The 72,089-nt window shown below is 37.7% G+C and overlaps 1 protein-coding gene across 2 annotated transcripts; it reads left to right on the top strand.

The window, feature by feature from the left end:
• Positions 1-15,287: 15,287 nt before the first annotated feature.
• Positions 15,288-51,247, top strand: SPAM1 (sperm adhesion molecule 1). 2 transcript variants are annotated; one of them, XM_033193561.1, is made up of 6 exons: positions 15,288-15,695; positions 38,764-38,848; positions 40,908-41,018; positions 44,369-45,528; positions 45,999-46,088; positions 50,662-51,247. In XM_033193561.1, the coding sequence occupies exons 4-6, from the start codon at positions 44,575-44,577 to the stop codon at positions 51,148-51,150; spliced, it is 1,533 nt and encodes a 510-aa protein (XP_033049452.1). In that variant the 5' UTR covers positions 15,288-15,695; positions 38,764-38,848; positions 40,908-41,018; positions 44,369-44,574; the 3' UTR covers positions 51,151-51,247. The 2 variants fall into 2 exon arrangements, with proteins under 2 accessions (XP_033049452.1, XP_033049450.1); XM_033193559.1 differs by lacking the exon at positions 38,764-38,848.
• The last annotated feature ends 20,842 nt before the right edge of the window (positions 51,248-72,089 follow it).

The following is a 72,089-nucleotide window of genomic DNA, read 5'->3' as shown; positions in this document are numbered from 1 at the left end:
CCCCATTGTCTTGTCTGTTAACACTTGGCTTCCTTTAGTCATGCAAATCTCTAGCAACTGGTTGCTCCAAAGCTTGCTCGATTTCCTCTCCTGATAATGCTTTTTGTTTTACTCTGCCACATGGCCAGCCAGCAAATTTTCCAAACTTTTACACTCTGCTTCCCCTTTAAATATCAATTCAAGCTTTTAGGCATTTCTTTGCTCCTGCATCTGAGCATATGTTGTTAGAAGTAGCCAGGCCATATCTTGAATGCTTTTCTGTTTGGAAATTTCTTCCACTGGATACCCTAAGTCATCATTCTTAAGTTCAAACTTCTACAGATCCCGAGGCATGAGTAGAATGCAGCAAAACTTTTTGCTAAGATGTAACATGGCTGACCTTTGCTACAGTTCCCAGTAAGTCCCTCATTTTCATCTGAGACCTTGTCATCCTGGACTTTACTGTCCATATCAACATCAGCATTTTGGTCAAAACCATTTAACCAGTCTCTAAGAAGTTCCAAACTTCCCATCATGTTCCTGTCTTCTCTGAGCTCTCCAAACTCTGCCAACCACCATTTATTATCCAGTCTCAAAGATGCTTCCATATTTTTAGGTATGTTTGTAACAATTCCCCACTCCTCAGTATCAATTTTCTGTGTTAGGCTTTATTAGTTCATTCTTGCATTGCTATAAGGAAATACCTGAGACTGGGTAATTTATAAAGAAAAATAGGTTTGATCGACTCACAGCTCCACAGGCTATACAGGAAACATGATGCTGACATCTGCTTGGCTTCTGAGGAGGCTTCAGCAAACTTACAATAATGGTGAAAGGTGAAAAGGAGGCCACACTTCACATGGCCAGAGCAGGAGGAAGGAAAGATAGGGAGGTGCCACACACTTTTAAACAACCAGATTTCATGAGAACTCCATCATGAGAATAGCACCAAAGGGATGGTGCTAAACCATTCATGAAGGATGCACCACCATGATCTAATCAGCTCCCACCAGGTTCCACCTCCAACATTAGGGATTACAATTTCACATGAGATTTGGTTGGAGACACAGATCCAAACCATATCCTTCCACTTTGGCTGCTCCCAAATCTCATGTCTTTTTCATTTTGTAAAATCCAATCATGCAGTCCCAACATCCCCCAAAGTCATAACTCATTTCGGCATTAACTCAAAAGTCCGAAGTTTCATCTGAGACAAGGTTAGTCCCTTCTGCTGATGAGCCAGTAAAATAAAAAACAAGTTAGTTACTCCCAAGATACAATGAGGGTATAGGCATTGGGTAAGTAATCTCATTCCAAAAGGGAGAAATTGACCAAACAAAGGGGGCTACAGGCCTCATGCAAGTCCACAACTCAGCAGGGCAGTCATTAAATTTTAAAGGTTCAGAGTAATTTCCTTTGACTCCACATCCCATATTCAGGGCACACAGATGCAAGGGGTGGGCTTCCAAGGTCTTGGGCAGCTCTGCCCCTGTGGCTTTGCAGGGTTCAGCCCCCATGGCTGCTCTCAAAGGCTAGTGTTGAGCACCTGTGGCTTTTCTGGGCACAGGGTGCAAGCTGCCAGTGGATCTAACATTCTGGGGTCTCGAGGCTGTGGTGGCCCTCTTCTCACAGCTCCAACCACTCATTTTCCCTCCACACACCCTAGTAGACGTTCTTCATAAGGGCCCCATCCCTGCAGCAGGCTTCTGTCTGAACACCCAGGCTTTTTTATACATCCTCTGAAATGTAGGCAGAAGCTCCCAAGCCTTAACTCTTGCACTGTGTACCCACAGGCTTAACACCATGTAGAAGCTGCCAAGGTTTATGGCTTGCACCCTCTGAAGCAGTGGCCCAACTGTACCTGAGCCCCTTTGAGCCATGGCTGGAACTGGAGCAGCCGGATGCAGAGTGGTGTCCTGAACCTGCATAGGGTAGGTAGTGGGGCCTTAGGCTTGGCCCATAAAACCATTCTTCCCTCCTAGGCCTCTGGGTCTGTGATGGCAGTGGCTACCTCAAAATTCTCTGAGATGCCTTCTGGGTCTTCTCCCCATTGTCTTGGCAGTTAGCACTTGCCTTCCTTTTAGTTATGCAGATTTCTACGGCCTGCTTGACTTCCTCTCCTGAAAATGGGCTTTTCTTTTCTACCACATGGCCAGGCTGCAAATTTTCCAAACTTTTACACTCTGCTTCTCTTTTAAATATAACTTCCAGTTTCAGGTTATTTCTTTGCTCACACATATGAGCATATGTTGTTAGAAACAGCATCTTGAATGCTTTGCTGCTTAGAAATTTCTTCTACCAGATTCCCTAAATCATCACTGTCAAGTTCAAAGTTTTACAGATCCCTATAGCAGGGGCACAATGCCACCATGTTCTCTGCTAACACATAACAAAAGTAATCTTTGCTCCAGTTCCCAATAAGTTCCTCATTTTCATCTGAGAATTCCTCAGCCTGGACTTTACTGTTCATATCACTATCAGCATTTTGGTCAAAACCATTCAGCAAATCTCTAGGAGGTTCTAAACTTCCCCTCATCTTCCTATCTTCTTCTGAGCCCTCCACACTGTTCGAACCTCTGCCTGTTACCCAGTTCTAAAGTCACTCCCACATTTTCAGGTATCTTTACAGCAATGTCCCACTCTTTGATAGAATCTCCTCTGTCACCCAGGCTGGAGTAGAGTGGCACAATTACAGTTCACTACAGCTTCAACCTCCTGAATTCAAGCCATCCTCCCATCTCAGCCTCCCAAGTAGCTGGGACCACAGGTGCCTGCCACAATCCATCCCCAGCTAATTTTATTTACTTTTAGTAGACATGAGGTCTCGCCATGTGACCCAGGCTGGCCTCAAATTCCTGGGCTAAATAAATCCTCCTGCCTCAGCCTCAAAAAGTGCTGGGATTTACAGGTATGAACCACCATGCCCAGCCCAGGGTATTTTATTTTTCAGAAAAACAAGTCTGTTCGGGAATGAAGTTCAAAAGCAATGCAAGAATACAAGGGAAATCATTTTTTCCTAAAGTAATCTAACACTGGAGTTGGCTGTGAGATGTCTCTATCTTCCAGCTTACTTCTATGTCAAGAATTCTTAACTATTCTTCTGCCATACATATGTAACATATGACACACTCTTCCTAGAAAAACGCACATCTATGCATGTAATGTGAAGGTATGAATAGATCCTCCTGAAGCCCATCCAAGTGAAAATGTAATGCCAGACTAAAGACACCTTTTTGTGGGGGGTGGGCAGAGCACTAGAGGAGTTGTTAGACTGAGATCCCAATTCCCCAAAAATAGGCTTTATTAATGAAGTCCAGAATCATGATAACACTAATATTGAGTTTAGGTATTTAGTTTGATAAATTGCCTCACAGCCTGCTCCTAGCTGGAATATTACCCATAGTTAACCACATCACAAATATTATAGTATGAAAAAATGCACTTAATGCAAAACATTTTGACATTTACAGAAATAAACAACACAACAGTAAGATTTAGTAGCTCCTTGGAGTCATTATAGATTACAACTTAAACTGTTTTGTAGATAGATCTTTTACTATTTGACTGTCCCTTTTATGTCATTTAGGATTTCTTGTCATTAGCATTTCACTCATGAAATTAGGATCCACCTTCTGAGAAGTACAATGTGGCTTCTTTTTATAAAAAGGTGAGGCAGGCTTTCTATTTTTTCCTCTCTGTTTCAGATCCCATTATTTCTTTGCTGTTTTTGATTTTTAGTCACTGTCTTTATCAGCATTTGATTTTCATAATTCAAAACTCTCCTTATGATTTCAGTAACAGTGAATGTCTCTTAATGTATGAAATAAAAATGAGTTTCTACTCTATGATTTGCGGTTGTCGTTTTTAAAAATCCTGTCACTTCCTCTTTGAGGGATAAGAATCCCAGGTTGTTGGAGTGGGTTGGCTCTTGACTGTACCAAAGATACTACATACTGATATCAAATTAGTTTCCCTAAAGGTTAATTTCATTCAGTGTGATTTTTTGGTTTATAATGCCACTTGCATGCTAGATAAAGGAAAAACTCTTTATCTTATTGTCCAAAGCCTCCATAATTTGATTCCAGCTATCTTTCCAGCCTTATGTTTCACTATTCAAATACTACACTATTTTCCTGGACTCCAATAAAATGTTTCCCGGGACTACCCCTTCCTAATCCCCAACACCACTTCCATCTCTGTTGAAATCAAACTTGCTATTTTTTTTCCTTCAAACATTTATTTACTGTTTGATTTGTATGCCATCTCTTCAATCGGGGATTTATTTAGCATATTGCTTAATTTTATTTTATAGTTTTATTTAAAAATCAAATTTTGTCTTGTTCTCTATTTTTTATATGTGTTCTAAGAACCCAACAATACTCAAATATGCGGAGAATGTCATTCGTCTTGTTTGCCTCCCACTGCCCAAAGAGTTACACTTAACCAATGCTCTAATAAATATTTGTTTAATGTAATAGAAGACTAATCAGTTTAATTCAACAAACATTGTGAAGAATTGACTATGTGGAATATATTTAGTATTGTGAAGGTTAAAAAGATTAATAAGATTTCATCTCTTCTCTAAAGGATTCTATCATCATGTAAAAAGACAGGTAATTCAAAATAGATTATTATGAAAAGTTCTATAAAAGAAGTATGAATGAAATATTACGTGAGCAGAGGTGAAAGGGTGATTAAATTTTTTTTTAATGTAAGTTTAGGAACTGATTTATAGGAAATGGAAGGGAATGAGCTGGACACAGTGGCTCATGCCTGTAATCTCAGCATTTTGGGAGGCTGAGGCGGGCGGATCACAAGGTCGGGAGTTCGAGACCAGCCTGACCAACATGGTGAAACCCCATCTCTACTAAAAATACAAAAATTAGCTGGTATGGTGGTGTGCACCTGTAATCCCAGCTACTCAGGAGGCTGAGGCAGGAGAATTGCTTGAACCCAGGAGGCAGAGGTTGTAGTGAGCCGAGATGATCATGCCGCTGTACTACAGCCTGGGTGACAGAGCAAAATTCTGCCTCAAAAAAAAAAAAAAAAAAAAAAAGGAATTGGAAGGGAAAATCCATGGTAGGTCATGTTGTTTTTATGTAAAGTTTTACATGATTGTATTTTTATTATTAAAGTTAAATCATCAGATACGATGTGATAGTTCATTTTGGTTTTTTAATATATTTGACATCCCTGAAAGAAAATATAGAACAGTCCCATGACAATTACACATAGAAATATATAGTTTTAGAATATTACTTTCGGACAATTCAAATGTTAGAACATCAGTCTACCAATGTCTGTTTTATAACAACATTTTTGCATATAATTATATAATCAATTATGCCATTCTTCTGCCAATATGTTCCTATCCAGTGTCATCTAGATATTTGTTGAATTCAAATGAAGTGATAAGCACTGGTGAACTAGAACTAGTGACCACAAAATATTTTTTTTGCTTTCTGGTGCCAGTCACAAGTATATTATTTACTAAGTTGTGATTTATCAGAAAGTAATATAGACTTGGCATGGACTTTTTTTTTTTCCTTTTTTCTTTTTGAGACGGAGTTTCGCTCTTTTTGTCCAGGCTGTAGTGCAATGGCCCGATCTTGGCTCACTGCAACCTCTGCCTCCCGGGTTCAAGCGATTCTCCTGCCTCAGCCTCCCAAGTAGCTGAGATTTGGGATTACAGCTATGCGCCACCACCCTGGCTAATTTTGTATTTTTAGTAGAGACGGGGTTTCTCCATGTTGGCCAGGCTGATCTTGTACTCCCGACCTCAGGTGATCCACCTGCCTCGGCCTCCCAAAGTGCTGGGATTGCAGGCGTGAGCCACCGCACCCGGCCGGCATGGACTTTTAAAAGTGTCTGACAAATATGATGTCAGGGAACATTTGGTGGTAATCTCCAACTGATGTGAACACATAGTTCAGCCATATGCCTTATGTTTGATTTACGTTTTTCAAACCTAGGGGACAACAATTTCAAGGTGACTACACTACCTTAGAAAGATAATGGCATTTACCAAGTCATTTCTTAAAACTTCTCCATGAGAAGGCCCAATGAAAGTCACATGAACATACATAAACTTCACTTAAGAAAAGCAACAACCCAAAAGTCACTGAGCTAAGCTACCTTTCATACTAAATGACCCTTCATCATTGGACATTGGTAACCTGACGTGTTTATGCTGCTGATAGAAGCCACAGTGCCATAGCAATTACTGCTTCTAGTTGCCCTAGTACCAGACCAGATAAACTCCATGTACCCTTCATGGAAGATTCTAGAAGCCCACAGCCTGTGCAAACTGTCTCTTCAAGTGTTAGCAAACATGTATTGAATCGATTTTTTTCAGCCTGATATTTATCTTACTAGATAAAAATTTTACTTCACAAGAAGATTAAGAAAGAAATAAAATTAAAAATGTATTTAGTGGAACCTGTGTATTCTCCAAGAAGATAATACTCTGAAATGCTAAAAAGTCAGTATCAGGTATTCTTTTCTAGTTACACCAGAAATAGGGCAAGGATAGCCTTTATTGTTAATAGTGCAAGACTAAATTCTGTGTTCCTTAACCAAAACCAAGTGTTCCCTTTTCAGTCCGTTACCTCTTTTCATAGGTCCCCAAGATCTACATCTACAGTTACTGACTTGGCCTTCAACTTACTGAAAACTGACTTTCTCAATGACTTTAGTACCCTCAGGCCTGACTAGGAATATCCAGAAAGAGTTGAGGGAGAGAAGAAAACAATTATACATGACTAATCATAAGTGACCAGGTGAGGGTAGACTAAATTTTCCTGACTGGGTGGATTCCTTCTTCTGCTTAGTTTAATAATAAAGCCCAAACAAATAGGAAGAGATTTCCACATTAAAATCAGCTGCTAAGTTTGAACTTCCCTATTCTTTCCTTACATTGACGCTTGTCCCACCCCTCATTAAGGGACACTTTAGTGCCCAGGCAGATCCCCGAAGTCCCCTTTTATTGCTTGTTGTAAATTCCTTTCCCCAGGTTCAGGGTGCTTCCCTTTCTCCCTCCCTCCCATTCAGTGTGGTTTTGCCTCCTGCAGCACTTAATTGGATCCCCTGAATGATGAAGTTAAAGCTGCCTTCTGAAGGCCTTTACATACAATTACACATTTTCTTGTCTTCATCTCCTTCTCTGTCCTATTTTTCTCATTCTCTTGAATTTTTTCCTGAGAAAACTTTCATAATAAATCATTTGCACATGAAATCTCATAGAAGGATCTGCTCTTGGGGAAACTGACCTAAGTCCAATTTACTCTCCAAATATTTAGAAACAAATTGTATATAAAAAATAAAGGAGGTTGACTTTTGCATGAAAATGATATCATGGGCAAATCAAAATACAAACTAGAAAAACACATTTGGAACCTGTAACAAAGTACTAATTTCTTCTATTACGTAAAGAGCTCTTAAGCAACCAATTCAAAATGACCAAAAATCAGCAAAGACAATATGAATGACTCAAATTTTCTGAAAATAAATTATGATTAAGTTGACAATGAGATACCATTTTTACATTACTCAGGTTGACAGAGACTTTACAAAGTATTGTAACACAGTGTTTGCTTGAGTGTAGGAAAGTAAGTACTCAATTTTTGAAGGAAGTGCTAACTGGATGCAATCTCTTTAAGAGTCAGCATCATCTATTACTCTATAAAATGGACATTATATACCTTTTCCACCCTAATTGCTTTCTCTGTCATTAAAACAAGTTCTGCAATATCAGCTGTCACCCTGAAATTGTATATTACTTGTTTGTCTGTGTCCTCCCACTAGAACACAGGCTCCATGAGAACAGGACTAGCTCTGTGTGGCTTATTACAGTATCCTTCAAGCCCAGGGCTTGGCATGGAATTAATGCTCCATTAACATTTGTTAAATTGTCACATCAATAAATTAAGTAGTTGGCACCTATGGCATAATTTGAGATGCTCCATGACCCTAAAAAATGTCTGACATTCTCACTTAGGCAATCAATGAAAACAGAGACAGTCTATTAAAATGCACTAACATGATCATGGTAATATATAACATAAATATATTTATATGCTTATATAAGTATAAATATGTAATATAAGCTATTACAGCATGACAATCCTCATAGAAGAAAATTAGCTAAGGAAATGGAGCAAAAGAGAAGTACATTTTAACTGCGGTTTTGGACCAGGAAAGATCAAATAATTTGGTAGAATTTAATTAATTGCTAACAAGTAATTTAATTAATCAACTTAATTTAATGGATGGATGCTATACCTTGGCTATAGAGTGAAGAGCCTTAAGTAGGTTGTAGAGATTATAGTCTAGAGGATTCCTAAAATTAAGATTCTTAAGCACAGAGGCGAAACCAGAATCAAAATCAAAGCAGGCAGAGTACTTGCAAGTGTAGTATAGAGAAGCGAAAAAGCAGAGAAGTGAAAACACAGAGCAGAACTGAAGGCATCAGAGCAGTCCGAGCACTGAGAAGCAGCAGGTTGCAACAGGAACCAGGATACCAGCAAACCCCGCGGCGCAGGCGCATGAGGGACGGTGGGAAGTTCACGGCATTATTGCTGGATGAGGAAGGGAGGCAATGAAGGTAGCAGCAGATTTAAACGGGCATATGACAAAAATAATGGATATACCCATTGTTGCCATTAGGAATATAGAAGGCGGCAGGGTTGATGTGGGTAACAACCTCTGTTCCTTCTGGTAACACCGTTTTCCATTTCTCAGGGGCGGCCAGGGCTGCCCTTGACTGTGGACGGTGACGCCACAGGAGACTGAGGGTCCTGGGCACAGATTGGTTTTAATCAAACCTATGGTATGGGTCCTTGGTTCCAGCCACACCCCTTGTGGCGCTTTCTAGAATTTTCTCTCCCTCAGATTCTGAAACTTCGTATCTTTGAAGATGGCCAGAAACATCTCTCAAGCCAGCATTTTGATGGAACACGTGTCTTGAACTGAAGAACTCACATGGCCTCATCCCCACTGGTTTATTTTCCTCACCCGAACTGCTGAACTAAGGCTCTCTAGGACTTTGCCAATGGAGTAGATATGGCTCTGATATCTGAATCCAAGGGATGAGACTGAAAGTTGCTTTGTCTGGGGGTAAAAAGTTGAGTGGTATCGGTTAAATGGGGATAATAAGTGTGCCTACCTGATGGAGTAGTATTAGAATTAAATGTGTTGATATATGTAGAGTGAGAGAAAGAAAAATAAGAGAGGGAAGGAAAGAAAGAAAAGTAAAAATGGTGGTGACTATTAAACTCTCTCTTTAGATTTAGGACTTGAGCTAGATCAAAGCTGGTGCTCTTTATCCTGGTTCCTCATTTGTGCTTTTTTTTTTTTTTTGAGACGGAGTCTTGCTCTGTCGCTCAGGCTGGAGTGCGATGGTGCTATCTCCCCAACCTCTGCCTCCAGGGTACAAGTGATTCTCCTGCGTCAACTTCCTGAGTAGCTGGGATTACAGGCATGCACCACCATGCCTGGCTAATTTTTTGTATTTTCAGTAGAGACAGGGTTTCACCATGTTGGCCAGGCTGGTCTCAAACTCCTGACCCTGTGATCTACCTGCCTTGGCCTCCCAAAGTGCTGGAATTACAGGTGTGAGCCACCACGCCCGGCCCACTCATTTGTGCTTTATATCACAACAATTTGTAGGCCAGTATGAGTGGAGGCAGACGTCACCCACTCTTCATTGTGTTTTTCTGAGGAAGCTGTGTAATAAGTCTGACCTTCAGTTAATCACTTGGCCAGGTTAGAAGGTACTATAATCAGATGATGAAAGATCTCATAAATAATTCAAACTCATCTTTAACTTAGGTAAAACGTTTGTTTCTTAGTTTAAAGGACTTCTAAGTTCTTCCATCCCATGATATGAGAAGTTGGTAAATATGAGTACAGCACTTCCATTTTCCTGATCAAAATTGAGTTAATTAAGTCAAAACATGAAACATAATTGCCAGACTGACACTTCTAATTATTTGGAGTAAATGAACAAAAAACAATGGTTGAGTGAAAAAAATTAAGAAATGAGGCGACCATTTTGTTAAAGTTATCTCGATCACTGGTTTCGAGAAAAGAGTACTATACTGGGATCTAACTAAATGTTTAACTTTGAAGACATTTAGACTATGAGTTCTAATTCCTTTTTTAAAAAAGTGAGGTTGATTCTATCAACAAAATATGATGGCTAATTATACAAGCAGAAAGATTTCCATTATCTACATACTGTATCAGACAATTAAAATATTTTCTCCCTTTTCTAGAAAATGTCTGTGTTTGCTTAATATTTTTATCTTTATAAGATGGTAATTTGTCCACTAGAGGACAAGGTAAAGAGCAATCTTAGAATTAGCTAGAACTGGTTTTTGTAGCTTTGGACTGGTGGACAAGTTATCATATTTTTTCTAATGCTTATTTTCTCATTTCACAAATGAGGATGATAATTCTTACCCTAGAGTGTTGCTGCAATGTTTAAATGTAATAATTAATTACTTTATGGAAAATTAGTAGATGACTTCAAAATCAGTTGTTGATTGGCTGATTTTAGAGATTTGGTAGAAATTGCTTTAATATTAACCTGTCTCAATGAAATTTTAATGCAAGAGTTGCTGTTTTTATTTTAACATTTAAAATTATAACAAATATCACGTTTCATTAAAACAGTTTAGTCCATCAATAAATGTTACTTGCAGCTTAGATTTTTGAAATTGTAGCTATTGCATGTTAAAAGCAAATAAGCCACACACAAGTGAATAACAACAATATTTTTTGTCAACCATAAACATTCATTAAGTGGCTAAAGTACTAATTACATGCAACCTTGGGAGACTCACTACTCTGTAATTATCTTTACAACTGAGCATGTGCCTTTTGAAGCTTCTGTTTAGCCCTCTAAAGTTATTTTGCTATTTGCTCTGGTTCTTTTGTGTTGTTTTTAAGCAAAAGAGTAGATTTTATAAAGAACTTGTCTCCATCTCCCAACCTCATGTTTGGTCCAAACTCTTCAAAAATTCTGAAGTGGAACAGCACCCAATTCTAATAAATATTCTTGGGTTATTTTTGTTTGTTCATTTGTTTTTTAAGACAGAGTCTTGCACTTTTGCCCGGGCTGGAGCGCAGTGGTGTGATCTCCGCTCACTGCAGCCTCCACCTGCCGGGTTCCAGAGATTCTCCTGTCTCAGCTTCCTGAGTAGCTGAGATTACAGGCATGTGCCACCATGCCTGTCTAATTTTTGTATTTGTAGTGGAGATGGGGTTTCACCATGTTGGCCAGACTGGTCTTGAACTATTGACCTCAAGTGATCCTCCTGCCTTAGCCTCCCAAAGTGCTGGGATTACAAGCATGAGCCACCACCAGGCCTGGCCTTGTTGGGTATTGTTTATAGCTGATTCCCTCAAAGTTCCTTCTTTTTCTGTGCCTTGTGCTAGTTGATGAGTATCAGGGACATTGTTACCTTGTCATCAACTACTCAGATGCTCAGTCGCCTGTTGCTTTAGCATTGAGTTCCTGTTTCTCTTGTCTCAGGTGAGAATCATAGAGCACTCCTATTTTCCTCTGTTCTTGGTAAGGAGGCAAACACAATTACCTGGTCTTCTCGTTCATAAGTGTTAATATGCTTAGGTTATCATGGGATGGTGTAGGGGGGCAGAGAGAACTACAAATATTAATACATCTTTGTAATGTCATTAAAAAGCTGAAGTTACAGTTAATTTTCTTTTTGGAGGGCATGCGCCATACATTTATGATATATGTTATATGTTAGATGTTTAGATATTTTTTAATAATAGCAATAAAAGCAATACTTGTTATTAATGTTGCTCGTAACTTATAGATGTAACAAACATGCTAATAGCTAAAGTAAGTTGGTATGAGTTTGGTACTGAGAAATAATCTTGTTAACTATTGCTTGTTTGATTTTTGGTAACTGTTCTGCCTCCCATTTTGTGCAATGAAAGTACAACCAGCCTGTTTGGTCAGACTAATGTGTAACTACCAAAAACTGCAAAAATATCTGGATTCTATATTAATAATGTGCTTTGCCACTACTTGTTTTAAATGTCACTTACTTAAATGTTATGTACTTATTCCATTAATTCAGTTTAAAAGACTGAAAACTTTCCAGATAAATCACACTTTATAAGTCAGAAAAATATTTCAACTGGGTTGAGGGAAGGAAGCTTGAAGTCTGAGTTTAAATAGAGAATATTTTTAGTCGACTCCCTTACAAAGTTGCAAAGAGGTAGTCAAAATAATGCAGTGTACACTAAGGCTTGGGTTAATCTGACATGCTGATAGAATCATGATCCATGAAGACTTCCTTGAGTAGGTTCCTTCTCAGAAGCACATATGTAGTGATACTCACCGTCATTGAGGCACAGCACCATCATCAGATCTGGCTCCACTGCAGTATAAATTTGTTGAGTACTTCATTTCCACCAGAACAATTCCTTCATAGTTCACATATTTTGGTTACTTTTTGTCTCTTAACTTCTCAGGAAAGTTTTAATGTTAGCAGTTCTGTGAATTATTAAATGGTCCTGGGTGTGGCCCTTCTTTTTTGATACTTTTTACTGCCTTTCATACAGGAGTGGATGGTCACAGGGGACAATATTATTAATAATAATAACAGGAACAACTTACATTTATGGAATACCTTCTTTTTGCCAGGTATAAAGACAAAATTACTCTCTAAGTTCTGGGGCTGGGGCCCATGAATTGAGGTGACAAAAGACAGATTAAGAAAATAAAAGCATATACATTATATTTAATATTTTTACTGCACACATAAGCCTTTATAAGAAAAATGAAGAGCCAAAAAAGCAACTCAGGCCAAGAGCTTATATACTTTTTAAACAAAGAATGCTAAATTGTGGGGAAATGATAAAACAAAGGAAAAGAGTTTAAGCTTCTAGAGGCGGTAATTTGTGGGAAAGTGACAGAAAATACACAGGAAAATCTAATGGAAGATAAGGAATATTTTAGTAGTTTTGTTTGTTCTGATCCATTTCAGTATTGACCCCCAGTCTCCAGTGATAAGAATGTTCTCTTCCTGAAACAGGAAGAGCCTCTTTCACATGGAAAATTTTGTGTCGTACCTGAGGCAGAAAGAGGAAAGTCAGAGAGACCTTCTTGCCTCTGCTGTTGCTCAATCACCTTCAACCCAAAAAAATCAACATGCTGGGCTGGGCACAGTGACTCATGCCTGTAATAGCAGCACTCTGGAATGCCAAGGAGGGTGGATTATCTGAGGTCAGGAGTTCAAGACAAGCCTGGCCAACATGGCGAAACCCCTTCTCTACTAAAAATACAAAAATTAGCTGGGTGCAGTGGTGCGTGCCTGCAATCCCAGCTACCTGGGAAGTTGAGGCAAGAGAATGGCTTGAATCCAGGATGCGGAGATTGTGGTGAGCCAAGATTACACGACTGCACTCCAGCCTGAGCAACAAAGTGATACTCCGTCTCAAAAAATAAAATAAAATAAAATAATAAAAATAATCCACATACCAAAGTAGCATATTTTGGGGTAGCATGTTCTGAATTCCTTCATTTCCCCATCTGAAACTTTACCATAAGTTTCTCATAATAAAATCTGAATTAATGGCTATGGAGAGAAGAATCAGTTTAGTAGCTGAGTGATAGATCTTCAAAAGAAGAATATACAGCTTAGAATGAGAATGAATAACCAGAAAAGTGCAAACCTAAGCACATTTCTCCATATCCCGTTAAACCAATCTCCCAACTGTGGGAATAGGTCAGTCTAATAAAATGGTTGAGCTTCATTATCTTATGGAGAATGTTAATCTTTTTTGTTCAAAGGTATAAATCAGGCAATATTTGTACCAACTGACTCACAAAGAGGCAGCATTTTCATCAACCACACAAGATAAAATGATCAGTGTTGTTCATGAACAAAAAGTGGAACCTGTAATCCTCCAGATCTAGTGTGTTCCACAACTGTTGTTATTGGTCGTATTGATGTCTCCACACCTTCATTTTCATGTGCCTCTGTCAGTGTGTAAAAGCAGAAAATGTCGTGAAATATTTGACATAGGAGACCTGCAATCTGGCTTTGGCAGCTAAAAGTCTTGATTTTGTCACCTGACCAAGTTAATCCAGATTTTTGATCTATTTATATACAATTTCCGGTGTTAAGGAGCCTAATCAGGAGAGCAGCTGAGCTACCCCACCCAGGTTGTGCAAGAGTGGCCTATGAACCAGCCAACACATTTGGTGATTTGGCAAAACTTTGTGCTATAAAAGGTAGTTCTAGAATCACTTATTGTTATCGGATGGAAAGTCTTGACTGAGAGTTTTCCAGGTTCTTGGAGTGTTGAACAAAGAATTGAACAAAACACGCAAACAAAGCAACAAAAGAACGAAGCAACAAAAGCACAGATTTATTGAAGTGAAAGTAGCCTCCACAGAGTAGGAGCAAGCTTGAGCAAGTGGCTCAAGAGCCTCATTGCAATGTTCTTCAGGGTTTCAAATTAAACTAAAAGAATTTGGTAACATCCCTAAGTACCCTTTAGAGGCCTCCAATTGTTTATACCCTATGCAAATGAAGGATTGGCCTGTGACCAATCAGAGACTGAAGTGGAGGCTTGGTTTGAGACCAATCAGAGGCTGAAGTGGAGGTTGGTCCACAACCAATCAGAGGCAATTCTCATTTGTGAGGTAGGGGAGGAGGGTTTTGTAGAGGGCAGGAACTCTGGCCCCTTTTCACTTGGGCATGGAGAGGTGGGGTTTTCCTTTTGGTCCAATTCCAAGAAGTCAGCCACAGTTTGTCCTCAGGCTTCTTGTCTCCTGACCCTATTCTCCTGCCTCATTATGACCTCCATGAAGGGTTTGAGGATGTGGTGTATGGAGTCAAACTACAGAGTTTGATTGCAATATTGTCTTGGCTGGTTACTTGGGAAGAGATCAGTACCATATTTGTTTTTAATTGGAAAAGTTTTTTTTTTTTTTTCCAACATCTTTGCTTGAGCAAGGGACAATTCTTGAGTGTGCACAGAGGTTTTTCCTTGCCCGATGAACTCACCAGAAGTAAAGGTAGAGTGACATTGTTTTTCTGGCCATGGATACCATACTCTTTCATTAATTTATCTTCCATAGTTGGTCTACCTGGTACCCCATGGACAGGAATAAAAACTAATTCAGGTTTGTTCATGCTATCCGGATGTTGACATAAGCAATAATTATATTGTTTAGTTGACATGATCAAGGTTTGAGAAACTCGTGCAAGGGTGGTGTCAGGTTTGTGTGAAACCCATGAAGAAAAGAATGAGGTTAATATGAAAGAGGCAGCATTTGAAAGAAAGCCCATAGTGGAGGATCAGAGAGAGAATAGGATAGATTGAGACAAGTAGTCTTCAGTGAGCTTCTCAATAAATGGGAGGTTTTGTTGAAAAAGATCCTCCCTTTACTCCCCCCACACACCAGGAAGGTGAGAAAGTTAAAGGGGGAAAAGAGATGAAAGCAAAGTTTTTTGATCTGTGATCTTGAGGAAAGCTGTTTGCTTTGTGGTGTCATCTTGCTTCTAGAGCCTTGGCTCTGAAATCCTTACTATGAGGTCACCTGTAGGGATGGTCTTTCAGTTGTCCTGAGAGTGATGACTGGCTCTACCTTGATGTGGCTCACATGAATTCAGACAGTGTGATAGCAGTGTAGGTGGTTAGCAGTACTTCATAAAGTCCTTCCTAGCAAGGTAACAGTACACACTTTTTCTAAAAATCTTGATGTATACTTGATCTCCTGGTTGAAAGAGATGGCTTGATGGATTTTCTCCTATAAGTTCTTTTTACATCTAGATTTTTATGTTCTACTTGCCCTGATGATTGAGGATGGTATGAAGTAAGAAATTTTAATGAGTAATCCAGAGATTTTGGGAGGGAGTTATTTCTACTAAAAAATGAGCTTCTTGGTCTGATTCGATCTATAAAGAAATGCCAAGATGAGGAATAACCTCAGTTGTTAATTTCTTTACCACTGTCATGGTGTCTCTTGAACCTGGGAGACAGAGGTTGCAGTGAACCGAGATCGCGCCACTGCACTCCCGCCTTGGTTACAGAATGAGACTCTGTCTCAAAAAAAAAAAAAAAAAGTGTTACAATGAAGGAATTTGTTAATAGGGCCTGTGTATAGCTGGTCTGCTACTGTGTTGAGGGGTGTAGTGTCTTATTAATTCATAAGAGAATGGACACAGAATGGGGGAATGGGGAATGTGGAGGTAAAGAAGGGAACCTAATGTAAGAACACTGAATTTGCCAACTAAGGTACCAGCTGTGACTAGTTCACGCAGGAATGGGGACATGCCTGATGCCATAGAGTCTAATTGACTTGAGAATGTGAAAGGAAAATAAAAACTCAGGACCCCAATTTACCATGACAAAAGGAAAAAAAAATTAAGCTGAAATGTGAGTTGTGCAAGAAACTGCCTTTTCTTTTGTTCCTAAGCAGATAGTTAGAGATCAAATGTTAAATAACTCCACAGGTAGTTACTCTGTGTTCACCTTATCTTATGTAAAGTGCAGATTTACTGAGCGCTGGATAAATACATAATTAACTATTCTCTACCTACTTCTTTTCCTTGCAACATGTGGATTATCATACCTTCCTTCTTTCCACAATGGCCTGCCTTTCCCCTTTAAATACTGAGGCCCTCAAATTCATTTTTGGAAAAAGGTATGGACCACAGACTGTTTCTGTGATTCCATGTTTATTTCTTCTGGGCATATGCTTAACTTTGGCAAAATAACCTTCTAAATTGATTGAGACCTGTCTCTGATACTTTCTGTTTTACAAGTAATATAGTATAGGATATCCGTTGATGAAAAGAGTCAAACTGTAAAATATTTGAAGAGATTTATTCTGAGCCAAATATGAGTGATCATGGCCAGTGACACAGTCCTCAGGAGGTCCTGAGAACGTGTGTCCAAGGTGGTTGGGGTGTAGCAGGACAAGCCACAGACAAAACCCCTCAGATACTGAGTTAAAGAAGGAAGGGCTTTATTCAACCAGGAGCTTTGGCAAGACTCATGTCTCCAAAAACTGAGCTCCCCGAGTGAGTAATTCCTATTCCTTTTAAGGGCTTACAACTCTAAGGGGGTCCGCGTGAGGGGGTCATGATTGATTGAGCAAGCAGTGGGTATGTGACTGGGTGCTGAAACAGAACAGGACAGGGATTTTCACAGTGCTTTTTCACACAATGGCTGGAATCTATAGATAACATAACCAGTTAGGTCAGGGGGTCAATCTTTAACCAGACCCAGGGCGTGACGCCGGGCTGTCTGCCTGTGGATTTCATTTCTGCCTTTTAGTTTTTACTTTTTCTTTCTTTGGAGGCAGAAATTGGGCATAAGACAATATGAGGGGTGGTCTCCTCCCTTATTTGTACAGCTTGGTTTTATGTATTTTAGGAAGGCATGAGACATTAATCAAATACATTTAAGAAATACATTGGTTTGGTTTAGAAAAGCAGGAAACTCAAAGTGGGGGCTTCCAGCCTATAGGTAAATTTAAAGATTTTCTGGCTGACAATTCGTTGAGGTTGTCTGAAGACCTGGGATCGGCAGAGAGGAATGTTCAGGTTAAAGATAAAGGATTATGGACGCCAAGTTTTATTGTGCAGGGGAAGCTCTTAGATAGCAGATTTTAGAGAGACCAGGTTGTGAATAGTTTTTTTATAGGACTTAAAAGTGTGCCTGGCTCTTAGTTGATTATCTCCTGGATCTGGGAAGAAAGAAAGGAAAACAAAAGGGAAAGGGATTCTCTATAGAATGTGGATTCTTCCCACAAGACACTTTGCAGGGCAATTTTAAGGTATGGCAAGGAAATATATCTTGGGGTTAAACATTTTTTTTCCTTGTCTCATAATGTTATGCCAGAGTCAGATTGAAAAGTAAGCCACAATATATAGGGTCCAATAAAACCCATCTGATGAGAATTTACAGTTTGTAGGGCATATCTCCCTAGACCCCTTAGTTAGAAATTTGGGTAAGATAAAAAAATCAGAGCTTAGTCCTCATATCCAAGAGGCAAGAGGTTGTTCTGAATACCCCAAACAATCCTATTCTTTTCATGGTAGTATAGGTGAAACGGTTTGCCAAAGTTGGGTAAGCCAAAAGCTGGCTATGTGAGAAGTGCTCATTTTCAGGCTTTGCAGCTCAATGGCTCCAAGAGCCAGGAAATGAACTCTGAAGTAGCATCAGGACGAGGGCATCTATAGAGGTTTAGCATGGGCAGCAAAAGCAGGAATTCATTGGTGACAATAGTTAGCTGCCCCTAGGAATTTATGCAGCTGCTTTCTGTTTTTGGGAGAGAGATGGGCAAGGCTGATTCAAGGCATTTTGTGCTGTTTTTAGTGCCCTGAGATATCTCATGTCCTAAGCAGGTAACAGTTGTTTGCATCCACTGACGTTGAGATATGAAGGATTTAAGGCCTCATTCAGCTAGTTATTTTAGGAGAATGAGGGAGTCTATAAGATCACTCTGTTTAGTTTGGCTATAAAGAAAGAGGTTATTAATGTATTGAAAAAGAGTGAAGCCTTGAGTAAAAGCTACAGGGTTGAAATTGGTTTTACAGACTTAGAAAAATATTGAGGGGAACTCATAATATCTATGAGGTATGCATCTATGTAGATTGCCTTCCTCTAAACATAAATGCAAAGATAAATTTTGAGTCCCAGAGTAATGGAATTAAAAAGAAAGCTGACCAGAGGTTAATTACTATAAACCAGACTACATCAGCAGGAACTGAGGTCAGAATAGTGGCTGGATTAGGAATTATGGGGTGATGGGGCATTATAAGAGTTTATGACTCTTAGATCTTGTACAAATCTATGGATTTGATTCCCCTCTAAATCAAATTTTACTTTTATTATTGGCAAGATTAGGGTATTGCAGGGTAAGAAGGTATAAGAAAACCCTGCTATAAAATAGTCGATTATAGGTTCAATTCCTTATTTTTCATCTTGAAAGAGAGAGTATTGGGCTACTTAAAGGAAAGGTTTATTACTCTTCCAGGTAACGCCCATTGACTGTGCACTCAGTAGCTATCCAATCTCATTTATATGTGAGGCCCAATTACTAAGTGGGATATCTTTTAGGTCTGCATCCTCTTCAGAAGATTTTAAATTGATATGGGTTTCCATTAGGGAAGGTAGGAAGCTTGAGGTTTGGTCTGAAGGTAGGAAAATAAAAAACATCTTTATAATTATACTCTATGGTGGCATTACATTTACATAACAAACCTCTTCCTAACAGGTTTGCTAGTAAGAAGTCAGAAACTAGAAAGGCATGATGGATGTTAAGAGGACCTACAAATATTGGGTGGCCTAAGATGTAGGCAATGAAACAGGCTTCCCTGGAGTTCCAACAGATGAATAGAATTAGAGATGATAGATAGAGATGAATACTTTGAGCCAGTAGGAGAGAAAGTCACATCAGTGTCAATTTAAAAATTCAGTTCTTGATCTTCTATTTTAAGGATGGAGGATATGCTTCCTCTCTCAGAAAGAGAAAAATGGATCCTCTGAGGAAGTTGGGGTCTGGAGAGATTGTTTAAGCGTTCCTTTCTTTTAAGTGCAGGACAATTGTTTTTTTCAATGTCTGGCTTTGTATATAGTGCCTGCAAACATCTTGAAATGAATAGGGGAGGCTCTGGGGCTGGTAAGAAAAATGGGTGGGACTTGAATTGCCCCTAGAGTCATAGGTGTGTTTTTATAAAGACTAAATTTGCAAGGCAAGGACAGTTGATGTTAATTTTCCCCCCTCCTGTTTTCCTGCAAGCCTTTTTTTCAATGAATGGGGTAGAAGCTTCAATCATAATATTGAAGAGACTGTCCTGCCCAGACAAAAAAGTGACTGTGGATTTGCTTCCTTATTCCAGACAGAGGATTTCCAATAAAGGTGGAAAAATAAGATTTTTATGTTCTGGGGCTTTGAGGTTAAATGCAGCATGCCTTTGGAAAGTCTGTATACAGCATTCTACAAAAACCTTGGCATCCTTTTCTTTCTGAGTGTACTTTTCAACCTTAGACCAATTCACTTTGGTGGGAAAGGTCTCTACTACCACTTTTATGAGGCCCTAAATATCAGCTGCCAGCTGAGTCATTTCCTGGTCATTTGCAGGAAGGCCTGGGAGAAGTTCTGGCTACCTGTTTTCTTTATGTGTGTTTGCTGCTGGGGAGAGGTAGTTGTCCCTAGGGGGTTGTCTGGCTTGTCTGGTAACCACAGTATCACCCTGGGTAGGAAGAGCCAATCAAAATCCCTATGAGGGGAGTTGTATATTGTCACTAACTTTTCTAACTTCTCTCGAAGTTTGATAGGATCTTCTGAAAGGTGTGTATTTTGGGGGTGGGGTGGGGTGTGGTATAAAACGACTTTTTATTTTAAAAGATCTGCTGCTGTCCAGAGGACATGAATTCTTTGCCATGGGCATTAAGGATACATCCACAAAAGGAATTTCATGGGAAGACTTACAGCTGATGGGATCTGATTATATCGACCCAGAAAGTAGATGGAATTATAAGGGACAATGAAATGAGCCCTGCTGTGTATCCCTGAGGCCTCTGACAAAGTTATTTTCTGACTATCAGCATTTACATAAGTAACTTGTATTCCCTGGCCTGGAGATTAGGCCAGAGTGCTTTCTGCTATTCTTTCAGGGAAAAAGAATTTAAAGAAGGAAGCTGGGTGTTTAGGGACTGTTTTTTTTTTTAGAAGTCAGAGGAGCTTCAGGGATTATAGGAATTTGCTTAGGAGTCTGGGCTGGATTTGAGGAAGAGAAACATAAGTCAGGGTCTGGAGATTCAAAATACCTTCTGGAAGGTTAGGGATAGGGAATTGAGAGTAAAGAAGAGCACAGTTGCAGGGGAAAGGGACATGTACAGTAGACGTAGATTTTTAACTTTTGTTCTAAGTCTGATTTCTGTTCTTAATCTTGAGGGAATCTCTAAGCCTAGCCATAATGCTCTTTTTTGTCCTACTTCCAATTTCAACTTCCCATAGGTACCAAAAAATCATTTGTTTAGGATGAGAGTTCTCTAAAAATCTTTTCTAAAAGTTTTTCTAAATCCATGAATTCATCGTGTAGCCATTGCAAATAGGATCTCCAAGCATATATCCATTCTAACAGCAACTCAATCCAATAAATCTTTTCATGAAAAAACTGGAGGTAACTTTCCAGGCTTAGAATACATTTTTATCATGAATTCAAGAGGTATCCCCAAAGAGGTGCAGAAGATGCGGCTCCAATGATCCAAAAAACACTCCCCAAAATAGCTTAAGAAAGCAAAAACCCTCATGGTCACAGGCAGTAAGAATACTGTTTGTGAAAATTAGTGTCTGTGGTGTCCTCTACAAGTGAGATGCATCCAATTACAGATTCTCTAATCTGTGATATTGGACAGGTGATGCTGGATGGGACTTCCCGCACTGGCAAAGCAATAAGGGTAGAGACAACAAAGACTCCATATAGAGTGGGACCTTGAGAGCAAATGAGATATAGGATTTACTGGGGGAACTTACATACAAGGATGGTCTGGTCATGGAGAGCTGGACAAGAGAACCACTCCCATTTGTAAAAAGCATGCAGATTATATAACATTTTTATTTAGCACCTGCCACCTAGCAAGCTCCATCTAACCCAAAGCAAAGGGCCTTGATTCCCTGTATGGCCTGTATTCTAAGGGATGGGCCAGGGGTTCAGATGTCCTTCCTAGCTAAGGAGTGAAACTCTGGGTTGGCTACTCCTGGATTCTTAGACCACAGGGTCATTGTCAGGGTGTTCTTAAGTCATTACTCTCAAGTGCATCTGCCATACTGACCTCTCATTAAAACAAACTCTCTTGAAAGCTGGCATGGTTGGACAATGAAAATGCTGCTTGCACACTTCATTTTGTTGGGACTCAGAAAGTAATACCCCATAATGAAGGCCTCAGAAGCAAAAGTTTTTATCTGACCTTCTTCTGCCCTCCTGTCTCTCAGTCCCATTTGCCTCCAAGGCTAGCCATAAAAACTAGAATTTCTCTTCCCCTGAACAGGTCATAGATATCAGAACCCCCTTTTCCCAAGTCAGCCATAAAACCTAAAAATATTACTCTAACTTTCCCTCTGTCTTTCTATATAAAAACTGGCCATAAAGAAATTATGTGACCTACCTTGTTTGACTGTAGGTCATAAGACCCCCATTCCAGAGAAATTCCTGTCCCTTACCTAGAAGGAAAGAATGCATGCACAGAGAGGCCAGGAAAAATCTAGACAGGTAGGCCTGGCTGGATTTCTCTCCCTCAGTCTATTAGCATTAGATCCTACCCTTTTTGTCCAGTCATATTACTATATGGCTGTTCATACTTTGCTGAACTGAAGCGTAAAAATAGACAATTTCCTCTCCATCTTTGGGACTTCATTCTGAAGGCTCCTGTATGTACACATTAAATAGATTTGCATGCCTTTTTTCCCCAATTAATCTGCTTTTCTCCAATTGATTTTTCAGCATACCCTCCAATGTCTAGGGTTCTTAGCCTTATGCTAAGCCTTAGCCACTTGATGCATCCCTGATAACTTGTACCCATCAGCTGGCAGAAACCAAAGAGCATATCCTCACTGGTTAGAAGCCAAGATCTCAGAAAAAAAAAAAAGTGATGAAAGGAGAATTTCATCTTTTTTTAAAAATTGATGACCCACAGCAAAGTTTGTCCAAACACCTGCCCAATGAGGACAGTAAACCCATCAGTCTATAAAGCCAGTTTTAACAATATGCGTATAGGACATACGCCTGTGATTCCCTTCCATATGAAAAATTACACAAAAGACAGACATAGGAAAACAATGACCATCTCTGGGAGGGAAAGGATGAATTAAAACCAAGAGTACTTCAAATAAAAATCACAAGGAGTCCAGGTTGAAAATGTCCAGGTTGATGTGGTAAAAATGTTTATTTACCTTTTGCTAACTTTGCTGGGTGCTCCCAAGATCTCAGTGGTAACCTCTGGAGTGTGCAGGGTGTCCCAGCCAATGATATCCCATTCTCATTGCCAGAACTGTAGGGAAAGAAAAGTAACTTTACTCCTGAAATTCTGTGGCTGAGGCTCATGAATTGAACTGACAAAAACACAGATTAACAAGAGAATAGCAAACAATTTTTAAAATATTATTTATTATATATTTTTTAAAATTTAACTTTAAGTTCCGGGATACATGTGCAGAATGTGTAGGTTTGTTACATAGATACACATGTGCCATGGTGGTTTGCTGCACCTATCAGCTTGATATCTAGGTTTTAAGCCTTGCATGCATTAGGTATTTGTCCTAAAGGTCTCCCTCCCCTTGTTCCCCACCCCCGACAGGCCCTGGTGTGTGATGTTCCCCTCCCTGTGTCCATGTGTTCTCATTGTTCAACTCCCACTTATGAGTGAGAACATGGGGTGTTTGGTTTTCTGTTCCTGTGTTAGTTGAGAATAGCAAACAATTTTTATTTATTATTTTTACATGCACATTGAAGCCTTTATAGAAAAAAGTGAAAATGCAAAGAAACAATTAGAATAGAGAGCTTGCATACTTTTAAAACAAAAATGATAAATTGTGGAGAAGTGACAAAAAGGGAAAGGGGTTTAACCTTCTAGGAGTAGTAATTTGTAGAAAATGACTAGGAAATATATTGGGGAACTAATGGAAGAATTATTTTAATAGGATTGTTTGTACAGATCCATTTGAGCACTGACTCCCAGTCTTCATAAGAATGTTCTCTTCTTATGAGAAAGACTTTGCAAACTATTCATCCAACAAGGGATTAACATCTGGAATATACAAGGAACTCAAACAACTCATCAATGAATAATAAATACATACATCATTTGATTAAAAAGTAGGCAAATAATCTGAATAGACATTTCTCAAAAGAAGACATACAAATGGCCAAGAAGTATAGTCATACTCTGTATAATAATGTTTTGGTCAATGATAGATATATATATGTATATGCCATTGTGGTGCCATAAGATTATAGCAAAATTCCTGTCATCTAATGATGTTATAGTCATTGTACTGTCATAGTGCAATGACTTCCTTTTTTTCTATGTTTAAGTATGTTTAGATACACGAATACTTACCATTGTGTTACAATTCCTTACAGTATTCAGTACAGTAATATGTTATACAGATTTATACTCTGGGAACAACAGGTTATACCACATGGTTTAGGTGTGTAATAGGTTGTGTCATCTAGGTTTGTGTAAGTATACTCTATGATGTTCCCACAATGAGGAAATTACCTACAAATGCATTTTAAAGAACATATCCTTGTTATTAAGAGATGCATAACTGTATATAAAACATGCTCAACATTACTAATCATCAGGGAATTGCAAGTCAAAATCACAATTAGATATCATCTCACTCCAGTTAGAATGGCAATTATCAAAAAGACACAAAATAACAAATGCTGGTGGGGATATGGAGAAAAGAGGACTCACGTCTTGTTGGTGGGAATGTAAATTAGTATAGCCATTATGGAAAACAGTAGGAGTTTCCTCAAAAAACTAAAAATTGGAACTCTCATATTACCCGGAACTCCCACTACTGGCTATATATCCAAAGGAAAGGAAATCAGTGTGTTAAAGAGGTATCCTCACTCGCATGTTTATTGTGACACTATTCACAACAGCTAAGATATGGAATCAACCTGAGAAAATATGGTATATAAACCTAATGGAATACAATTCAGCCAGCCACAAAAAGATTGAAATCCTGTCATTTGCTGCTACATGGATGAGCCTGGAGGACATTAAGTGAAATAAACTAAGCAAAGAAAGATAAATACTGCATGTTCTCACTTATATGTGGAAGCTGGAAAAGCTGATCTTATAGAAGCAGAGAGTAGAATACTGATTACTAGAAGCTGGGAAGAGAAGGGAGGGGGAATAGGCAGAGGTTGGTAAATGGATACAAAATTACAGCATGGCAGGAGGAATAAGTTCTAGTGTTTTATAGCACTATAGTTAACAATTTATTGTGACTATAGTTAACAATAATTTGTTGTATGCTTTCAAATAGCTAGAAGAGAAGATTTTGATTGTTCATAATATAAATGATGAATTAGATGACAGATGCACTAATTACCCTTATTTGGTTATTATGCATTGTATACGTGTATTGAAATACACACTGTACCCTGTAAATAGGTACAATTATTATTTGTCAATTAAAGATTTAAAAAGAGAATGTTCTCTTCTTCCTAATACAGAGAGGTTCCCTGTACATGGGAAATTTGATGTCTTTTTTTTGGCAGAAAGGAAGAAAGCAGAGTGCCCTTCTTGCATCTTCAATCACTCTCAACTCAAAATAACTAATATGCCAAAGTGGCATATTTTGGGGTAGCATGTCCTGAATCCTTTCATAAGCATTATGCTGAGTGTTTTATATGTGTTATTTCACCAAAATTTCACAAGGGACCTATGAGATAATTGCTTTATTGCCCATATTTTACAGTTAAAAATACAAACAAAACTAAAGCACAGTGAAGTGAAATAGTTTGGGCAAGATCACATTGCTACTACATTGAGAAACCAGATTCTAGGCCTGTTGATCCTAATCTAGAAAATTAAATTACTTAGTCCAGTAGTTTAGGTATTTACAGACATTATTTAAGGAATCCTCAGACTATAAGAATTCTCTTCTTGTTGCTGAAGAGATTAAAGAGATTAAGTAACTTGCTAAGGCTAATTAATTAGAAAGTGGCTGCCCTTAGGATTTAAAACCCAAGTGTATCAGCCTCCAAAGTTTTTGTGTATTCAAGTGATTTAATCCATTCCACAGCTAAAAATACATTTTATACTGTTACTCAGTAGACATACACATACAAATATATAACTGATAGAAAAGGTTCATAAAATAATACTCACCCTTATTCATGCAATGACACTCTGGTATTTCTTATTCTATCCTACCTATTTTATTCTATCCTATTCTACACTATTATAGTCTATTTTATGGGCTTTTTAAAAGTCTTATTACAAGCAATCAAATTTACTTCATGACTCACTAATAGGTTGTGACCTTCAATCTAGAAAAAATGCTAGGTATAGGCTTACTTAATATCACTTTCTTGTATTACTGTGTTCTCAATTACTCTCTATTGTGCTTAAAATGAATTGCACTACTTAAGTGAAATTTAGTTGTGGCTTTGTTGTAAGACCAACGGGTTCATATGCTTGCTGCACAGTAACAGTGCAATACACTGAGACAGCAGTGTTTGCAGCAGAGAAAGAGTTTATTGATTGTAGGGCAGCCTGGTGAGGAGATGGGAGGAGACTCTCAAATCCATCTCTTCAAGGATTTCTGGGATGAGGTTTTTAAGGGGATTGTAGAGACAACGGGCTGGAAGATTGGGGTTATTGATTGGTCTGGGTAAAAGGGATGAAGTCATTAGGATGTGAAAACTGTATTATTTGGGAAAAGGAGACGAGTTAGCTCCTCATGGAGTCCCTAGACCAGCTGACATCAGTAGTTTCACTGGTATGCAGGACTTAAAATACATCTCAATGGGAAAACTTACATTTAATAATGTTCAAGTTGTCATGTAGAGCAGTTAGGGGGAACTACAATCTTTTAACAGTCTACGTGATTCTGGAGCAACAGGGAAACATGGTTGGGAAGTGGGTCAGAGAGCAAGCTAACCTAATGTTTAATGCTGAGTGTGCTGCAGGCTTGGTTTATCTTATTTTTCCCCCTCCCTTCTTCCCTGATAAATTTTATAAACTTTATGGGAATGGTTTCACTCTGTAATGCTCTTTCTAAATAGACTTTAGCTACAGATGGTCTCAGAGTGGAGGGGCTGACTGAATTCTGCTGTGGAAGTGTTGTTTTACCTTTCCAACTTCCCTTTTAATGAGAAGCATGTGATCTCTGTGGAGGCAAAACACCAGCAGTGTCTCAGTTTATTGGGGGAGATAAAGGGACAATTGTAAATACATCTTGCTCTGAGTTTCTACAATTCAAAATAAATTTTGCTATGTATAACTCTTCCTCCTCCCACCTCACCTTTCTTATTAACCACATTCTTTACAGAAGACTTAGATTATTGTTATTACCCCCAAGCATCTCTGTATTGTCTAAATCAGTATCCATGGCAAATATTTCTTTAATGTTCTTAGGGTAAGAGTTTACAATCTGTAAATTTTTATAGAGATACCCCTATTCGAATTATATATATTGGTTTTTATGGCTCCCAAAATGTCAAAAAAAATCCTCTCCATACCTATTACAGTTATCTTTCTCATAGTTTGGAATAAATGCAAATGAACCTTAATAAGCAAGAGTTAATAATATTGGTAGTCCAGGGGAAATAACACTACACTTTAGATTTACATAGTTTATTAAAAAAACACTTCGGGTCGGGTGCGGTGGCTCACGCCTGTAATCCTAGCACTTTGGGAGGCCGAGGTGGACAGATCATGAGATCAGGAGATTGAGAGCATCCTGGCTAACACCATGAAACCCTGTCTCTACTAAAAATACAAAAAATTATCCAGGCGTGGTGGTGGGTGCCTCTAGTCCCAGCTACTCGGGAGGCTGAGGCAGGAGAATGGTGAGAATCCGAGAGGCGGAGCTTGCAGTGAGCCGAGATCACGCCACTGCACTCCAGCCTGGGCAACAGAGTGAGACTCCGTCTCAAAAAAACACCAGACACTTCATACGTATCATTTTACTCATTATCCCAGCATTCCTGGAATTTAGATAGATTTAGGAATTACTGATGTATTTTTGAAGAGTTAAGTGATGCTTAAAGATTGAATAATTTGGATCTTTCAGCTGTTCCATAATAGAACTACAAATGGAAATAAAGCCTCAATTCTTTTCTGGATCTGAGTTCCCTAGTCTTTTTAGACATGTGTTTCATCAGCTTCCACCTCCCATAGGCAGGTGGAGGACAGTAAAGACAGAAAGTAAAAGGTAAAAAGAGTATGTGAGAAGACAGGAAAAAAAAGTCATTATCAAGAAAGACATTAATAAATGTTTCTAGTGTTGTTTTGTGGCACAAGTATATTCTAATCTTGTACTATATCACATTAGTTAGAAAGAATGGTGGCAATTGGTGCTGGGAAGATATTTGATTATGTAAGACTTTAGTCATAGTTTTGCTATCATAAAATGTGCTTTTTTTTTTTTTTTTTCTTAAAGAGATGGAGTCTCACTGTGTTGCCCAGGCTAGAGTGCAGTGGCTGTTCACAGGCATGATGTTGGCACAGTACAGCCTCAAACTCCTGGCCTTAGGTGATTCTCTGGCCTCAGCTTTCCAAGCAGCTGGGACTACAGACACATACCACCATGCCTGGTGGTACAAAATGTGCATTCTTAAGGTAGACTTCAGGACATAGCTTTTTAGGAAGATAAATAAAAAGCCACTTAACACTCTGACAAGATTTTTAAACAAGTCACCTATCCCAAGGAAAAATTCAGTCTGCATCCTAAGTGCTCCATTTAGAGGCCTGATATCTCTGTAGGCATCAGATACCTTAAATAGATTACAGGGAAAATACTTGTTGCATTATCTTTTGAAGATGAGCTAATATATATTTATTGGCATTTACCTTCAGCATTGGTTAATATGCTTAGTTACAATTGATGAGATTGGGTCCCTATTACCTTTGGACAAAGGTGTTTTCTGTTTGTGTCTGACTATAGTGGCTATTTGGATCTTTAATACAATCCCATATGTAGAAGAAGATTTAGTAAGTATGACTTTGGCAAATCATAGAAATAAAACCCAAAAGTCATCTGACTGGTCAAGAGAAGAGAAACACTGGTTATTGCTAATAGACAGTTAATTGCAAACCCATAGCCCTCATTATGGTTATTATACTTTTGTGAACATCATTGTGCAATGCACCAGTAGTAATAAAGGTGTTTGTCATTCTTCTTAAACTTTAGCCTAACTTGAGACCGAGCCCTTTGCCTTAGTGCTAGGCAGCTGAACCACTGTAATCACAGAACCAGGATTGGTCCTAGGTTTTTTTTTTCATAGTGGGATGTTGGGTTGACTGAAAGTCAAGTATCACTGATCTCAGCCTGGGGTTTGACAAGAGTCATTTGACAGACAGCATCCTCAGCAAAGCTATTATGTTTTTAATTAGCATCTTGCATTTAGATGCTCTTCAAGTCTTTTTTGAGACAGGGTCTCGCTCTGTCGCCCAGGCTGGAGTGCAGTGGCGAGATCTCGGCTCACTGCAAGCTCCGCCTCCTGGGTTCTTGCCATGCTCCTGCCTCAGCCTCCCGAGTATCTGGGACTACAGGCGCCCACCACCTCGCCCGGCTAATTTTTTGTATTTTTAGTAGAGACGGGATTTCACCATGTTAGCCAGGATGGTCTCCATCTCCTGATGTTATGATCCACCGCCTCAGCCTCCCAAAGTGCTGGGATTATAGGCATGAGCCACCATGCCTGGTCTCAAGTCTTTATTCAATTACTTCATTTCAGTCATATTTGGGTACGTCAGCCTTATGCTTGCCTATGAAAGACATGCTAGTCTTCTGAATAATGCTTGTGTTCTGTGGCTTCTGGATGACATACTTGGTTTTTCTTTGAATATTTTGACTTTAAGTTTCATCATCGGCCATAATTTTGAGTTTACTTAAACTCAAAAGACATCATATTCATTTAGTTAATTAACTAATTTAGCATGCACAAGAGGAGAGACAAAGATTTTCTGCTAATCAAACTCTAATCAGGCTCATTTGTGCATTATTTTTGTCTAAGTTTCAAACTCTGGGCTTAGGTGTCCTTCCTTTTGGAGTCCAGTTCTAGCAAGAACCTGCAAGTCAGTTTAGCAAGAATTCCCCATCTTCTCTTTCAGATTTACTCTTGGGGGTTCCTCATCCTCCATCATCCCCCAGGAGATGTCTGATCACCCCGGCCAGCCTTCAGTAACAATACTGTTAGGTTGTTTTCACCAGAACCTGCCTTACCTGAGGTCTTTCCTCTTAGTAATTTTCTATCCTGCTGATCCCCACCCTGCATTTTGGCTACAAATTATCACTTTTCCTTGTTGTTTTTGGAATTGAGCCCAGTATTATACTGAGATTTTGTTTCCCTTATTGCGATTGTTTTTTTCTGAATCAAATCTGTTTTGACTGCTGTAATTACTGCTTAGTTCTCTTTGTTTTTTTGTTTTTTTGTTTGTTTGTTTTTTTCTTTTTGACTGCTCTGTGGCTTCTGATTGGTGGATTTAGTTTGTGTTTGAACATCTTCATTTTAAAGTGTCACCATTGGTCATAATTTTGAGTCAAGTGAAATTTAAAGTATATCAAGTTCATTTATATAATTTACTAACTCACTTAGCATGCATCAATTAAATACCAGTTGATGAGTGGCTCTGAAAGTTTAACAATAAACTAATCCTAAAATTAAAGGTGTATCATATATATTCTTTAATAAGCTCTGAAACCTACAAAGGTATTTTGGATATAAAATGTTATTCACATTTTTTTCCCAAAGGAATTATCTTCCAAGAATAAGATGAATTATTTTCTTATTTTTAATACAACATAGTATTGACTTATCATTTTTTTTTTTTTTTTAATTTAAGAGATAGGGCCTCGCTCTGTCATCCAGGTGGGGGTGTGGTGGTGCAATCCCAGCTCACTGCAGCTTTAAATTCCTGGCTTCGAATGTTTCTCCAACCATAACCTCCCCAGTAGCTGGTACTACAGGTTCACACCACCATGCCCAGCTAACTTTTTTATTTTCTATTTTTTGTAAAGATGGGGGTCTTCCTATGTTGCCTAGACTGGCCTCAAACTCCTGGCCTCAAGTGATCCTTCCACCTTGGTATCTCAAATCTCTGGAATTACAGTCATGAGCCATGGTGGTGCTTGGACCTATAATGCATTTTTAAAATGTGAAAGTACTAATATTTCTTATAACACATCAATGTAAATATTGAGTCAGTGCTTAAGGATTCAATATTTCTAATTCATGTTTAATCAGACTGTGATTTTTCTAGTCTCTTAGATATATTAATTCCTAATTACACCATTACAATAGGACAAGTTTACTGTACAAATTGGACATATGTGAATTGTATCTCTATGTTTCCAAAGAGTAATTAAATAAAATTTTATTTTGGGAACTGCTCTTGAAGGATTTAATTATTTGGTTCTTCTTTTTGTCTCTCCCCTCTTTCTTCCCATCTTAAGGAAAAGAAGCAGGATTCTGTAAACCAAAAGGTATCTGAGACAGGTCTCAAAACATTTAGCAAGTTTATTTCTCTAAGGCTGTGGACACACCTGTGATGCAGCCTCAGGAGGTCCTGACGTGTTCCCAAGTTGGTCCGGGTACAGCTTGCTTTTACACATTTTAAGGACAAGTGAGACATTACTCAGTATGTGTAAGATGTACATTGGTTTGGTCTGGCAGGGCGGGACAACTCGAGGTGGGAGCCACCAGGTCATAGGTAGATAAGAGACAAAAGGTGGCATTCTTTTGAGTACTTGATTCCATTGAATATACAATTTAATCTGACTGAGTGAATCTGCATTTTTACATAAACAATAGGTCAGAGGAAGCAATCAGATATGCATGTCTCAGGTGAGCCTCAGTGGGATGGCTTTGAATTCTGTCTGTCCTTTGTTCATGAGGAATTCCCCTGTGGGCAAATTGTGAGGGAGGTATGTAGCTTTTTATCTTTGTAGCTAGCTCATTTAGGAATAAAATGGGAAGCAGTTTGCCTGACATAGTTTCCAGGTTGACTTTTTCCTTGGCTTCGTGATTTGGGCCTCCCAAGGTTTATTTTTCTCTCACGTTTTCCCCTTTTCTTTTAAAAGTCTTTCAGAAAAAGCATTTTAGATGAAAATGGGCCCCTGGTGTAAGGTTATGTCTCATCCCTTGTGGCTACAACAGTTTATTCCTAGACAGGTAGGTCCCACATTATTAGGAAAGCTCATTTTTAGCAGGTTGTGAAATCTCACATTTTGCAGAAAGAATATAGAGAGAGGAAGGGAAAAAAACAACAAAAACAAAGAAGTGAGCAATACTGGAAAATTGATATAGATATTATTACTCCGAAGTTTGTGAATCAGTAGGCTGGTATGAAAGGGGTTTATATATGTAAATAGGTTCCTGTCATTTTCTTCTAAAGTTTAAGTTGTCTAGCTTCAGTCTGCAGGACTTTAAGAAAGCACAGCTTAATTTTTAGTGATTTCAAATCAGGAAAAATGGGGAAAAAAAGGAATAGAAGAAAAAAGAGAATAGATTATTTTGTAGACCAGTAGTCAGGAAAAATTTTAGAATTCAGTCCAAACTGTAAGTTCAGTCCAAATAATAAAAATTGAAAAATATTTGGCAAGACTAGAATCTAACAACAGGTGTACTATAGTTATTTATTTACTGCCTGAGAGACCTTTTTTCTAAAGTGTAGCTTAAAACAAAGGTCTCTGAGATAGTTTGAAACACATTTTTTTCTTTCTCCAGTCCTATTTTCACTAAAGATAAGTCATAAGAAAAATTCAGCTGCAAAATAAGTTTTAGTCTTATTATACTTGGCCATAAAGGCCTGACAATATATGCATAAAATCGGCAAGAATAATTGTTTCTTTTTTTAAAAAATTGGCTTTGCTGAAACTTTATTCCATAGGGAATCTCAGATTTGACTTTAATGCCTTAAGCCCAGCCTATGCCTACAAATACCTGTATTAATGGAGTGAATTCCTCACCTCTAGGTCCCAAGGAATCTTGGGGCTCCTGGGACTGTCAGAAAGTGACATTCTTTACTTGCCATAGGTCAGTAACCTGTACAGGGACTGTGTAGACAAGATATAAGGCCAGCTTTCCAAAGGCGCTTTATTGCTCTTTAATTCAACTTTGATTCCTTAAAGGAGTCTGTATCTAAAAGAATTCAATTCCAGTAAAAAACCTTGGTAAACTAACTAGTGTCTACAATTATGTCCTGTTACAAAAGAAAACAGATTCTTATTATACTTATGCAAATAACTATATTGCTATAAGTTAAGCATACTTGCAACTAGTTTCCAAATTTTGGAGAAATCAGGTAGAGAGATATATGCTCCAAATTTTGTTTATAGGCATGTACTTTACTCAATTACTAAAAGCTGTAAATATTTCAAAAGAAAAATTTTTCTCACCTCTGATAAATGAAGGATCAGCAACATTTTAAGCAAAAAGTAATAAAAGGATTTATTTCAGTCTTCCATGGGGTTTAGTCTATGCAGTTAACTCCTGTTCTGCTTGATATTCATGAACATTTCAGCTCTCCTTAAGAATCTTGGAAGTTTTTCCTCTATTCTAGTGTCACAATCTCCAAAGTTATCAGAAACCTGTCTTCAAGAGCACCTGTCAGAATCCTGTGCTGGTCATAATGCCACCTTTTGAAAAGGATAACAATAAAACTGGATGACAAAAGTCTTAGAACAGTCATAGTTAAATACACAGTTTACAAAAAAATTGGTTACTTCTGTGAAATACAACAATTTCACATAATAATCATAATTATTACTGATAACATATGCTAAGATGTATTAGAAGCACAGGAATTTCATACAACTCCAGAACACACACTAATAACACATTTATGTAAATATAATTCAAAGAAGGTTAGACATTGTTTCATATTTGACAATGCTTCCTGTATGATTTTATTATATCAAATAAACCAAATATCTCTTATAAACTTTAGGGAACTAATATCAATAATTTTATGAGGACCAAAATTAGAATTTGATTTTGGAAAGTTTTTTAAATATAAAATGTTTAGAACACTTGATATTACAAAATAGGATCACAGTCATTATAAAGTAAGTCATTTTTTTAGACAAAATGATAACTCAAAGATTAAAAAAACAAAAGCAGAAACCTCTGTCTTTGAGAGAGGAGACTTAATTTCCCAAACAGTAAGCCTTAATGAAGACAGAAGGAAGTCAATTAAATATGTCTCTCAAATCTTATAATAACCTTAATTAAATAAAAATTTAATCTCAGTTTTTTCCTAAGCAAACCCAAACTTAATAATAATGACAGAGAAATTTTTTTGATAAAATGTAAAATCTGTTTGTTAGGCCCAGTTACCAAAAGGCAAAAGAAAAGACCTTCTGCATGCTGGGCGTGGTGGCTCAAGCCTGTAATCCCAGCACTTTGGGAGGCCAAGACAGGCGGATCAGGAGGTCAGGAGATCAAGACCATCCTGGCTAACACGGTGAAACCCCGTCTCTACTAAAAAATACAAAAAAAACTAGCTGGGCGAGGTGGCAGATGCCTGTAGTCCCAGCTACTCGGGAGGCTGAGGCAGGAGAATGGCATAAACCCGGGAGGTGGAGCTTGCAGTGAGCTGAGATCCGGCCACTGCACTCCAGCCTAGGCGACAGAGCAAGATTCCGTCTCAAAACAACAACAACAACAACAACAACAACAACAAAAAGACCTTCTGCAATGTGACTGCTGTTCATTTAGACAATCTTCACGTCAGACCTAATGAGAATGGTACTTGAATTAATTAGACATAGGAGGTGCTTCCTGAGCAGTTTAAAGCCAAGAGCACAGAATATTATGTTGGAAGAAAACATTTCCTTTAGACCTTCAAGATAAAACATTATTAGCATCAGGCCAGAACAATTATGACCCAAAGAAAAAACTTACAGTAGCTGAAAATGAATTGAAGGAAAGAATTATTATTTCAGTCCATTTAAAAGGGGAGAGAGACCTGAAAACACCGAGATGTAGTAAAAGTTGAACTTTGCATACAAAAAATTATAAAGTCTTGTAATTTTATTGAGTAAAGCAGTGCCTTAAGAAAATCTCATTATTCTAACTAATTATTTAGCATATAAGTGGGGTTTTAAAAATATTAAGTATAGACAACTTGATCATATAAAATTTTTTCTTTTCATAAACCCTCTTATTATGACTTACACAGACCATTCATGACATGTTTGAACATGGTTGTCCTGAACATCCCTCTTTCTTTAACAACCAGTCATTTTATTCTGGGACAAAAATTTAGCATACAAGATTGTTTTGCATATAAAATTATTTTTCTTTAAGCTTTCTTACCAAAAATACTACTTCATTTCTTTAACTTTCTTTACATCTGTCTTATTTCCAGGTTAGTTTTACCTTGTTTTATATATAACCTTTAAAAAAGCTTTGAATTAGACAAAAAGCATTCATCTTTTAACAAGAACACATCTTTTTTTTTTTTTTAGAAAGAATGTTTCCTACTCTACATACTTTTTAATTGGAAAATACCCATTTAATAAAATATCTATTATTTAATTTAATATAACTTTAGATTCTAAATTATGATATTTGTCTACAAGTATTTATCCCATTACAGCTACCCAATTATTTTATTTTAATAGTTTACCTGGATTATTCATGAAAACTGTGATAGTAATCATTTAAGGTTATTTCCCTGTCATCATTTTGCAGCATGTGAATTTCAGGAGTTTACCTAAGTAAGAACCTTAAGAGTAAATATGTGGTTATTTTACTAACTAATTCAAGATTTAGCTGTTTTCATTAAACTAGTATTAGCATCTTATTTATAAAAAATTATACAAGCAAAGATCATTCCAATTTGGGCTGAGTTTATTGTTTAATTACCCTTATGCCAATGTTGACACCTTCTGAAAGGGATAAGGGATAAGTATGAAATCTCTTGACCAATAAATGCAAACAAAAATATACACTGACAATTTTTAAGACATTTCTAATACTACTTACTAATAATTTTAAAACTAGCTTATGAAAGGTTTTACTTAAGTCATGTGAACTTGAAAAGCATTTGAAATTATTGTTTCATTTATAAGTACTCCTTAACTTTAAACCCAATTTGGTAACTTGTGGCCAAAAATGTAACAAAATATGTGTACATACACACAAACACACATACACACTCATACACACAAAGATCCTACAGCTTTTACTTCAGAAATCTAGCCATGAGATATTAATGGAAACTTAATATCCATTAATTGTGGGCAGGACTCCACATTGTACCACTACTGAGTCATTTCTGCCCTCTTATTGTTGCAGTTTCTCTCTCCAGAGGTCTAGCACCTATGCGAGAGCTCAAAGTGTGAAGTGGTCAGCTTCCATGTGCACTTACTGGATGAGCCTTTTTAAACTAATTTTGTTGGTGGTTCCCTATAAGGCCACTACATGTCACAGGGGGTTAACCCCTAGACACTCCAACTTGGCCCCTGGTACCCAGGGGTGCTTTTTGGCTGGGAACTTGAGAGAGCAAAATGCCCTTTCTCTTCAGAGCTGAGAAAAGTCAGTCTCTCATTTACCAGTGACAATGACAGTTCAGGTTCTCACGGAAAAGCACAGTCAAGCCAATTTAGACTAATTTTGTGAGTAAAGGTAATGAAAAAGATTCTTCAGAATGCATCTCTGAATTAGAATTAGGATCCTAAACAACAACTTCCTAGGAGGAAAAAAAAAATCGGTGAAGACCACTTCCTGTAACTGTCCTCAGCCAGCTTTAACTTTGTTAGCTTTTGTCCACCATTACACATGCCAAGGTCAAATCCTTTCACAGTACAAGGTAATCTTTGGTATCCTCCAAAGCCAAAGAGGTCAGATAATGCAAATACAGGAAAGTAGGCCTTTAGACCTAGGAAGAATCTGCCCATGACTTTTGAAACTCTACAAAGAAAACAGAACACCCCAAAAAGGGGCAAGTGGTGCCCATGTTCTGAGTTCCTTCGGGGGTTTGAGTCATTAGAATCCTCTTTAGATTTTTTGTGATATTGAAGATGGTGAAAGGAGAGGAAGGAATAGGGTGAAGAAAAGTAAACGAAAGAACGGTTGTTTTTTTAAGAAAGGAAACAAACATCGAAACCAAGCACTTTTTTCCCCCCTCTCTTGCAGTTATGAGGAATTTTAGCCAATTCAGACAGGTCTTGTTCCCCATAATTTGGAATTCTCATTCAGGTTTGACCAAGTCAGGTAGAGTTGGTCAACTCTGAGACCAGAGAGAAAGACCAGAACAAACAACAAAAAAAACCACAGTATCATTACTGAACACTCTAATGGTAAGGAGAATTAAGACCAGCTGACTGTTAATCATAACTTTATCCAAGACAAAATCCCAATTCAGCTACTTACCTAGGAGTGGGTCTCAGGCTGAAGACAGCTCTATACCATCCTAGAAGTAGGAAAAAATTCAAACTGGCCTTCCCTGTTAGAAAGCGAGCTCAAACTCCAGAGATGAGTTACCTGCCTTCCATTGTCATGAAAGCAGAAAAACTTGCCTTCCTTGTTGGAAGAAAGTAAAACTCAGAAAAAGAGTTGTACAGCAAAATAAAGTTTAGATCTCAACCAAATTTTGGGTGATTGGGGATTCTCCGGAGGGAGGGAAGCTTCTAGGCCTCAGCAAATTGTCCTGTTGGTTGGAGCCATAAAAGTTCAAGTTGGTACCAAGCCAGCTGGAGATTTGTCAAAGGTCAGGGGCCACCTCCATGTAGAGTCCCTTCCACTGATCACCAAATTGTAAACCAAAAGGTATCTGAGATATGTCATAATGCATTTAGAAAGTCTATTTTGCAAAGGTTAAGGACGTGCCTGTGACACAGCTTCAGGAGGTCCTGAAAAATGTCCCCAAGTTGGTTATGGTACAGCTTGCTTTTATGCATTTTAGAGAGAGACATGAGACATCAGTCAATATGTGTAAGATGTACATGGGTTTGGTCCAGCAGGGCAGGACAATTTGAGGTGGGGGGTTTCCAGATTGTAAGTAGATAAGAGACAAAATGTTGCATTCTTTTGAGTCCTTGATCAGCCTTCCACTAAATACAAAATTTAGTCTGGTTCAGTGAATCTGCATTTTTATATAAACAATAAGGTAGAGGAAGCAATCAGATATGCATGTCTCAGGCTCAGGTGAGCCTCAGTGGGATGACTCTGAATTCTGTGTGTCCTTTGTCCAGGAGGCATTTTCTTGTGGGCAAATTGTGAGGTGGGTGTGTAGCTTTTTAAACTTTGTAGCTAGCTTATTTAGGAATAAAATGGGAAGGAGTTTTGCCTGACATAGTGCCTATGTTGACATTTCCCTTGGCTTAGTGATTTTGTGGTTCCGAGATTTATTTTCCTTTCAAAACTCATAAAAGTAGTATTTTTCTATCATAAAAAATGTCAAACCTGCTTTATCATTTTGAAAATGTTAATTTTCATTTATTTTATTAATTTTTAAAGGAGAAATTACTTTTTCTTTTATAATAAATGCTGTATTTTCTTGAAAACAGTTCCATGAAGTGTATGCTTCATTTGTATTACACTATAGAAATATATTATTAATTTAACCAAAGCTGAGCAGTAAGTCCAGGTGCATGGCTCAAACCTGTAATCCCAGAACTTTGGGAGGCTGACGTGGTGAGATCACTTGAGCCCAGGAGTTCCAGACCAGCCTGGACGTCATGACAAAATTCCATCTCTATAAAAAATTTTAAAAATTAGCCATGTTTGGTGGTGCGCACCTATAGTCCCAACTACTTGGGAGGCTGAAGTGGGAGGATCACTTGAGCTTGGGAGTTGGAGATTGTAGTGAGCTAAGATTGTGCCACTGCACTCCAGTCTTGGCAATAGACCAAGATTGTGTCTCAAAGATTGAATTTGCTGAGATTAAAACACCACACACACACACACACACGCACACACACACACAGAGAGACAGGTTTCCCTACCACATTACACAGTAACATTTCAAAAGATTAAATCTTCCTTTAATTGACTGGGCAAAGGGCTGTTTTTTCTCACCCAACAGGTTAAATACTGCAGAGCTAATAGATTGGAGTGACTTCTGACCTAATCACATCTTAAAGGAAAACTTTTCAGTTTTTACTTTAAAAGTAAGTTGCCTTTTGTTCTTTCTACTGCACAGCTTTGTAGCAAAAAGCAGGTATGGTTTTGTAAAAAAAAGATACAAAGTTCTGTAATGTGCCACATTTTAAGCAGTTTCTTTAACCTCAAGAATCTCTGGCTTGTTCAAAACATATCTGGGTGACACTGAGAAAGTTCAGATGAGGCTGAAAGAACCAAAGGAGAGGAATAATTATGACAACAATAATAAAGAGGAAGAAAAAAAGAGTTGATGAAATGCCACCTACAATGGGATTAACTTCTCTTGTTGAATCAAGTTTGTGATAATCTATTTCTGGTCAATTTATTTATAAAATACAATAGTTTAAGAAGTTTCCTAGAAAATAATCTTACAAAAAAGCTCCTTTCATTCGTGAAAATACTTGTAAATATTTTTACTTTAGGAGAAAAAATACGCTTTCGGGGATATTATGCTGGTCTCTTAAAAGTTTCTTTAAAACTCTTAGCTTGGAGTCACTGTTACTTGTAACTGGAGGTATTAGTGAGCCTTTGGGTTGGACTTATGAACTATGTACCTTGGAAATGCCACACATCCTACCAAATGTGATGAGGATACGAGGGCAATCAGCTTGGGACCTACCACTCATGTGGAAATTTGCTTTTCATTTTTCATGTTAAAGAATGATTCCCACAGTATGTACAGAAGTAATTTAGAACACTAAAGTTATCTCAGTATCCTCAGGCTTCCTGAGGCTGGAGGCCATTTTCAGTATTGTAACTAAGTTTGGTAGTTTTGAGTGAGGTCTGTAGAGAAATGGAAACTGAGGAGGTGCCTTGTGAATGACTTAGAGTTGGGACTCTCTTTGCTCCTCCCCCTTTGGTAATGTTATGGTTTGCTTTCGCCAAAGTTATAGTCTTGCCTTTTTCAATATTTGTCCATATTTCTGAATTTTAAAAAATATTTATGATCATAATTTATATTCAAAATCTGTAACAATTTTAATAGTAAGAGGATTGTGTCTAAATTCAATTCTTAATTCCATTGAGATAATGTATACATAAACTCACAGGAAATGGGAACTCCAAAAGGTAGATTCTGAAGGCAGTGTCTTCACTGACTTCTATATCCGTTATGATTCTCTAGAGAGAAAGCATTTGTCGTAGAAGTAAAGCGTTTGTTGTGGAAAAGAAAAGCAGAGGACTAAGCCAAGAAATTTGGCTCTTTTTTTTTTTTTCCCCTGTCTGATACTCTCCTCTTCTTACCTCAAAAATCCTAATCTTCCCGTAACATCATGTTGTATACCTTAAATATACACAGTAAAATTTATTCGAAAAAAAATTTCGCAATCATCAACTCCTCTTCCTCTTACAAGAACAAGAATCACCTGTACAAGCATCCTGGTAGATAATGTGTGGAGAGGTTTATGGTTACTTGTCTTTCCTCACTGAAGGGAAGCTGAGATTCAAATTTGTTCTGGCAAACTATTTTCTAACATTAAAATTTTATTCGTTTCCACTTTTTATTTGAGAAACAGTATGATAGTTGGATGAAAGAAAATAATGGACATTCAGAAAATACAAATATTCTTTCACATTTTTGAATATTTTTAATTCCTTAAGCATGCACATACATGTTTTTGCATACTTCAATAGTGTGTAGTTTTGTACTTTCTTTCACTTCGCATTTTAGGCAAACATATTTACATGTTGCATCATTATCTTTGTAACTAGTTCTGATATCTGCATACATTCTTTCAGGTTGAAATACCATATTAAATCATTTCTTATCATTGGGTATTGAACTTGATTTTGTTTTTTTTCCTCATTTCATAGATGCTACAATACATAGTGGTGAATACTAGATGTGTGAATAACTACACGTAGCTACATAATTTTTATTACAAAATCATTTTGAACTTATCCTTAGACAAGGGATTCCTAGTTCAAAGGATTTAGCTAGCATGTGTTCCAGTGATAAAATGCCTTTACAACAGGAATAAGAGTTTAAGTAGAATTTTAGATATATTCAGAATTTAAAGTTTCTAAATCTATTTTGAGAGAAAATAATCTTTTTTTTTTTTTTCAAAGGGATGCTAATGACTAACCAATGCTCTAGGAAGACATTGAGACCAGCCAACTTCTTGCCTTGATACTACTGAAGAGACATTGGGTGGCTGGACTTTGAAAGCAGACTTCTGGGTAAGTGCTATTGTTTGGGTTTGGGGGATAGCAAAGACTTAACAGAAGTGCTTTAAGAAGCAATTATCTACACAATGAGCAAGGAAGACACTTAAAAATGCAATTTTAATAGGTATAAATTGAATATAGAGCTTAGGAATACTAGTGGAGAGATAAGGTCAGGCATTATTACCTGGAGTTAAATTAGTTAAGATTTTCCAGGAAGATGAGGTTCTCTATTAGGGTATCTATGTATTTTTATTTTTTTAATGGTATTTTTTTCATTAAAACATATTTAAATTTAATTTTATTTTAGATTAAGGGTTACATGTTCAAGTGTGTAACATGAATGTATTGCATAATGGTAGGGTTGAGCTTCTAGTGTACCCATCACCCAGATTGTGACCAATGTAACCAACAGGTAATTTTTCAATCCTCATCCCCCTCCCAACCTGCTCCCTTTCAGAGTCCCCAATGTCTATTGTTTCCATCTTTATGTCCATGAGTACTCATTGTTTAGCTCTCACTTAAAAGTGAGAACATGCAGTTCCGTGTCTGAGTTATTTCATTTAGGATAATGACTTCCAGCTCTATCCATGTTGCTTCAAAGAACATGATTTTATTTTTTTTATGGCTGAATAGTATTCCATAGTGTATATATACCTCATTTTCTTTTTCCAGTCCACCAATGAGGAACACTTAGGTTGATTCCATGACTTTGCTCTTGTGAATAGTGTTACAATGCAGATTTGAATGAAGTTGTCTTTTTGATATAACGATTTCTTTTCCTTTGAGTAGATAGCCAGTAGTAGCATTGTTAGGATGATTGGTAGTTCTATTTTTAGTCCTTTGAGAAATCTCCACGCTGTTTTCCATAGAGATTGTACTAATTTACATTTGCACCAGAAGTGTATAAGTGTGTCCTTTTTTCTGCATCCATGACAACATTTTTTTGTGACTTTTTCATAATAGCCATTCTGACTGGTGTAAGATGATATCTCATTGCAGTTTTGACTTGCATTTCTCTGGTGGTTAGTGATGTTGAGCATTTTTTCATACATTTATTGGCCTCTTGCATGTCTTCTTTTGAAAAATGTCTGTTAGTGTCCTTTGCCCACTTTTTAATTGGGTTGTTTGTTTTCTTCTTCAATTTTGTTTGAGTTCCTCATAGATTCTGGGTATTAATCCTTTGTCAGTGACATAATGTGCAAACATTTTGTCCCATTCTGTAGGTTGTCTGTTTACTCTGTTGATTATCCCTTTTGCTGTGAAGATGCTTTTTAGTTTAATAAAGTCCAGTTTGTTCCATTTTTGTTTTTGTTGCATTTGCTTTTGGGGTCTTAGTCATAAATTCTTTGTCTAGGCCAATGTCAGATTTTCTCTGTAAACAGGTAAAGTTCTCTATTAGATACTTTAAACAAAAAGATGTTATTCTTGATGCTAACTTCTAGGTCTATCCTCAATTTTGTGCCAATTCTCTGTTCCAAGGCTTTGCCTTAGATTTATGCTGAGGAAAAGATATTTCACTGATTAAAATTTTAAGCATAGACGTGTCCATTTTTTTTGAAGACTTCTATGGGTAGAGACGTTCTCAATAGGCTCACTCTGCCCCATGATTTTCATTTATTTTTTTCCTTTTTTTTTTGAGACAGAGTCTCATTCTGTCACCAAGGCTGAAGTGCAGTTGTGCTATCTTGGCTCACTGCAACCTCCACCTCCTGGGTTCAAGCAGTTCTTCTGCCTCAGCCTCCTGACTAGCTGGGATTACAGTAGCCTACCACCACACTTGGCTAATTTTTGTATTTTTAGTGGAGATGAGGTTTCACCATGTTGGTCAGGTTGCTCTCAAACTCTTGACTTCAGATGATCCGCCCACCTTGGCCTCCCAAAGTGCTGGAATTACAGGCATGAGCCATTGCGCCCGGTCCCCCATCTTTTTCTTACATAAAATGAACACGTGTAAACAGATTTAAATGCTAATTTCAGTAGGGTTAGCTTACTCCTTCCCTAAGATACAGGGAAAGTTAAACCTTTATTCCATTTCCTTTTCCCTGTCCCTGCCATTCAGGCATTAGTATTGACAGTTGGTATTTAAAAGCAATTCGCTTTTCTCCCTAATATTATTTTAGGTGAAGATTATCTAGGTCCTGAATAAAGAAATTTATAAGTATTTAAGCTACAAAAATCTTTAGGTACTTTGTATGTTGTAAACATGAGGAGAAAAATTCATTATCTTCAAAACATGAGACTATAATAGTCTTTATAATGTTATTTTATTCTGATATGGTGATCTCTTTAGAGTCATATATTTTTCAGCAATGGAAATCACTGGATAATTTGCTATGGTAAGGACACATGTTCCTGGGAAGAATAGTATAATTCTTGTTATACTTTCATAAAGCAGTATACTACTAATCTAATTAAAAAGAAAGTTTCCAGTTCCCTCCTAGAATCACAGAACATTTAAATATATCTTCTTGCAGGTAATTTTTGCAAATCCTAAATCCTGAGTATATACATAGTTTAATTTCTTGAGCCCAGACCATTTTATTGTACCACTTTTGTGGTTTAATACAGCCAAAGTATGTGCTATAACACCTTGCTTTGTCACAATCAGAATGACAAGACAATCTTACTTATCAAACACTACAAAAAGACCAAAATCTATATATTGCTTTTCTTAAGTTAGGCTAGAACCAATCCTTTTAGTAGAAAATGGAAAGTAGTAAAATGTTTTGTTAACTTTAGAGGTGAGAGTACATTATTGTAAGATGTGATTGAGGAGTGTACCAAGGAGCCTTTCAACTTGTTTGGTAGAAGTTTTTGGTTGATTCAATACATTCAGCCAAACTGTTGATTTACTACTTCTGGCAGAAGTGAGTTTGCTCCCCTTTGATAAAAAAAAAAAATGTGAAAAAAGAGAAAAAAAGAAGAAAGAAAGAGAAAGATGAAATTTCAGAATTCTATGAAAGGTTGTTTCCAGTATATGGAAGACAGCTAGAAAGTGGTCTTTCAGGAAGCAATAAACAGAATGAGAGGATCAACTTGGAATTTATTTTCCTTCAATGGGCTTTTGCTAAGGCATTGCTTGGTACAGCATTCTGTACAGCCAGAAAGGCAAAAGGAAAATAGCTACAGTCTCCTTTCTGTAGGCCCAGTATTGATTTGGGAAGATGAGAAAAATGTTAACTAGTGTAGAGTTTGTATTATACATGAGAGGAAATAATTTCATAGATTCAAACACAGGAGTGGGTCGTCTATCTTTTAAGATGAAATTAAACCCCCTGCACTTAAAGTTGAGAACTTGGTGAAGCTTACATTCTTTATTATGAAATGCATCATAACAATGTATTCTGTATTTCTTTTTTCAGTTATAGGTGACGCAACTTGCAAAACAATCCTGAAACATGAAACAAGAATAATAATATTTAAATGTAACTTAATCATTATACCTCTTTATCCATCAAAGTGAATTCATTCCATTCCCTTTCATCTGTGCTCATACTTTGCATCAAATATTGGTTAAACCAAAGTGTGTAGGAAGAAATAAATGTTTTCATAGTCATTACTCTTTACAATGGGAGTGATAAAATTCAAGCACATCTTTTTCAGAAGCTTTGTTAAATCAAGTGGAGTATCCCAGATAGTTTTCACCTTCCTTCTGATTCCGTGTTGCTTGACTCTGAATTTCAGAGCACCCCCTATTATTCCAAATGTGCCTTTCCTCTGGGCCTGGAATGCCCCAAGTGAATTTTGCCTTGGAAAATTTGATGAGCCACTAGATATGAGCCTCTTCTCTTTAATAGGAAGCCCCCGAATAAACGTCACCGGGCAAGGTGTTACAATATTTTATGTTGATAGACTTGGCTACTATCCATATATAGACATAACCACAGGAGTAACTGTGCATGGAGGAATCCCCCAGAAGGTTTCCTTGCAAGACCATCTGGACAAAGCTAAGCAAGACATTATTTTTTATATGCCAGTAGACAATTTGGGAATGGCTGTTATTGACTGGGAAGAATGGAGACCCACTTGGGCAAGAAACTGGAAACCTAAAGATGTTTACAAGAATAGGTCTATTGAATTGGTTCAGCAACAAAATGTACAACTTAGTCTCCCAGAGGCCACTGACAAAGCTAAACAAGAATTTGAAAAGGCAGGGAAGGATTTCATGATAGAGACTATAAAATTGGGAAAATCACTTCGGCCAAATCACTTGTGGGGTTATTATCTTTTTCCGGATTGTTACAACCATCACTATAAGAAACCCGGTTACAATGGAAGTTGCTTCGATGTAGAAATAAAAAGAAATGATGATCTCAGCTGGTTATGGAATGAAAGCACTGCCCTTTACCCGTCCATTTATCTGAACACTCAGCAGTCTCCTGTAGCTGCTACACTCTATGTGCGCAATCGAGTTCAGGAAGCCATCAGGGTTTCCAAAATACCTGATGCAAAAAATCCACTTCCGGTTTTTGTATATGCCCGCCTAGTTTTTACTGATCAAGTTTTGAAATTCCTTTCTCGAGTAAGTAAATCAAGGTATGAGGGCTATGAAATGAAATTCACAAAATATTTTATTGAAATTTAATATTATTTTCGAAGGGAGTGAAATCTAGTTTTTAATATTAGGAATGTGTACACAAGTAGTTCTACATTATTTTATGAATGCAAAATAAGAATATGCTTAATCTTTAATGTAATGTCTTTATCTCTTAGTAAGCAGGGAGAATTAGGTAGTATAGACAGTGTATGAACTCAGTTCCTTTTTTTCTTTTTCTTTCTTAGGGCTACTGTCTTTTCAATAGAAGTGATTGAAACAATAATAGTATCTTATTTGTTTTATAGTAAGGCAATTGCTGGGTAAGAGATAGAAATAGTAGGGAAATATTAAAATTATTATTATTGGGTCAGCATGCTTAGCTTCGGTGTTACTGTCCTATGTATAGCACTTTCATTTCGTTTTTATCTGCTAACTCCTTCTGTCACATTTTCCAGGATGAACTTGTGTATACGCTTGGCGAAACTGTTGCTCTGGGTGCTTCTGGAATTGTAATATGGGGAAGCCTCAGTATAATGCGAAGTATGGTAAGTTGAATTGGTAGAAAATAGGTGAAAATATTTCTATGTTTAATGTTTTTGGGGATTGTTTTGGTATTAAACAAGAAAATAAGTAGTACTCTGCTTAGCAGGCAGTAATAGGTGCTCAAGTAATACTGGCTGAATCAAAATATATTTGTGTGGTGGTTGTAAGGTAGAAAATAGTATACCCAGTGGGGAAATAGAAATTCAGTGAATAATTGTTTTCTTTAGGCTACATGACTATTAAGTAGCAAAAACAAGACTACAATCTTAATTTTCTGGCATGGTGTTTGGTATCAGAAGATAGGTCCTTGTTCCTTTATTTTCATTCTTGTTTAATGCTGTATATCAGATCTTTATCCCCCACCTCATCAACCTTCTTGACCTCAGAGGAAAGCTGTCCTATGGACATTGCTGAGTTAAAGCTGAATTTTTTCTTCTCCGGTGGATGTGGAAATACCAATGATGAACGTGCCATGAATACCAGATGAAGCTCATGGCCCAAGGGTCCTATCTTAGGACCTTAGCAAATAGTCTATACTCTAGTAGTCTAAGAAAGCCTTTGAGAAGTATTGTATTCATCTCTTATTCTTTGGATAGAATAGACATAGTCTTTATTTAAAAATACTTAACAGCAGTTACATTTATGAGAATTTTTTAAGGTAATCTGAGCCCATCTGCCTATTTTGTATAACTCTTGTCTCTAATTGGATCTCTAATATAAAGGAATAACAGAAAACGTAAGTTCAGAAAAAGGTATATGGCCCTTGGTAAAGTATTTTATGTGTCAGAAAATCATTGTAAAATGATAATTTTCTTTCTTTTTTTTTTTTTTGCATTTTTTAGTAGAGACGGGGTTTCACTGTGTTAGCCAGGATGGTCTCGATCTCCTGACCTCGTGATCCGCCCGTCTCGGCCTCCCAAAGTGCTGGGATTACAGGCTTGAGCCACCGCACCCGGCCGATAATTTTCTTAAGTAAATTCTTAATTTTTATTAGTTGTTTCCCCAAATCCATAAACTCCCTTCTCAAGTGTTCTATTATTTAAAAACTTACACATATTTATAAATTCTCCATACTATTTTCTTTTCTTTTTTTAAAAACTGAAAACTCCACTCTTACTCTGAGGAGGAGTGAATCAGGCATTCCTCAATGAATAGGATGACATGACATACTATTTAAGTGTCACACTTGTTTTTTAGTGGCCTTTTAAGCTTAGATTCAAATTCTACTACTATGTCTCTCAAATCATCTTCAGTATTATCCATACCAGAGACAGTCCTTCAACTTTTATATGATTATTTTCTCCTTAGTGGCATTGTCCCAAAATTGTCCCCTATAGATTCTGTTGTATATATTTCTGCTACCTTTCTCAACTTCTGATCATTTTAAATAATAGATCTATCATTACTTCCCCTTTTTTCTATGTCATTTGCAATCAATAGTCATGGATTACTTGTCATGTTTTCTCTGATTCATTGACAACTTAAGAAACCGATAATTGCAGGTTTACTTGCAGTTACTGGAATTGACATAAAACAAATGCAAATGAGCCATTTCTTTTCATTCCATTTTATTAGATCTGGCGGTGTGACAGAGTCAGCCCTACCGGTCCCAACTGAGACCTAATTGTTAAATATTCAGGGGTTTTGTGAGCCAGTTGTTAATCACTGCCATTACTAAAAATTAAATGATAAAAACTTACAATAAAAATCATGTTAAAAACAGGTGACACATTTCAATATATCAATTATTTTACCTCATTTTACCATGGTCCATGCTCTTGAGATTATTTACATCTTTTGTACCTTTATAAATGGAAATACTATGTAATAATGTGCTACTTCATGCCATGCTACCATAATGGTGGTATACTTGATTCCCAGATCTGCATTCAGTAATGTTTGGGAGGTAGCTTGAAATTGGCCATGGCAGGAGGATTTGCACCATGGAGATATAGATATATATACTTATATATGTATTTATATTTATATTTATATATGTATATATATACACACAAATGATAAGAACCAGGTCTTACCTGTTACAGAGCCACTTTTAATGTATTTCCATAGACTACAAAGTATGCAGGTTAATGATTCTCGAGTCATTCTCACCCTTTTACTCCTCTTTGTGTAACCCTTGTCTCTGTGGAGTTGAGAAAGCAGCTGCAAAGTTATTTGAACTTGGTATAAATTCTCATTTCCCTTATATTGGGAACATAGTGTTGAAGAATATTGACAAAGCCTATGTACTCTTGGAACTTATGAGTACTTAAAAAGTACACAACTAAGAAACATATTTGATATGGTAAGTGCTACACAGAGAATTAAAACAGAGATGTGGAGAATTTAACAAGAAAGGTATCAGAGAAGGGCGTTGTCTAATTTGAAGCTGCCATCTGAATGACAAGATGAAGTCAATTGTGGTAAAAATTAAAGGAAAGACCATTCCAAGCAGTGGGAACAGTAAGTGCAGTTTGAAATGAACCTGCCATGCTAGTGAAATAGCTACTATGTCTAAGGTAGAATGGATGTGGAGAGGTTGTACAAGAGGAGGAAAGGGTTATACCATGTCACATTGTGCACAAGTCAAGAGAAGAAGTTGAATTTCATTCTAAATACCATTCAAAACTATTGGATTGTTAAGAAGATGGATGGTGTATTAGTTTTCTATTGCTTTCATAAAAATTACAACAAACATAGTGGGTTAAAAAAACAGAAGAAATTTGTTATCTTGTAGTCTTAGATCAGAAGTCCAATATGAGTTTCAATGGACTAAAATCAAGGTGACAGCAGGACTGAATTCCTTTCTAGGAGAAGATACTTGCTCATTTGGGTTGTTGGCAGATTCACTTCCTGGTGCTTGTAGCAATGAGATCCCCATTATCTGGCTGGCTATTGGCAAATGGCTATTTCCAGCTTTTAGAGGCCAGTACATTCCTTAGCTCATGGTCCTCTTCTATCTTGAAAGTCAGCCAAGGCGCATTGAATCTCTCTTACACTTTGAATTTCTCCTTCCTTCACTTCATGTTTCTAACCCAGCTTGAAAAGTTTCTACATTTTCAAAGACTAATGAGTTACATTGAGTCCATCTTGATAATTCAGGATAATCTCCCCTTCTCAAGATCCATTCCTTAATCACATCTGCAAAGTCTCTTTTGCCACGTAAGCTCACATTGTCACAGGTTCCAGGGAATTAGGATGCAGACATTTTTGGCAATCAGTTATTCTGCCAACAATAGATGACATCATCTCAAGGAAGATGAAAAGAAAAATATTCAGATGGAAGCTGCCAAGATTCCTTCACATGCCTGCATATCTACCACCACCACTTCCTTTGGCCTGATAAAGGACTAGCACAACTACCTCATTCAATGGAACTGTTGATTATGAAAAAAAGTGATCAACTTCAATATTTCTCAGAGGATAGTGTCCAGGGTTTAGAACACGCCAGTTTCAAGATGAATCATTTTAGTTAGTCATCACTCATACTCTGCCAAATCTGTAAAAGAGTTGTCATTATTCACCCATAACTTAACTATATATAGCATTTAGTAGAAAGTATACTCAATTGAACCTGTTTAACGTATTTGAGCCAGCAATTTATAAGCCAACTTATAAGCCTTTTCCATGCTATTTAAACTTGTCTGGCAGGCGAGGCATGGTGGATCATGCCTGTAATCCCAACACTGTGGAAGGATGGGGTGGGAAGATTGCTTGAGCCCAAGAGTTCGAGACCAGCCTGGGCAACATAGTAAGACCTCACTTCTACCACAGAATAAAACCAAAATTAGACAGATTTGGTGGCATATATCTATAGTTCCAGCTACTCAGGGGGTGAGACAGGAGGATTGCTTGCATCCAGGAGATCAAAGGTGTAGTGAGCCAAGACTGCACCACTGCACTCCAGCCTGGGCGACAGAGTGAGAATTTGTCTCAGGAAAAAAAATTGTCTGACAAATGTAGTGTTTCTTACATTTATTTATAATTTATTGAGGGTCAACTGAAGATATGGTATGCCCCTGTGTTCAGCACATTTATAGGTATTGCTCTTTTAAAATCTATTTTCATAACTACTTTATGAGGTAAGCATCATAATTATCCTTATTTTCCAGATGATAAAGCTGAAGCATAATCAAGTTAATCAACTTGCCCAAAGTCACCCAGATAGGAAACTAAGACTTAGAAGGCTTAAGAAATTCCCAAGTTCCTACAGCTAGTCACTAATGGAACTGGGACTCCAATCAGGGCAAATGGATCCTAGAGACCATACTCTAACATACTGTAACAGCTGTAGTATTCTATCCCCTGATAATGTTATGAATTATGGAGGAAGAGCAAGAGTAAGGAATATTAAGCCTCAATTAGTCAATAATTCAGTGGAATGAAGTGGCATGTGAAACTTGTAAGTCTTACAAAAAACAGTTGGAATAATCTTGTTGGTAAAGGTAAAAAAGAAATTATCTACTTCTTGCTACCTCTGGTTCTGCATTCTTCTGTAAAAAATTGCTTAATACACTAAATTAATTCACATATCAACTAACTTGTCCTTTGATATTCTGTCTTATAATTTTACAGAAATCTTGCTTGCTCCTAGACAATTACATGGAGACTATACTGAATCCTTACATAATCAATGTCACACTAGCAGCCAAAATGTGTAGCCAAGTGCTTTGCCAGGAGCAAGGAGTGTGTATAAGGAAGGACTGGAATTCAAGTGACTATCTTCACCTCAACCCAGACAATTTTGCTATTCAAATGGAGAAAGGTGGAAAGTTCACAGTACGTGGAAAACCAACACCTGAAGACCTGGAGGAATTTTCCGAAAAATTTTATTGCAGCTGTTACACCACTTTGAGTTGTAAGGAGAAAGCTGATGTAAAAGACACTGATGCTGTTGATGTATGTATTGCTGATGGTGTCTGTATAGATGCCTCTCTAAAGCCTCCCGTGGAGACAGAAGGATCTCCTCCAATTTTCTACAATACCTCACCCTCCACACTATCTACCACAATGTTCATTGTTACTATTTTGTTTCTTATCATTTCATCTGTAGTGAGTTTGTAATTGCATGGGTTAGCTGAAATGAACAATATGTCCATCTTAAAGGGTGCTTTTTCAACTAATTAAATCTCTGAAAAGAACAGCTCTTGTTGAAAGATCATTTTTGGAAAGTTCTGTCTGAATAACTATACTTTGAAAATGATAATTTCCTGGGCCGGGCGCGGTGGCTCAAGCCTGTAATCCCAGCACTTTGGGAGGCCGAGACGGGTGGATCGCGAGGTCAGGAGATCGAGACCATCCTGGCTAACAAGGCGAAACCCCGTCTCTACTAATAATCCCAGCACTTTGGGAGGCCGAGACGGGCGGATCACGAGGTCAGGAGATCGAGACCATCCTGGCTAACATGGTGAAACCCCGTCTCTACTAAAAAATACAAAAAAACTAGCCGGGCGACATGGCAGGCGCCTGTAGTCCCAGCTGCTTGGGAGGCTGAGGCAGGAGAATGGCGTAAACCCAGGAGGCGGAGCTTGCAGTGAGCTGAGTCCCGGCCACTGCACTCCAGCCTGGGCGGCAGAGCAAGACTCCGTCTCAAAAAAAAAAAAAAAAAAAAAATAGAAAAAACTAGCCGGGCGAGTTGGCGGGCGCCTGTAGTCCCAGCTACTCGGGAGGCTGAGGCAGGAGAATGGCGTAAACCCGGGAGGCGGAGCTTGCAGTGAGCTGAGATCCGGCCACTGCACTCCAGCCTGGGCGACTGCGAGACTCCGTCTCAAAAAAAAAAAAAAAAAAAAAAAAGAAAATGATAATTTCCTTTGAACTTGACAAACACTGCTATATTTTATGAATTCTCAACCATGAGTTCAGGGATTTGTATTCCAGGAATCAATAGCTTATGTAAATACTCCAGTTTAGAGTACAGAAACTCATCTTATGCGTTTCACTTGCAAAGCTGCCAGGATTGTTTCAACACTATCATTCTGCACAAGACACTGACATTTTGATAAATAAAACTTGATATAGAGTGTTTTAAGAACTTGGAAGTGAAAAGCCTTTCAATACAACCCATCAGTAAGACTTAAGAGTGCTTGGATATTTATGTTTCTCCTCTGCTCATAATCAAGAGAGAGAGGGAGAAGGAAAAAGTATGGGTGGAAAAGAAGAAAACAAAAGGAGGGAAGAGATAAGGGAAAATAATTAGTATTTTTTGCTTTCTCTGGTGCCATTGAAGACTCTAATTTGCACAGGAGTGAAAGGACTATCTTCAGTGTATACAATTAACCTTTGACTCTGTTAAAGCGCAGAGCAGTTGTATTTGAATTTCTTGCCTAGTCTGATCTGTACAAATATTACTACCACCTCCTTCCTTTCCACATGCCTCCCTAGAAACAAAAAGAGATGAAACCACATATTCCAAATCCAGTCGGCTAGATACTCTCAAATGATGGCACAAGTTTTCAGGATCTTAATTTTTTTGAGGCATTACATTTTTCATGAGAAAATAGGAGAATGTTTTACTTATTACAGATCTCGTTTCTTTATGTTTAAGATTTGTTTAATATCTGAATTGAGACTGAGCTCTAAAAAGCAATGAAAATAATTCAAATGATTATGCATTTTTTAAAAATTAAAAAAATTATTATGCATTCTTAAACTTGAAGTTTTTAAAATTGAACCACTTGTACAATTTTTTACATTAGATTAGCTTAAAATCTTTTTTATTCTTTTTTCTTTTTTAATTTTAGTTGACATGTCCTAATTGTACATATTTATGACATAGAGAGTGATATTTTGATAAATGCATACAATGTGTAATGATCATGGTAATAAGGATACCCAGCACCTCAAACATTTCTTTGTGTTGGGAACATGTAAGATTCTCTCTTCTGGCTTTTTGAACATACACAATGTTGTTGTTGATTATAGTCACTCTCCAGTGCTATAGAACACTAGGATTTATTCCTCCCCTCTAGCTGTTTTGTACCCATTATCTGGCCTCTCCCTATCCTTCTCTCCTCCCATCTTTCCTATCCTCTAATACTCATAACAATAATTCCGCTGTCTATGATTTCAATTTTTTTAGCTCCCACATATGAGTGACAACATGAGATACTTGTCTTTCCATGCCTGACTTATTTCACATAAGATAATGGTCTCTAGTTCCATCTGTATTGCTGCAACAAATGACAGGACTCCATTTTTCTTATGTCTGAGTAATATTCTATTGTGTATATATACCACATTTTTTTAAATCCATTCATTTGTTGATGGACATTTAGATTGACTCCATACCTTGGCCATTGTGAATAGTGCTGCAATAAACACGGGATGCAGATATCTCTCTGATATACTGATTTTTTTTCCTTTGGATAAATAGTGGGATTGCTGTATCCTATGCGTATTAGTCCATTTTCACATTGCTGATAAAGACATACCCAAGACTAGATAATTTATAAAGGAAAAAAAGTTTAATGGACTCTAAGTTCCACGTGGCTGGGGAGGCCTCACAATCATGGTGAAAGGTGAAAGCCATTTCTTACATGGCAATAGCAAGAGACTATGAGAGACAAGGGAAAGGGGAAACCTCTTATAAAATCATCAGATCTTGAGAGACTTATTCACTACCACAGGAACAGTACAGGGGATATCTCTCACTGTGATTCGGTTATCTCCTGCTGGATCCCTCCCACAACATGTGGGAATTATGGGAGCTACAAATCAAGATGAGATTTGGGTGGGCTCACAGCCAAACCCTATCACTATAGTAGTTGTATTTTTAGTTTTCTGAGAAATCTTCATAATGTTTTTCATAATGGCTGGTCTAATTTACATTCTCACCAAGAGTTCCCTTTTCCCACATCCTTGCCAGTGCTTGCTATTTTTTGTCTTTTGATAATAGCAAGTCTAACTGAGGTGAAGGCTATCTTATTGTGGTTTTGATTTGCATTCCCTGGTGATTAGTAAAGATGAGTATTTTTTTTCACAGACCTCTTGTTCACTTGTATGTTTTGAGAGATGTCTACCCAGATCCTTCAGCAACTTTTTGATTAGGTTGTTTTTTGCTGTTGAATTATTTGGGTTCCTTGTATATTTTATATATTAGTCAATTGTCAGATGCATAGTTTACAAATATTTTCTCCCATTCTACAGATCTTTGCTTTACTCTGTTCATTGTTTTTCCTTTGCCATGCAGAAGCTTTTCAGTTTGCTATAGTCCCATTTGACTATTTTTGTTTTTGTCACCTGTACTTTTATGGTTTTACCCATAAAATCTTTGCCTTAACCAATGTCCTAAAGTGTTTTCTCAGTATTTTCTTCTAGTAGTTTTATAGTTTTGGGTCTTAACATTTAAGTCTTTAATCCATTTTGAGTTGTAATTTTTTTTATTCTTATAAAGTCATTGCTGCTCTTTATGAAACAATACAAAGTGGAAAACTAAATGTTTCCTTCTCTCTTCCTTCTACGAGTGGCAACTCCTGGTTTCAGTTTTTTGTATATAATTCCAGAAATTTGCTAATAATATGGAAGCAAATGTGTGCGTATATATACACAAATAACAAATTGGGCTCTGGTGCCATAATTTTTGGTAACTTGCTTTTTCCATGTAGCAATATATTTTGGGTGTCTGTCCATATCAGTACATTTTGTACTGACCACATCATGCTGTGATACCACTATATGACAATTTTAAAGGAAATTTCTTGTTGGTGAATATTTATTTTGTGGAAATTTTTTTCTCTGCCAAAAATTTTATAGTTAATATCATGTACATATATACCGTGGCATACTTTTGCCAGGATTAAATGGAATTGCTGATGTGAAGGGTACATACATTTTAATTTAGATAGATATTGCAAAATTATCTTTCAAAAACTTTTGTTCCAATTAATGATCTTACTAATAGAGATGAACAACACTGGCCTTTATAGAATTCTGCAGTCATTGTTCACCTGATAGGTGAAAATGACATCTTGTTTTAACTTGGTTTATAATCAGTAATGTTGACTTTTTTTCATAGTTTATTATGGATATCTTTTATTTTTCTTTTCAGAGTAAACTTTGTTTTCTCATTTATACTTAAATTCTATTTTAGTAGACTGTTGCCATTTCTAAAATTTAAGATACGGCTTTTTAGATACCGTAGATTATAGTATGAAAACAGAAACCAAAGTTTAGCATTAAAAAGAACACTTTATTTTTTATCCCTTTTTATTTTATATGTGGCATTTCTCTATGAGAATCATCATTATATTTTTAAAGTACGTCAGTTACAAGGAATTACAAATTCATCTATCTACTGACTCTCATTGCTTTTATAAGGGTATAGGGCTATACAAAGTTTTGGCAAATTACTTTTTTATAAGAAATATCATTTAAACAAAATTCAAAAGTTCATGAGCTGTTAGTTTTTCATGGGAAGCCTAATTCTTGGCAGCAGGATATAGGGGAAAGAGCAAGCTAATCCCAGTTTAGCAATTTGCAAGCCGCTGACTTTGAGAAACTTAACTTCTCTGAGTTTCTTTCCTCAACTAGGTCAATTGTTTAGAAGACTAGAAAAAGTAAACAAAAGTTAGCTAGTACAGTGCTTGTTATAAGAATGGTAGGTGCTCAATACATAGCAATGGTTATTTATTTGAAGAATGTATCTATCTTCCCAAATTTTTCCTCTATTAGATGATTTAAGGTTTACATCTGAAAAAAAAATTGACTTAATATTTCTACTTTGTAAGGTAGTATATTAAGTAAAATTTATTTATAACATCTTTAATTTGATTGAAAACTACAAATTATCTCATTTAAGCACTATGTGCCATTTTTTAAGTACTATATTACACGTGCATGTCAATTATCAGAAAAATATTGGGACCTCCGTGAAGGTGTTTATCTTTTTTTTTTTTTTTTTTTTTGAGACGGAGTCTCGCTCTGTCGCCCAGGCTGGAGTGCAGTGGCCGGATCTCAGTTCACTGCAAGCTTCGCCTCCCGGGTTTACGCCATTCTCTCGCCTCAGCCTCCCGAGTAGCTGGGACTACAGGCGCCCGCCATCTCGCCCGGCTAATTTTTTGTATATTTTAGTAGAGACGGGGTTTCACCGTGTTAGCCAGGATGGTCTCGATCTCCTGACCTCGTGATCCGCCCGTCTCGGCCTCCCAAAGTGCTGGGATTACAGGCTTGAGCCACCGCGCCCGGCCGAAGGTGTTTATCTTATGACTGATGTGTTACATCTGTAATTAGACTCTATGAACGTTTAAAACATTATGCTAATACAACTTTGTTCACTTACTTGCTTTCTAATCATTTCAATACAGGATATATTTAACAATAAACCTCAAAGTAGTAGGTAGAATATATAATTTTTATTGAAGCATATCACTTCTTTTATTCTAATTTGCTAATCCTAGATAACAGATACAAGGACAAGGATGGGTTTGGATAAATATACAATTATGTAATTTTTAGACTATATCATTATAAATGATTTTATTTTTCTCTGCTAGGTTTTAAATTTTTGACTTGTAAAAAATTTTTAGTTTAAGAGACAGGATATTTTGCCATTTGACTCTGTTACTCAGGCTGGGATGCACCAGCATGGTGATAGCTAGCTCACTGTAACCTTGAACTCCTGAGCTCAAGTGATCCTCCCGCCTCAGCCTCCTTAGTAGCTGAGAGTGCAGGTGTGACCACAGCTGTGACCCACCACATGTGGCACTGCTAGGTTTTAATTAAAGACTGGAGGTAAAGACATTTCTGGGTTCAATATACTGTGCTTATAACTTTGTAAAAGTAGGGAAAACCATTAAAACTGCAATATGTATTATACAAATGTTTTTGAGGGCTGAGCAGCCAAAAATAAATGTATAATTTTTGTATCCTGTAGAAACCTTAATTCCCAAATAGTTAGGGTTGCCTTTAGTGATGAATACTTTTAGTGATGTTCCGTTTCCACGTGATGCTGCCAATTAGTCTGACTGAAATTGTTAATCACCACTTTACAATTCTTCATAAATAAGAAGAGCTTCTGTTTATTATACAACAATCATATGCTTTACATACAACTTCTCATTTAATAATTTTTCTTCCAGTTGAAATAACTACACCTTAGATAAGTGACTTGCCCTGGGTCAGACAGCTAATAAGTCCTAGAGGCTGAAAAAAGATCGGAGTGGGTGACTTTGACTCCCAAGCCTGTGCATTCCACCATTATACAATACTGCTCCTGCAAGGATGTGAAGTCAAGTAACATTATAACACAAAGGAACTAGTTCTTATTTCTTTTCACTCCAGGCTTCAGAGTAGCTTCTGACTATGGGTAAAACAAAAGAAACGAATTTTTCTTTTGTTGCATTTGCTTTTGGCGTTTGTGTCATGAAATCTTCGCCCTTGCCTATGCCCTGAATGGTATTGTCTGGATTTTCTTCTAGGGTTTTTATAATTTTGGGTTTTACATGTAAGTCTTTAATTCATGTTGAGTTAATTTTTGTATAAGGTGTAAGGAAGGGAGTCCAGTTTCAATTTTCTGCATATGGCTACCCAGTTCTCCCAGCACCATTTAAGAAATAGGAATCCTTTCCCCATTGCTTATTTTTGTAAGGTTTGTTGAAGATCAGATGATTGAAGATGTGTGGTCTTATTTCTGAGTTCTCTATTCTGTTCCATTGATCTATGTGCTTGTTTTGTACTAGTACTATTTTGGTTACTGTAGCCTTGTGGTATAGTTTGAAATCAGATAGCATGTTGCCTCCAGCTTCACTCTTTTTGCTTAGGATGTCTTGCCTCTTTGGGCTCTTTTTTCATTCCTTGTGAATTTTAAAATAGTTTTTTCTAATTCTGTGACAAACATCAATGATAATTTAATGGGAATAGCATTGCATCTATAAGTTACTTTGGGTGATACAGCGATTTTAACAATATTGACAAATGGTATCTAATTAAACTAAAGAGCTTCTGAACACAAAAGAAACTATCATCAAGTGAACAACCTACTAGAATGGGAGAAAATTTTTGTAATCTGACAAAGATTTAATGTCCAGAGTCTACAAGGGACTTACACAAATACACAAGAAAAAACAAACAACTCCATTAAGAAGTGGGCAAAGGATGTGAACAGATATTTCTCAAAAGAAGACATTCATGTGGCCAAGAAACAAATGAAAAAAAGCTCAATGTCACTGATCATTAGAGAAATTCAAATAAAAATCACAATGAGATACCATTTCACATCAATCAGAATGGCAATTATTAAAAAGTCAAGAAACAACAGAGATTGGGCCGGGTGCGGTGGCTCACGCCTGTAATCCGAGCACTTTGGGAGGCAGAGGCAGGTGTATCACGAGGTCAGGAGATTGAGACCATCCTGGCTAACACGGTAAAATCCCGTCTCTACTAAAAACACAAAAAATTAGCCCTGTCTCTACGAAAAACACAAAAAATTAGCCGGGCGAGGTGGCGGGTGCCTGTAGTCCCAGCTACTCGGGAGGCTGAGGCAGGAGAATGGCGTGAACCCAGGAGGTGGAGCTTGCAGTGAGCCGAGATCGCACCACTGCACTCCAGCCTGGGTGACTGAGTGAGATTCCATTTCAAAAAAGAAAAAGAAAGAAACAACAGATGCTGGTGAGGTTGCAGAGAAAAAGGAACACGTTTACACTGTTGGGGAGAGTGCAAATTAGTTCAACCATTGTGAAAGACAACGTGGCTATTCCTCAAAGATATAGAAGCAGAAATAACATTTGACCCAACAATCCCATTACTGATTATATATCCAGAGGAATATAAATCATTCTATTATAAAGACACATGCACATGTATGTTCATTGCAGCCTTATTCACAATAACAAAGATGTAATCAACCTAAATGCCTACCAGTGGTAGACTAGATAAAGAAAATGTAGTACATGTACATCACGGAATACCATGCAGCCATAAAAAGGAATGAGACTATGTCTTTTGCTGGGACATGGACGGAGCTGGAAGTTGTTATCCTCAGCAAACTAACACAGTAACAGAAAACCAAACACCACATGTCCTCACTTATAAATGGGAGCTGAACAATGAGAACACATGGACACATTGGGAAAAACACACACTGGAGCCTGTGTAGGGGGAGAGCATTAGGAAGAATAGCTAATGGATGCTGGGCTTAATACCTAAGTGATGGATTGATCTGTGTGGCAAAGGACCATGGCGCACATTTACCTAGGTAACAAACCTGCACATCCTGCACATACACCCTGAAACTTAAAGGTTGAAGAAAAAATAAATATATTTTTTTCCAGGTGCTGTATCATAGGGAATAGGTTATCAAGGGTCATCTGTTAATTTTTTATATGCTTTCAATATGGCTTTTATGGATTAAAGGAGACACTGGCAATTGAGAAAAGAGGACGCTTAGGTTATTAGAAGTTTGCATCACTTTATAATTTCCTGGGCCTCATTTATAACACACAATAATAGCAGCAGGGGGCAGTAAGATAATGGCATCAAGTCCCCTGTGCTTCTTCAATAGTAACATTTCTGTGTCCTTGAAGTCTTTTGGTTTCAACAAACAGAAATAATAGCTAGTCACAGTGCTGGTCACAGTATGTATCCTGAAGGAAATCAGTCAGCTTATATTTCAGATAAATCTGGTATTACAATGTAAAAACAGTATATGAATAATGTTACTGTTTGGTGATTGTCTGCAAGTTCTTCTGTGTCCTTGAAAGATAATTTTTAAAAATTACTTATAAAATGGATTTAAACTTTTTTTCTACAAGTAAATTAATTTTGTGGTTATTTTGTCAGTGAGGGAAATGGTAGGGTAGGAAGTAAGTGATTATATATTCCCTGTGGTTGTTTTATATATTCTTAGGAGTTATGCTGATAATTTTAAAACATAGACCCCAATATAGTATTTGTGAAACAGCACAGTGTCTGTGCATGTGTGTGTGCATGTGTGCACATGTGTGGGTGTATGTATGTGTGTGTGAGAGAGATGGAGAGAGTGTGAGAGCCTCTGGAGATTGCTGAAATGCAAGAAGGAAGGGGGACATGGTGGAAGATGGGAGCTGGGGCTGGAAAGGTAGGTGTCAGATATGAAGTGTCTTCTGGATGATGTTAGTGAAACAGCAATTAATCCTTTAGCCCAGATTTAAATGGTCAGATTTGTATTTTAAAGCTGCAGAGAAAGTACATTGTGGAGAAATTGGGTCTTTGAGTCTAGAGGCAGGAATACTAGTTAGAAGGCTATTGCCATTATCTAGGCCAGAGAGGATAAAGTCTTGAATTAGGGAAGTATTAGGAATAGAGGGAAAAGGATAGAATTAGAAATCAATACTTGGATGACTGGATATGGGAGGGTCAAGGGAAAGCAAGGAACCTAATTTTTTGCAGGGCAGATAAGCCCCAAAATTAGGTCTTAGCCTAGGAAGGTTCTTGGCTTTGCTCAGGAAAGAGTTTAAGAGTGACCCAGTGGCAGAAGAAAACAGCTTTACTGAGGTGGCAGTATTAGAGCTTCATGACCGCTACTGCCGAGCAGGGCTTGAAAGTAGCTACTAAGGGGCAGTTCTGCAGTCATATATACACCCACTTATAATTATATGCAAAGTGAGAGCAGGTTATTCAGAAATTTCTAGAAAAGGTGTGGTAACTTCTGAGCTATTGCCATGGAAAGAGAAGGCAACTTCCAGGTGTTGCCATGGCAATAATAAACTGTCATGATACTGGCAGGTGTGTCTTATGGAGAATTGCTTTTGGTGCCTCTTTCATGTTTCAGCCAATCTTCAATCTGGTCTGGAGTAAAGTCTTGCCTCCTAACCTCAATCTGACACCAAGTTCCTTGCCAGGACAATGTCATCGAGTCCTGAGAAAGGAGCACAGGTGGAGAAGCAGGTTTGGGGGATTAGGTTTTGAACATGTTGTATTTGAGGTGCCTGTAGGGTATCTTGATAATTTTTTTTTCAAAGCGATGTGATTTCAAAGCTCAAGAAAGAGATAAAGGCTGTGTCTTTAACGATGGATAATAATAGAGATAGTATGTCTAATAGTTTGAAAATATGGTTTCCAGAGCCAGACTACCTGAGTTTGAGTTCTAGGCCCATTGTTCATTGGCTGTGTAAGTTTGAGCAGGTTACACAACTTGTCTGTGCCTTTGTTTCCTCATCTGTGTGAGAATGAAATTAATTGATATGTGTAAGCTCTTTGATCAGTACTTGGTACATAGTAAGCACCATATGCTTGTTTGTTGTATTGCTGTTATTTTTATTTTAGCTCTTATTTTTTGATTACTCACTCTGAGCCAGGCCTGTGTTAAGAGATTATAGGCATTTTCTCATTAATCTACATAATACCCTATGATGGTGACACTGTTATTATCTGAAGAAATTGAGATCTTACTCTGACCAACTTTCTCAAAGTAACCCACGGGGAAACAAGAGCTAGGGTCAAGATGCAAACCAAGGTTGGAGTGCCCATTTTTAAAATGGGATTATTTGTTTTTTCACTGTTGAGTTGTTTGAGTTCCCTATATATTCTGGATATTAGTCCCTAGTCAGATGAACAGTTTACACATATTTTGTCCCACTCAGCAGGTTATCTCTTCACTCTGTTGATTGTTTACTTTGTTGTACCGAAGCCTTTCATTTAACATAGCCCCATTTGTCTATTTTTGGTTTTGTTGCTTGTGTTTTTGAGGTCTTAGCCATAAATTCTGTACTCAAGCCAATGTAATGAAGCATTTCCCCTGTTTTATGCCAGTAGTTTTATAGTTTGGGGTCTTATGTTTGAATCTTTAATATATCTTGAGTTGATTTTTGTATATGTTGAGAGATAGGGGTACGTTCTCATTCTTCTGCATATGGATATCCAGTTCTCCCAGCACCATTTATTGAAAAGAGTGTCTTTTGCCCAATATATGTTCTTGGCGCCTTTGTTAAAAATCAATTGGCCATAGAAACATGGATTTACTTCTGGGTTCCCTATCCTGTTTTGTTGGTCTATGTGTCTGCTTTTGTACCAATACCATGCTCTCGCTTTTGGTTACTATAACCTTGTAGTATATTTTGAAGTCAGGTAGTGTGATGCCTCCAGCTTTGTTCCTTTTGCTCAGGATTGCTTTGGCTATTTGGGCTTTTTTTTTAAATTCACCCACATTTTATGATTGTTTCTTCTATTTATGTGAAAAATGACACTGGTATTTTGATAGGGATTTCATTGAATCTATAGATTGCCTTGGGTAGTGTATCTAATAGCTTTCATGTATGGTGAAGGAACTGAAAACTTGGAACCTCAGAGCTAGCTCTGTATTTTAAGAGAGGTTTCTCCTTTCCCTAGGGTGGTGGTCAGAGGAATTAATACATCATATCTTCTTCTGTGCCCCAGCTTAGTGCTTCCTCAAGTCCTTTAGTCTGGGTTCACTTTCTTTACCTGGAGTCTCCTGGGATTTATTCTGTATATCTCTATTAGTTTGCTAGTGATGCTATAACAAAGTGCCACAGACTAGATGGCTTAAACAACAGAAATTAATTTTTTTACAGTGGAGGCTGGAAATCTGGGATCAAGGTATTAGCAGAATTGGTTTCTTCTGAGAGTCATGAGGGATAAATGTGTTTCAAGCCCCTTCCCTTGGCTTGTAGGTGACTATCTTCTTCTTGTGTCTTCCATATGTTTCTGTCTGTGACCATGTTTCTTCCCCTTATAAAGGACACCAGTCATGTTGGATTAGACAACACTCTAAAGACCTCATTTTCACTTAATTACCTCTGTAAAGATCCTGTCTTCAAATAAGGTCACACTTTAAGCTACTAGAGTTTAAGGCTGGGTGCAGTGGCTAATGCTTGTTATCCCAGAGTTTGGGAGGACAAGATGGGAGGATTGCTTGAGGTCAGGAGTTCAAGGCCTGCCTGAACAACACAGAGAGACCTCATCTCTACAAATACTACTACTACTACTACTAATGATAATGATAGTAAGCTACTAGGGTTTAAGAAGTTCATCATATGAATTTTGAAAGGACACAGTTCAGTCCATAACAAAATCAGTACCTTTAGGATGTTTATTTTAATTGATAAAGACTTTGACTTTGATGAACCCAGTATACAAATGCTTGCACTACAAGTAAAGAAACATACTCTATTCCATAATTTTGTGGTAGCAAACAAAGGAAATACATTTTTGTTCTACATCCTCCCAGTCTGGTCTTCCTTTTGCAATTCATAAGATACTAAATAAAGAGGTTTTCTTCCTTGACTTTATAAGGAAGACAGTTTTGAACTCAGTTTTAAAATTAAAATCCATATATGTTTCTGTTTACTCAGCTAACTCTGTCTCATGATCAATATCCTTTAGGAAATGAAAAAACCATGATTATCATCACCAGCATCCTTGAGTATTAAGTGCAGTCACTCTCCTAGATGCTGTGGGGAGAAGGCAAGTTACAAAGATAGACTTTCCCTCACGATAGATTTTCATGGTATTATCCTTAACCTTTTTGACATCATGGAGGCTTTCAAAATCTGATGAAGCCTATCGATTTTCTTTCAGAAGATATTTATATAAGATTATAAGAAAACTTATGTACACAGCTTATTTTATTGCATTGGATCAAAATGCTGTTTATAAAGAATTACACCTTTTCTGTTAATGTTAGCATGGAAAAGTAATTTCAGGCAACATGCTTAAACATTGGGGAAAGAAAAAAAATAAAGTTAAAAATAAACTTTGGTTTTGCTAAAAAATAAATTTCAATGAGAAAGCATCTCTTCCCTATCATTTTTTTTTTTTTTTCGATATGGAGTTTCACTCTTGTTGCCCAGGCTGGAGTGCAATGGCGTGATCTCGGTTCACTGCAAACTCTGTCTCCCAGGTTCAAGCCATTCTCCTGCCTTAGTATCCCAAGTAGCTGGGATTAGAGGCGTGCATCACCACGCCCAGCTAATTTTTGTACTTTTAGTAGATATGGGGCTTCACTATGTTGGCCAGGCTGGTCCTGAACTCCTGACCTCAAGGGATCCGTCTGCCTCGGCCCCCTGAAGTGCTGGGATTACAGCTATGAGCCACCACACCCGGCCTCTACCTTATTTTAAATGAGAATTTGAAATTGGAGAATGGTGTTTGACGTGGCAGTATGTGCACTTTCCTGCAGACTTTCTGTTTCGGTGGTAACACATTCTAAAAAGCTGGGCTCACAACAGCATGTTGTAGCAAATAGAATCAGTTCAAGCTCACAGATGACACAATGGGCTTGTGACGAGGAAACAACAAAATATTTCAACACTATCTGAATTAGATTTGCGTCCTTTAATTTCCATTGGCTTCCCATCACTGAGTTTCATTTTCAGCAGGGGGAGGTTGATGTCAACAAAGGAAGAATTAAGAGCCCATGTTTCAATTTTAGGGTTATCTGAGCAGAAGTACTTTAAAAAGAGTTATGCTGAGTTTTGGGTTGTCTGTATATTTCTGTATCATAGATTTGTAAAAAAAAAAAAAAGTTCATGTTCTGTTTTCATTTTCTGATAAAACATATTCAAAAGGCAATGATTCAAGGCCCTAGCATTAGTGGACACTTCGCTATAGACAAGCAGGACCATAGAAAGCAGTGAGTCAGATCTACTGCATGAAGATACTTCCTCCTCTAAAACTGTGAAACTCCAAGATGTGCTACTCTGCACCACAGGTGTTCTGTTTGTTCACAAAGTGTCCGGTGAAGTTTATGTGTAACAGAAACTTATCAACATTCCGAAGATGTTGACGGATTTTAAATTTCAAAAAGGGCTTGTTAAATAGGAAATCATCTTTGAAGGTGTTAGCCGGCTGCATAAAGAATCTTCTAATTCCTTCATCACATGTCTCAAAATATTAATTTTAAAACGTCAGTCGTCATGTAATTATTTTATTTTATTTATGTTTTGAGATGGGATCTCAATCTGTACCCAGGCTGGAGTGCAGTGGCGTGATCTTGGCTCACTGCAACCTCTGCCTCCTGAGCTCAAAGGATCCTCCCATCTCAGCCTATGCGGAGGAGCTGAGACCACAGGCACGTGCCACCACACCCAGGTAACTCTTTGTATGTTTGGTAGAGCTGGGATATCACCATGTTGCCTAGGCTGGTCTTGAACTCCTAACCTCAAGTGACCCTTGCGCCTCGGCCTCCCAAAGTGTTGGGATTACAGGAGTGAGCCACCGTGCTTGGCCAATAATTTCATTTTAAATAAGTACTACTTTTACCTGCTTCTTCTGCTTCAAACCACACAGTAAATTATTTCTTGGGTACATGACTTTTACCAATTACCTTGTTTCTATTTTGACACTGTGCTGCTGCCTAGTGTCAAGTCAGATCAAATTTTGGCGAAGTTTTTCCTTTTCGGCTCCAGCCTTCCCTTCTTAAAACAGATCTATGCTAATATATTTTTGGAAGAAAAAGTATGAGACGACGACACTTCAGCGTTTTTGGCTTGATGCTCCTTCCATTAGCAAGAATGTTGTCATAAACAAAGCACTTGGACTTTGGTGTTCTATCATACATAGTAGAAAGCAAAGGCAAAGGATATTTGATATTTTTTGTTAGGTTTTTTATTTATTATTTTTGACATTTTTCTAACTTAAGCCAGTCCAAAAGTAAAGATAGATGCTCATGATAATCATCACAGGACACAGATTCACTAATTCCTACCAGTGGGAAGCTGTTGTGACATATCATGACAACACTGATGAGTATATAGTGCTTGTCTACAGGAGCAGCCCTTAATAGACATGAAAATAATGTGTACAGCAGGATGATTTGACAAAGTAAAATAAAAATCTCTGCTGCGTATCTGTGTGCATTTCTGTTTGTGACTGTATGCGTGCATGCAGGTACATATCCACATGCCTGATTCACAGACATCCCTTCAATGTCTTTCCGCAGACATCAGGCTAAGATCCCTGCTGTAAAGAAGAGGACAGACCCTTCAACTGACCCCAAATTAAATGTGATGACAAAGAGCCGTGCGAGCCCAATGAAAGGAGAAACCCCCTTTCCTGGTGGCCTTAGAAAAGGCTTCACAAGGACCCAGTAGATAACATTTGAGCTGCAACTTCAAGGTTGGGTAGAAGTTTATTAGGTCGAGAAGAGGAGAAAGGATATTCCAGGCAGAAACTAAAAAGGGAGATGTTGTAATCTGGGAAATGTCGGGGAGTGTGGATGACGCTAAGAAACTAAAAGGTTATGTGGGAATGTTTAGATATGGAGACACAGCTGACTGCTCAGCCTTGAATTTTAACTCTGCTATTTATTTTTTTGACCCTGGACAAATTATTTAATCTCTTTTCTGCCTCTGTTTTCTCATTTTTAATATGGGAGAGCAGTTGGGGTCAATATGTGCTAGGCATCTTGTGTTTGCCCAGGTAGGATTTCTTTAATCCCTTGTTGCCACACTAAATGCATGAATGCCCTATGAATATGGACACAGCCACTCTCTTCTTTGTTAAGGGTGAGAGCAACAATAACAATAATAGTAGTAATTCTAGTAGATGAAATACAAGGAACCTCTACCTTATGCCAAGTATTCTAATTAGTGCTTTGCATGTATCCTCACATCTGTGCCTCATAATACTTGAGATAGAAGCTGTCATTATGTCCATGATGAGGAAATTAAGACTTAGATATGCTAAGTGACATAGCCACAATTACACAGATAGCAGTGAGAGAGCTGGGGCTGAAATCAGATTTTTTCCTCTCTGCTATGTTTTAAATTTCCTCTGGTGGCTGATTTTCAATTGTATTCCGTGAACTTCACGCTCTGCCCCTCAGGTTGATGCCTCCCTTGGATGGTCTGCTTACATCTGATTGGCTTCTTTCCATGCTTCTCAGATCATCCTCTCCTGCTGGCTGCCCACACCTCAGTCTGAGTGCAGGTAACACATGCCCCCACTTGACCTGGAATTGAGGGAAACAGCTTCAGCTACAGCCCAGGGGTGTAAGACCCTGCTTGTCTGGGAGAAGGAATTTGAGGGACTAGTGAGCTATTGTCAGGCCTGAGTAAAATACTTTTGGCCATTGAAAGTAACGACCAAAACCACAGTAACTTTTGCACAAATCCAGTAGTACCCCTGGTAGGTCTGTGTGGCATGAAAGTGTATTGTAACTGCCTTGGATTTCACATGTATGATCAGGAAACAAAACCCAGAGAGGAAAGAAAAAGAACACCAAATAATAAAACAAATTCTTTTAAAAGAGGCTCATAGCATCGGGGCAGATTCTTTTCTGGGGTCCATACAAACACGTGCTGTTCCTTTTCATTTCTTCTGAGAAATTCTGTCAGGCTACAATCAATGGAGGAGCCTGTTCTGCCTGGGGGAAATTATTCTAGCTGGATCGAGCTTCATTTATCTGTTGTTTATATTTTTGAATTTCCTCCTTCATATCTTTTCCTGTAAAATTATCCATCTGGCTTAAGGTTATAGAAAGGGAGTGTTGATTTCTGCCATTTTTATTTATTTAGGTCGATTCTGTGAAGTAGCATGGTAAAGAGTAAACTGGGACAGAGCAGAAAATGGGGCTTGCCCCCGACTCTATTACTCTCAGGAAGATTAGGGCTAAGGGTGCAGCTGTCCACAGCCCTATAAATCCCCTGGACTGCTTTCTGATTCTGATTCTCATTCTAAAACAATGTCTGAGGCTTCCTGCCACAGTGGATAGACTCCTTCCTCCTGCTTAAGATAGTTACGTTGAAAGTCACACAGATGGACTTTCTGGGTGGCATCATCTGCTTCTCTTAGTATCCCTCACCCACATTTTGATTATACAATATATTTTGAGCTAGATTGTTGTCACTTCAAAGGCATATTTGTAGATATAAATTATCAAGGGATTTCATTCAGTGAAGTAACATAAGAGAAACTTTGGCCTGAAACCTCTCTCCAAGATTACCTTCTTTACCATAAAAAAGTATTACTACATATTCTTGCATGTATTAACCATTGGGTCTCCCACATGAAAGCTTCTAAATGAGGAAATCAGAATAAAGAAAATATTTATATCTGAATCACTTTGAGCACAAAAAGGGGTGCTATACAAATGGATACTTGCATCAGGGTTGCATTTGAAGTGATGGCTGGTCACATTGCAGTTTCATTTTAGTCCATTCCTACCTTGAGGAAGTTGCTCCTAAAAGCCAGACATGTTTACAAGGAATCCGGCAGCCAGGCTGTCAAGAACTTAGGTTTCCTAAGAACGAAGCAAGTTCTCAAAAGACCTCAGGAGCTTTTAATTTGTCCTCACAACTCTCCCATGAAGTAGGACATTTTTTACCTGCCTCCAACCAAGCGGTAAAACATCTATTTGACTTAAGGTCACAGAGAGAGAGGGGAAGTGCCAGAGAAGACCAAAACAAGAACTGAGCCTGATGCGAAGCCTAGCTCTGTTAGCTCAACAAAGTCAAGGAGATGAGCACAAGGGGACTTGGCAGTGCAGTTGGTGTTTTCCACAGTGATGATATTACAATTAAGCAGACAAGGATGCTAAATGTATGCCTTGTGCCTTTCCTTAGACTGCAGAGACTCAGAGAACAGGGTGGGATGAGGATGGGCCAGTGTAGGTGAAGAGGAAAAAGCAGAGATCAAAAGTCCTTGTGTGAGGATAAGCAGCAGGTAGAGAGAGAAACTGAAGCTGAATGTAGACGTGATGAGGAGGGGGAGAGTGAGATAGAAATATCCATCAGAAATAGATCTAGAAAGGTGGTAGAAGAGATTTGATTGGCCTAGGAGTCAAGGTAGAAAGTTCAAAGTGGGTAGGTATGTGGCTTAAGATCATCCAGACTATGATGCTTTGAGACTACCATGCCAAGGGTAAGAGTGGGAAGTTATTCGCCAAAGACTTGAACTCACATTCTTTCCTTGATGTAGATGTGCTCTATCTATCATGAGGGCTTTGCTATTTTGTCTCCATCCTACCTGTCTTCTCCTCATTCTAACCATTATTCCCAGAGTTGTCCGTGAAGCCTCTTTAGCCTGTCCCAGGCTTTACCTCAGATATCTGCCTGTACTGACTGACTTGGTTCTACTCCCTAAGTCTTCCTTCCCCTCTTGTCCTTGGAGCATCTATCTTGAAGTGCTTTTCTCCTCCTTCTCTGTCTTTTATCTTAAACTCCAATCCCAATATTGTATTGCCTTTGTGTGTGAATTGTTAAATGAGTTTCCCCATTCTTCATATGGAAACCAGGTAAACCACCATCTTGCTTCTTGCCAATGGATTTGGTATCTGGGGTATGTGGGGATGGAAGAAGTGGACATGCTCCCAAACCATTCTTTATTACACTCTCCCCACTAGTGCTATAAAACAGTTGCAACAAGTCTCACATCTCCAGGAAGATTATTTACAGTGTGACCACATAGCAAAAGTTTTCAATTCCTTTTTGAGTTAAGATAATAATAACAGTAAGAACAATAACAAAAAAACCAACTAATCTTTATTAAACATTTACCAAGCCTCAGACATTGTTCTAAGTGTTGCACATACAATCATGAGTCACTCAACAATGGGAATACATTTTAAGAAATGCATCATTAGGAGATTTTGTCATTGTGTGAACATCATAGGATGTACTTACACAAACCTAGATGATATGTATATTTGCATTTACTTATTTAGAGACAAGACCTTGCTATGTCACCCAGGCTGGTGTGCAGTGGCACAATCATAGCTCACTAAAGGCTTGAACTCTTGGGCTCAAGTGATCCTCCTGCTTTAGCCTCCCAAGTAGCTAGGACTACAGGTGTGTGCCACCACCCCTGGCTAGAGACAGGGACTTGCTATTTTGCCCAGACTGGTCTTAAACTCCTGGCCTCAAGTGATCTTTTTGCCTCTGCCTTCCAAAGCTCTAAGCTTACAGGTACGAGCCTTTGCACCCAGCTCATATTTGTATTTACATGTTTTTTTCACATAAAAAACCAAATGTTCCAATTGCCACTTCTGAATGTCAGTCATTTCCACACCTTGGTCTGCAATGCCAATATCAAGTGCTGTATATCAGGTTTCTATATATGCTCCATTATAATTTTGTGGAACCTCATCGTATACGCAGTCTTTCATTAACTGAAATGCAGTCATGTGACATAGGACTATGCTTAACTTATTTAATCCTCACAACCATCCTATGAGGTTGGTATTATTATCAGCTGAAACTTAAAGCTGAGGAAACCAGGCCTAGAGGGCACTAAGTAACTTGTCTATAATGGCCCAAACACCAAATGATGGTGAAAGGATAGAAAAACTAGAACTCTCACACACTGTTGGTGGGAATTAAACATGCTACCATCACTTCAGAAAACGGGCAGTTTCTTATGAAGTTGAACATATACCTACCATACAATTCAGCCTTTCCACTCCTAGGCATTTACTGAGGAAAAAGTGAAAAAACATGTCCCCACAAGACTTGTTGTGAATGTTCATATTAATTTGTGTTATGTTATGCTTTATGCATAACAGCAAACAACTCTAAACAACCCAGATGTCCATTAACCGATTAATGTGTAAGCAAGTTGTGGTACATCCGCACAACGGAATACTCTTCAGCACAAGAAAGAACAAACTTCGGATATATGTAATAACATGGGTAAATATCCAAAGCATTATGGCAATCAAAGGAAGGCAGACACAAAAAATTATAGAATATGGGATTGTATTTATATGAAATTCTAGAAAACACATAACTCTAGTGACAGAAAGTAGATGAGTGGTTTCCAGGTGTTGGGAGTCAGGAGGGGAAATTGACTATAGAGGGTAAGAAGGAGCTGTTTTGTTTCTTAATTTTAGTGATGGTCACACAGCCGTACACATTTAGCAAAACTCATTGAATTATACATTTAGAATGGATGAATTTTCTTACCTGTAAAATAAAACTTAATAAATCTGCTTTTAAGGAGAAAAATAATGCACAGTTCACTTAAGAAATAAATCTAACTGTTCTAGTCCCAGAGATAGAACCAACATGCTCTCAGACCCTAGGCAAATCACCTCAATATTTATGGCAACAAAAGTCTTATCTAACACATGTAATTATTGTAAGGACAAATTAAGATAATGAATACTAGATGAGAAAATAACTTAAGAATGAAAGAATGTTACTTTCTGGAATAGGACCTCAAGGTCTCCCAGAAAGGCCCCTCCTCTACCCTATTCTGTCATGAGGAGGCTCTGCTCAAGATAAAGCAGCCCTTTGGTAGCTATCACATGATACTGGAAAAGTGACCACACCAACTCAAATTAACGCTTTCTATTTTAAGATGTGTTTATGGAAAATGAAGCAATATGAGAAGAAGAGATAGAGACATACCTAATTCTAAATTGTTAAACTTATTCTTGCAGTGTAACTAACTAGCATTGTTTGTGGAATCAGATAGGTGTAGATTTAAGATCTGGATGCATGCTTCTGAGCTGTGAACCCATCTCTAAGTTTCTTTCATTTGTACGATCAGGAAATTGTAATGAAGTTTACATGAGATAAAGCATAAAAGAACTTAGTGTGATGCCTTGCATAGAAGAAGTATTTCATAATAATAATGATAAATTACTAATTACTGAATTTATTATTATTACTGGGAATATTGCAACCGATAATTTCCAATTTAGTTTACATATAGCTTCTGCTTTATCATTGCTAAAAATCTTTTCGAATCAAATTTCCTGTGTCTGGCTTGCTATTCCCATTTGACAAAAAAAAAGTGTTTTAAGATTAAAGATGTGTTTATTCTAGGGTTAGTAGGATACCTGGAAATTACTATTGACTATTATTAGATAAGATACTCATTCTTCTTAGCCCTCAGTCTCCAGAGGGTAGAAGAAGTTGCAACCCACCTTCTAAATTTTGATGAGGATGTCATCCATATTTAGGATGCTAACCACATTCTAACCTCTGAGAAAATTGAGAAAATTACTCCACAGGAGGAACAGTCTTGATGACAGATGTGTTTCTTTCTCAGTGATCATTTCTAATTTGATAGTTTATTCATTGATCCCTTCTTTTGTCTGAGATCAATAGAACACTCCACAAAGGTGGGTT

This window comes from Trachypithecus francoisi, unplaced genomic scaffold (genome assembly GCF_009764315.1).
Source record: "Trachypithecus francoisi isolate TF-2019V2 unplaced genomic scaffold, Tfra_2.0 Lachesis_group4, whole genome shotgun sequence".
Classification (NCBI taxonomy): Eukaryota; Metazoa; Chordata; class Mammalia; order Primates; family Cercopithecidae; genus Trachypithecus; species Trachypithecus francoisi.
The sequence above is the reverse complement of the archived record's forward strand: the minus strand, read 5'-3'. Positions and strand labels throughout refer to the sequence as shown.

Bases quoted from the DNA above. Each gene is read 5' to 3' on its own strand.
- SPAM1 (XM_033193559.1), top strand. From the start codon at position 44,575: ATGGGAGTGATAAAATTCAAGCACATCTTTTTCAGAAGCTTTGTTAAA. The intron at 45,529-45,998 runs GTAAGTAAATCA...CACATTTTCCAG, and splicing joins TTTTGAAATTCCTTTCTCGA to GATGAACTTGTGTATACGCT. The intron at 46,089-50,661 runs GTAAGTTGAATT...ATAATTTTACAG, and splicing joins TCAGTATAATGCGAAGTATG to AAATCTTGCTTGCTCCTAGA.